A 72,089-nucleotide genomic window follows, 5' to 3' on the forward strand; every position below is an offset into this window, starting at 1 on the left:
AAAAAGCAAGTGCTGTCACAGATCAGACAGAAAAGACATCAGTTTCTCCTCTTACTGATGAGACAGAAACATCTTCTGTCATCCCTACAGTAGATGAAGAGGGTTCAGCTGACCACACTCCGGACATATTCACATCCACCTCCTCTGTCACTGGTACATCTTCATCTTTACTCAGCACTATGGCCTCAACAGCAATATCACCTGGAACAACAGACAGTCTTGAAACTGATAAAACAAAAATACCATCAGTTACAGGAGAACCATCAGTTTCTCCTATGTCAGATGAGACACAAACAAGCTCAATAACAGTGATTCCAAGTTTGGCTTCTTCTATAGCATCTACTGTTCTTGACATTGAAGGTGAAGATATAAGCTGGGAGCCTACAATGGTGGAGTCCATTCCTTCCATTAGTGGATCAACTGTGAAAACTGAGACAGCATCATTCCTTAGTACCACAGATACAGAGAGTTCTGGAGACCGCACCACTGACTTCACTGAGGAGTCAGTTATCACAGCAACCACTCTCTCTTCTATGTTGAGTACAGAGTCACCATCAGTCACAACATCACATGGACCTGTAATAAGTGATACTCCAAAAACAGCTCGTCCAACAGCTTCATCACTGTTTAGCACAGAGAAGCCAACAGCACTGCCAGTCGTGGGAAAAGAAAGTGCTGTCACAGATCAGACAGAAAAGACATCAGTTTCTCCTCTTACTGATGAGACAGAAACATCTTCTGTCATCCCTACAGTAGATGAAGAGGGTTCAGCTGACCACACTCCAGACATGTTCACATCCACCTCCTTTGTCACTGGTACATCTTCATCTTTACTCAGCACCATGGCCCCAACAGCAATATCACCTGGAACAACAGAGAGTCTTGAAACTGATAAAACAAAAATACCATCAGTTACAGGAGAACCATCAGTTTCTCCTATGTCAGATGAGACACAAACAAGCTCAGTAACAGTGATTCCAAGTTTGGCTTCTTCTATAGCATCTACTGTTCCTGACACTGAGGATAAAAGTATTAGCAGTGAGACTACAATGGTGCAGTCAGTTCCTTCCATCAGTGGATCAACCATCAAACCTGAAACGTCATCATTATCATTTTTCACTACCACTGATACTGAAGGTTCTGGATACAGCAGTGTTGATTTCACTGGAGAGTCCCTCATTTCAATATCCACTGTGTCCTCAATGTTTAGCACTGAGACTCCATCAGTGACAGCATCACATGAAACTGAAACAAGTGTTACGTTAAAGGAAGCTGATACTACAGCTTCATCAACTTCCAGCACTGACAAACCAACATCAGTGTCAAGTGAAACACAAGCAACTATAACTACAAGTCAGAAAACAGAAGAATCAGTAACACCAGTAACAAGTTCTACTTCTCCAACAGATGAAGAGAGCTCAGGTGATCGGACAACTGATATGGTCAGCAAAGACACTGTAGCTCCTACAGCTCCATCACTGTTCAGCACAGAGAAACCAACATTACTTCCAGATGAGGAAAAAGCAAGTGCTGTCACAGATCAGACAGAAAAGACATCAGTTTCTCCTCTTACTGATGAGACAGAAACATCTTCTGTCATCCCTACAGTGGATGAAGAGGGTTCAGCTGACCACACTCCAGACATGTTCACATCCACCTCCTCTGTCACTGGTACATCTTCATCTTTACTCAGCACTATGGCCTCAACAGCAATATCACCTGGAACAACAGAGAGTCTTGAAACTGATAAAACAAAAATACCATCAGTTACAGGAGAACCATCAGTTTCTCCTGTCTCAGCTGAGACACAAACAAGCTCAATAACAGTGATTCCAAGTTTGGCTTCTTCTATAGCATCTACTGTTCCTGACATTGAAGGTGAAGATATAAGCCAGGAGCCTACAACGGTGGAGTCCATTCCTTCCATCAGTGGATCAACTGTGAAAACTGAGACAGCATCATTCCTCAGTACCACAGATACAGAGAGTTCTGGAGACCGCACCACTGACTTCACTGAGGAGTCAGTTATCACAGCAACCACTCTCTCTTCTATGTTGAGTACAGAGTCACCATCAGTCACAACATCACATGAACCTGTAATAAGTGATACTCCAAAAACAGCTCGTCCAACAGCTTCATCACTGTTTAGCACAGAGAAGCCAACAGCACTGCCAGTCGTGGGACAAGAAAGTGCTGTCACAGATCAGACAGAAAAGACATCAGTTTCTCCTCTTACTGATGAGACAGAAACATCTTCTGTCATCCCTACAGTAGATGAAGAGGGTTCAGCTGACCACACTCCAGACATGTTCACATCCACTTCCTTTGTCACTGGTACATCTTCATCTTCACTCAGCACTATGGCCCCAACAGCAATATCACCTGGAACAACAGACAGTCTTGAAACTGATAAAACAAAAATACCATCAGTTACAGGAGAACCATCAGTTTCTCCTGTCTCAGCTGAGACACAAACAAGCTCAATAACAGTGATTCCAAGTTTGGCTTCTTCTATAGCATCTACTGTTCTGGACATTGAAGGTGAAGATATAAGCCGGGAGCCTACAATGGTGGAGTCCATTCCTTCCATCAGTGGATCAACTGTGAAAACTGAGACAGCATCATTCCTCAGTACCACAGATACAGAGAGTTCTGGAGACCGCACCACTGACTTCACTGAGGAGTCAGTTATCACAGCAACCACTCTCTCTTCTATGTTGAGTACAGAGTCACCATCAGTCACAACATCACATGATGAGACACAAACAAGCTCAATAACAGTGATTCCAAGTTTGGCTTCTTCTATAGCATCTACTGTTCTGGACATTGAAGGTGAAGATATAAGCCGGGAGCCTACAACGGTGGAGTCCATTCCTTCCATTAGTGGATCAACTGTGAAAACTGAGACAGCATCATTCCTTAGTACCACAGATACAGAGAGTTCTGGAGACCGCACCACTGACTTCACTGAGGAGTCAGTTATCACAGCAACCACTCTCTCTTCTATGTTGAGTACAGAGTCACCATCAGTCACAACATCACATGGACCTGTAATAAGTGATACTCCAAAAACAGCTCGTCCAACAGCTTCATCACTGTTTAGCACAGAGAAGCCAACAGCACTGCCAGTCGTGGGAAAAGAAAGTGCTGTCACAGATCAGACAGAAAAGACATCAGTTTCTCCTCTTACTGATGAGACAGAAACATCTTCTGTCATCCCTACAGTAGATGAAGAGGGTTCAGCTGACCACACTCCAGACATGTTCACATCCACCTCCTTTGTCACTGGTACATCTTCATCTTTACTCAGCACAATGGCCCCAACAGCAATATCACCTGGATCAACAGAGAGTCTTGAAACTGATAAAACAAAAATACCATCAGTTACAGGAGAACCATCAGTTTCTCCTATGTCAGATAAGACACAAACAAGCTCAGTAACAGTGATTCCAAGTTTGTCTTCTTCTATAGCATCTACTGTTCCTGACACTGAGGATAAAAGTATTAGCAGTGAGACTACAATGGTGCAGTCAGTTCCTTCCATCAGTGGATCAACCATCAAACCTGAAACGTCATCATTATCATTTTTCACCACCACTGATACTGAAGGTTCTGGATACAGCAGTGTTGATTTCACTGGAGAGTCCCTCATTTCAATATCCACTGTGTCCTCAATGTTTAGCACTGAGACTCCATCAGTGACAGCATCACATGAAACTGAAACAAGTGTTACGTTAAAGGAAGCTGATACTACAGCTTCATCAACTTCCAGCACTGACAAACCAACATCAGTGTCAAGTGAAACACAAGCAACTATAACTACAAGTCAGAAAACAGAAGAATCAGTAACACCAGTAACAAGTTCTACTTCTCCAACAGATGAAGAGAGCTCAGGTGATCGGACAACTGATATGGTCAGCAAAGACACTGTAGCTCCTACAGCTCCATCACTGTTCAGCACAGAGAAACCAACATTACTTCCAGATGAGGAAAAAGCAAGTGCTGTCACAGATCAGACAGAAAAGACATCAGTTTCTCCTCTTACTGATGAGACAGAAACATCTTCTGTCATCCCTACAGTAGATGAAGAGGGTTCAGCTGACCACACTCCGGACATATTCACATCCACCTCCTCTGTCACTGGTACATCTTCATCTTTACTCAGCACTATGGCCTCAACAGCAATATCACCTGGAACAACAGAGAGTCTTGAAACTGATAAAACAAAAATACCATCAGTTACAGGAGAACCATCAGTTTCTCCTGTCTCAGCTGAGACACAAACAAGCTCAATAACAGTGATTCCAAGTTTGGCTTCTTCTATAGCATCTACTGTTCTGGACATTGAAGGTGAAGATATAAGCTGGGAGCCTACAATGGTGGAGTCCATTCCTTCCATCAGTGGATCAACTGTGAAGACTGAGACAGCATCATTCCTCAGTACCACAGATACAGAGAGTTCTGGAGACCGCACCACTGACTTCACTGAGGAGTCAGTTATCACAGCAACCACTCTCTCTTCTATGTTGAGTACAGAGTCACCATCAGTCACAACATCACATGAACCTGTAATAAGTGATACTCCAAAAACAGCTCGTCCAACAGCTTCATCACTGTTTAGCACAGAGAAGCCAACAGCACTGCCAGTCGTGGGACAAGAAAGTGCTGTCACAGATCAGACAGAAAAGACATCAGTTTCTCCTCTTACTGATGAGACAGAAACATCTTCTGTCATCCCTACAGTAGATGAAGAGGGTTCAGCTGACCACACTCCAGACATGTTCACATCCACTTCCTTTGTCACTGGTACATCTTCATCTTTACTCAGCACTATGGCCCCAACAGCAATATCACCTGGAACAACAGAGAGTCTTGAAACTGATAAAACAAAAATACCATCAGTTACAGGAGAACCATCAGTTTCTCCTATGTCAGATGAGACACAAACAAGCTCAGTAACAGTGATTCCGAGTTTGGCTTCTTCTATAGCATCTACTGTTCCTGACACTGAGGATAAAAGTATTAGCAGTGAGACTACAATGGTACAGTCAGTTCCTTCCATCAGTGGATCAACCATCAAACCTGAAACGTCATCATTATCATTTTTCACCACCACTGATACTGAAGGTTCTGGATACAGCAGTGTTGATTTCACTGGAGAGTCCCTCATTTCAATATCCACTGTGTCCTCAATGTTTAGCACTGAGACTCCATCAGTGACAGCATCACATGAAACTGAAACAAGTGTTACGTTAAAGGAAGCTGATACTACAGCTTCATCAACTTCCAGCACTGACAAACCAACATCAGTGTCAAGTGAAACACAAGCAACTATAACTACAAGTCAGAAAACAGTAGAATCAGTAACACCAGTAACAAGTTCTACTTCTCCAACAGATGACGAGAGCTCAGGTGATCGGACAACTGATATGGTCAGCAAAGACACTGTAGCTCCTACAGCTCCATCAGTGTTCAGCACAGAGGAACCAACATTACTTCCAGATGAGGAAAAAGCAAGTGCTGTCACAGATCAGACAGAAAAGACATCAGTTTCTCCTCTTACTGATGAGACAGAAACATCTTCTGTCATCCCTACAGTAGATGAAGAGGGTTCAGCTGACCACACTCCGGACATATTCACATCCACCTCCTCTGTCAGTGGTACATCTTCATCTTTACTCAGCACTATGGCCTCAACAGCAATATCACCTGGAACAACAGAGAGTCTTGAAACTGATAAAACAAAAATACCATCAGTTACAGGAGAACCATCAGTTTCTCCTGTCTCAGCTGAGACACAAACAAGCTCAATAACAGTGATTCCAAGTTTGGCTTCTTCTATAGCATCTACTGTTCTGGACATTGAAGGTGAAGATATAAGCCGGGAGCCTACAATGGTGGAGTCCATTCCTTCCATCAGTGGATCAACTGTGAAAACTGAGACAGCATCATTCCTCAGTACCACAGATACAGAGAGTTCTGGAGACCGCACCACTGACTTCACTGAGGAATCAGTTGTCACAGAAACCACTCTCTCTTCTATGTTGAGTACAGAGTCACCATCAGTCACATCACATGAACCTGTAATAAGTGATACTCCAAAAACAGCTCGTCCAACAGCTTCATCACTGTTTAGCACAGAGAAGCCAACAGCACTGCCAGTCGTGGGACAAGAAAGTGCTGTCACAGATCAGACAGAAAAGACATCAGTTTCTCCTCTTACTGATGAGACAGAAACATCTTCTGTCATCCCTACAGTAGATGAAGAGGGTTCAGCTGACCACACTCCGGAAATGTTCACACCCACCTCCTCTGTCACTGGTACATCTTCATCTTTACTCAGCACTATGGCCCCAACAGCAATATCACCTGGAACAATAGACAGTCTTGAAACTGATAAAACAAAAATACCATCAGTTACAGGAGAACCATCAGTTTCTCCTATGTCAGATGAGACACAAACAAGCTCAATAACAGTGATTCCAAGTTTGGCTTCTTCTATAGCATCTACTGTTCTGGACATTGAAGGTGAAGATATAAGCTGGGAGCCTACAACAGTGGAGTCCATTCCTTCCATCAGTGGATCAACTGTGAAAACTGAGACAGCATCATTCCTCAGTACCACAGATACAGAGAGTTCTGGAGACCGCACCACTGACTTCACTGAGGAGTCAGGTATCACAGCAACCACTCTCTCTTCTATGTTGAGTACAGAGTCACCATCAGTCACAACATCACATGAACCTGTAATAAGTGATACTCCAAAAACAGCTCGTCCAACAGCTTCATCACTGTTTAGCACAGAGAAGCCAACAGCACTGCCAGTCGTGGGACAAGAAAGTGCTGTCACAGATCAGACAGAAAAGACATCAGTTTCTCCTCTTACTGATGAGACAGAAACATCTTCTGTCATCCCTACAGTAGATGAAGAGGGTTCAGCTGACCACACTCCAGACATGTTCACATCCACTTCCGTTGTCACTCGTACATCTTCATCTTTACTCAGCACTATGGCCCCAACAGCAATATCACCTGGAACAACAGAGAGTCTTGAAACTGATAAAACAAAAATACCATCAGTTACAGGAGAACCATCAGTTTCTCCTATGTCAGATGAGACACAAACAAGCTCAGTAACAGTGATTCCGAGTTTGGCTTCTTCTATAGCATCTACTGTTCCTGACACTGAGGATAAAAGTATTAGCAGTGAGACTACAATGGTACAGTCAGTTCCTTCCATCAGTGGATCAACCATCAAACCTGAAACGTCATCATTATCATTTTTCACCACCACTGATACTGAAGGTTCTGGATACAGCAGTGTTGATTTCACTGGAGAGTCCCTCATTTCAATATCCACTGTGTCCTCAATGTTTAGCACTGAGACTCCATCAGTGACAGCATCACATGAAACTGAAACAAGTGTTACGTTAAAGGAAGCTGATACTACAGCTTCATCAACTTCCAGCACTGACAAACCAACATCAGTGTCAAGTGAAACACAAGCAACTGTAACTACAAGTCAGAAAACAGTAGAATCAGTAACACCAGTAACAAGTTCTACTTCTCCAACAGATGAAGAGAGCTCAGGTGATCGGACAACTGATATGGTCAGCAAAGACACTGTAGCTCCTACAGCTCCATCACTGTTCAGCACAGAGAAACCAACATTACTTCCAGATGAGGAAAAAGCAAGTGCTATCACAGATCAGACAGAAAAGACATCAGTTTCTCCTCTTACTGATGAGACAGAAACATCTTCTGTCATCCCTACAGTGGATGAAGAGGGTTCAGCTGACCACACTCCGGACATATTCACATCCACCTCCTCTGTCACTGGTACATCTTCATCTTTACTCAGCACTATGGCCTCAACAGCAATATCACCTGGAACAACAGAGAGTCTTGAAACTGATAAAACAAAAATACCATCAGTTACAAGAGAACCATCAGTTTCTCCTGTCTCAGCTGAGACACAAACAAGCTCAATAACAGTGATTCCAAGTTTGGCTTCTTCTATAGCATCTACTGTTCTGGACATTGAAGGTGAAGATATAAGCCGGGAGCCTACAACGGTGGAGTCCATTCCTTCCATCAGTGGATCAACTGTGAAAACTGAGACAGCATCATTCCTCAGTACCACAGATACAGAGAGTTCTGGAGACCGCACCACTGACTTCACTGAGGAATCAGTTGTCACAGAAACCACTCTCTCTTCTATGTTGAGTACAGAGTCACCATCAGTCACATCACATGAACCTGTAATAAGTGATACTCCAAAAACAGCTCGTCCAACAGCTTCATCACTGTTTAGCACAGAGAAGCCAACAGCACTGCCAGTCGTGGGACAAGAAAGTGCTGTCACAGATCAGACAGAAAAGACATCAGTTTCTCCTCTTACTGATGAGACAGAAACATCTTCTGTCATCCCTACAGTAGATGAAGAGGGTTCAGCTGACCACACTCCGGAAATGTTCACACCCACCTCCTCTGTCACTGGTACATCTTCATCTTTACTCAGCACTATGGCCCCAACAGCAATATCACCTGGAACAATAGACAGTCTTGAAACTGATAAAACAAAAATACCATCAGTTACAGGAGAACCATCAGTTTCTCCTATGTCAGATGAGACACAAACAAGCTCAATAACAGTGATTCCAAGTTTGGCTTCTTCTATAGCATCTACTGTTCTGGACATTGAAGGTGAAGATATAAGCTGGGAGCCTACAACAGTGGAGTCCATTCCTTCCATCAGTGGATCAACTGTGAAAACTGAGACAGCATCATTCCTCAGTACCACAGATACAGAGAGTTCTGGAGACCGCACCACTGACTTCACTGAGGAGTCAGGTATCACAGCAACCACTCTCTCTTCTATGTTGAGTACAGAGTCACCATCAGTCACAACATCGCATGAACCTGTAATAAGTGATACTCCAAAAACAGCTCGTCCAACAGCTTCATCACTGTTTAGCACAGAGAAGCCAACAGCACTGCCAGTCGTGGGACAAGAAAGTGCTGTCACAGATCAGACAGAAAAGACATCAGTTTCTCCTCTTACTGATGAGACAGAAACATCTTCTGTCATCCCTACAGTAGATGAAGAGGGTTCAGCTGACCACACTCCGGACATATTCACATCCACCTCCTCTGTCACTGGTACATCTTCATCTTTACTCAGCACTATGGCCTCAACAGCAATATCACCTGGAACAACAGAGAGTCTTGAAACTGATAAAACAAAAATACCATCAGTTACAGGAGAACCATCAGTTTCTCCTATGTCAGATGAGACACAAACAAGCTCAATAACAGTGATTCCAAGTTTGGCTTCTTCTATAGCATCTACTGTTCCTGACACTGATTTCTCTAGCCAGCCCACAATGTCGGGAACCACTGCCACCATACCTCTGCAGTCAACATCAGTCATTACAATTACACAACACCCTCAAAAGCAGCTAACAACAGAAAAACCATCAGCCATCCCAATAATTGATGAATTTGAGACAAGTTCTGCAATCACTTTGACAGAGGACGACATGTCAACAGGGCAAACAACTGAATTTTTTATGGAAGGATCATCTGCCCTGTCTTTGTTGCCAACTATGGACCAAACAGTGGAACCAAGCACCCACTCAGCTGTGGTGATTGGCACTTCACATGAAACAGCTTCTGTATCTCCAAGTTCCACAAGGCCATCCATTCCTATCATTGATGACACTGAGTTTATTAATCAAACCCCTGATTTTACTACCAAAGCTGCTGGCAAAACATCAACCACCATCTCCTCAATGTTCAGCACAGAGAAACCAGCAGTAACAACAGCATCACACACAACTGCAGCAAGCTCAGAAACCAATGTTATTACAATTTCTTCTTTGTACAGTACTGAGAGATCAGTTTCCTCTGATACGGAAAAGAGCACATCAACTCCAGTCTCATCATCATCTGTATTCAGCACAGAGAAACCTGCAATAACAACTGTTGGAAGTTCAAGTGTAGCAATTCTAAAAACAACAGATGTTACTTCATCTCTGTACAGTACTGAAAAACCCACATCAGTTTCAGCTAGCATGGCGCTCGAAGAGGGCTCTGGAGACCAAACCCCCAATATGTTTGTTGAGATCTCTGCAGTGACAGCTTCTTCTCTTGTGAGCACTGTTTCCCCAAGTGTCACCCCCTCAGTACACCCTGGTGAGAAGGTGGATTACAGCACAGACTCTCCATTAGTTGAATCCTTACCTATCTTTGAGAGAACAACTGTTAAGTACAGTACAGAGACACCAGCAGCAGTGTTTGCAGAAACTATGATGAGCCCTGCAATAGATGAAACACCTGTTTCAGAGACTCTCACAAAAGAAACAAGTGCAACTACCACAGTGTCTTCAGTGATTAGCACAGAGAAGCCATTATTGACAACAGAATTAGCTGACACTGAAACAAGTGAAGTTTTAAAATCACACATAGCCGTAGCCTCCTCTCGCTACGATACTGAGAAACCAACATCTGTGCCATCCAGTGAATTTCAAAGCAAATCACCATTCTCTCCAGCAACAGATGAAAGTCAGATAGCTGAGACTCAGAGCACATCAACAACATCTGGTGTTGAATCATCAACCCAGTCCTCACCACAGTTCATGACAGAGGAGTCTACACATACTACCCAATATTCTGTTTCCCCCACAACATCTACCACAATCGAGGCAATGACAGTATCAGTGTCTGAATCAGGAAGTGGCGAGTTTCCTGACATTGAGAGCTCAGGGGATGACATATCTCAATCTCCAGATGAAACTCCCTTAGAAACACCAACAGCATCAATCACATCTACTTTTGTTGAGGAAAAAAGTGAAATAGAGTATACAACTGTCACAACAAGTCCTTATACACTCGAAACCTCTCAACCCATAGCAGTTCCCAGTGTCACTGTGTTTACTTCAAAGGAAACATCTACTTACACTGACATGGAGAGCTCTGGTATCTCACCTGAAGGGGATGATTTGGAGTCAAGTCCAGACGGCTCTGGTGCAGAGGTATCCACTGAGACTACCACAAAACCCCCGGAAGAATTTACTGTGGCCACAGATGAGACTGAATTATATGACACCAAGAGCACATCTGACATGTCAAGTACTACATCCTCATATCCCACCAGCACACAGCTTACCAAAGAATTTATGCCATCAACACAATCTCCACTCATAACAAGTTCTGAGATTTACATTACTGAGCCAGGCAGTGGGGTCTTCCCAGATGACTCTACCGATGAGGGTGAGAGTTCAGGTGTTGACGTTTTTGACAGGTCAGCTACATTAGTACCTGTCACAAGTCCTCCTATGATGTCCATTACAGTAGCAGCTACAAAACAAATTACAATGTCCTCTAGTTCTGTTGCTGTAACAGAGGAGAGTTCAAGTGACCAAATAACAGATATGTCCACTGACAATGGTATTACACAAAAGCCTGCTGGCACTGCAGCCTCTTCTCTTTACAGCACTGGAAAGCCAACAGCAATGTTCCTAGAAATCAACACCTCAACAGTCCTGGGGGTGTCATCTTCAGCTGTTTATCACACAGACTCTCCTGATGGTATAAAGAGTACAGCCTCTTCCCTGTTCAGCACAGAGAAACCTGCAACAACAGCATCACATGAGAGTGGAACGTCTGATATTCCAAAGTCTTCTCTCTACAGCACTGAGAAGCCAAATATCACAACTGTACATGCTATCACACCTACCCAGTCAGCTGACACAGCTCTCTCTACAGCTGATATATCAAAACAAAGTCTAGGTTTTACTTTGACACAGGGAGAGAGTTCTGGTGACCAAACCACTGATATGTTCACATCAAAGCCATCAGTGATTGAGAGTATCACATTTGGAGAAGCAACAGGTGAAACCGTAACCTTTGTTTCAGTCACAGTGACATCTGATGAACAGGTTTCCTCACAGGAAGGTGAAATTACTTCTGATACCCCCATCACTTCAGAAGCAACCGAGCCTCCTGTTTCAAGCACTGGGAAAGATGAAGTTACTGTAGCTGAGCACATAACTCAGTCCACCTACACAACTATGTCCCCTCATACAGCTGGAGCATCAGTTAGTGATCATACTACAGTTGATTTCACTACAGTAAGCCCCAGCAGTGAACATGAGCAAGATGGATTCACATCGATGTCCACCCCAATTCCCTCCATTATATATCATAGTGTTACAGACCAGCAGGTGGTGATCATTACTCCCAGTAGCAGCCAACCCCAAACTGACCTGACAGAGCAAACACCTACCATGGTCTTGCACATGTCTAAACCATCAACCAGCACAACTATAATATTCACAGAGAATGTAAAAGATGAAGATAAGCTGTTCTCTGCAGTTACAGACAGTATGACAGGGGACACCCCCACTCCTTTGCTTATCACCAAAGATGATACTATCATTGATGCAGATACTATCTCCATAGTTTCCTCTTCTTCAGTTTACCCAACCATCCAGACAGAGGAGGCTGGAGGCATCACAGCAGTCACAATGACACAAAAGTTGGAAGAAACAGAGGGTTCAGGGACAGATAGTACCACCCTCTTTACTCCCTCTCCAGGAACATTACATGCAACCCCATCCACTGATCCATCATTAGCTTCAACAACTTCTGAATATTCAGAGTCCATTTCTAAACCATCACCTGTGGAAGGTATTTCGCGTGATGAGACAGTCACATTAGCACCACTTGCCACCCCAGCCACCACTGTGTCCACAAAGTCAAGCTCTGAAGAAACAGATGATTTAACTACACCACATACAGTTTCCCCTGTTGAGACACACTCCAAACCAACTCCAGAGCATGGTTTATCAGCCGAAGACACCACTGATAAAATCACTGAGTCTGTCACTGAGATCACAGCATCCTCATCTTTGCCTTCTCAAACCTTAACTGAAATAATGGACACCAGCTCTGTCACCCCAGTGTCCAGTGAGGAGTATATGGTTAGCACAGATGAAAAAGAGACATCCAAGACCTCATCACCAACAGTCGTAACAACCACAAGTCGTGACACAACTGATGAAACCTTAAGTTCATCCATTTCCACACTTGCTGCTGTACCTTCAGTCACTGTCACACCACACACACCAGTTTCCACTGAACCTGGCACAATGAAACTAACCAGTGAAGCATCTGATGATGACTCTTCAGGTGATGATGACTCTGATGAAGGCTCTGCAGTGGATACCTCTGAGACAACTTCAGTGTCCTCAGTGGATGAATTGACTGCATCTGAAAAGATAGTTACATCTACAGCCTCCTCACTGTTCAGCACTGAGAAAACAGCAGTATCAAGTGCTGCCTCTAGTATTCATAGCACCAAGAAGCCAACTATCACATCATCTCCTGATGTTACTGGGAGAGATATATCAGATGATCACACTCATGTGACAGAGTCCTTGACACACACAGCTGCTCCTCTGCACAGTACAATAAAAATGGACCAAGTGCTATCCACAACAACATTATCTACCCCCTACAGCGCTGACAAGTATTCAGAGGCAAGTATCACAGAGGGGTCTAGGGTTGAGATCTCAGATGCCACAACTGCATCACCTAAGACAATGACATCTGAGAATGAAGAGAGTGTGGCCACACCAGGATCCCCTATGCTCAGCACAGAAAAACCAGCCACAGTGATCCAAGAGGATAAAACTCAAACAGAAGAGATAAACACAGAGGCAAAGAAAGCATCATTGTTAGAAACAGTTTCACCCCCTAGTGATGGAGCGACATCAATCCCCACACACGAGGAGAGGGACCCTGATGCCTCTATGTCTACAGAAGAATCTATTTCTATATCCACAGTTTCCTCTCTACAAAGCACTTCAAAGCCTGACATGATGGTTCAGTTTGTCACCACTTTTGTCCCAGAACCAGATACAACACTGCCTGAGGGATCCTTCCAACAGGCAAGGTCTGAGATCACATTCACTCATCATCCCCACATTGACACCTCCTCTGAGAAAACTGTGTTGGCCACAACAAGCCCAATGTTGCCCAGTGAGGAATCCAGCCAGGACTTTGAACCTGGTGATGTGACTCCCCACACTGGAGTTACAACCACATCACTGAAAGATAAGACAGCTGAAGCACCGAGCACAGCACCTATAACCAAAGACATTTCAACTGACCCTGAGGGGAGCTCAGACAAAGAGAGTGAAGTCCAGGAAACATCTACTTATGCTGTAATAACTTCACTGCCTACAGATGAAATAGTAGTTTCGGAGGGGACAGAGCCTGCTGGAGATGAATCTCCAAAATTTGCAACTGACAAGTCAGCAAAACCTGAAGTAGAAACTGCAACTGCTGAGTCGGCATCTTCTACAGACTCAAGCTCAGTGGAAACAACTTCTTCACTTTTAAAACAAACAAAAAAGACTCCATCCTCAACTGTGTCTTCACTGTTCAGCACCGAGACTCCATCTGTGGCTTCCATATCAGATGTTACTGATCAAGAGGCCTCTGAAAAGACATCAACAACATCACCAAAAATGGTGACAGGAGAGAGCGAACAGACTGCCACTCCCCCCCCTGCCACGGTGAAATCAACTGCAGTGTCACTTGAAACACACACTTCAACAGATAAAGAAAAAGACAAAAAGACATCATCAGAGAGTGAGGAGATCTCTGTATCAACAGAAATTATCAATGAACCAGAGGGTTCAGGTGTCGAGACATCTAGTATTTTCGATTCTGACTCTGTTACTCCAACTGTTTCATCCCTATCCAGTACTGTTAAGATGGATAGTATCATCAGGACTTTACCATCTGAGATGGCAAATTCCCAAACAGATAAACCAGAATCATCAACATATGAACAAACCTCAGGTCAGAAGTCACCTGAGAACTTCATCGCCAAAGCATATGCAACACAATTCTCTGCTGTGACCAGCACCGTTCAGTCAACAAAGTCAACAACTTCTCTTGAGTCAGGATCAACGAATTCTGAAAACGAGGAGTCACAAGATTCAGACCCAACAAGTACGCATCAACCCACTGGTGTTGCATGCACTGCAGAAATCTCTACAAGCTCAGACACTAAGGTCACCACAATCCCAGCTGAACACATTTCCTTTGAACCTACTTCAAATCTTCCTTCAGCATCAGCACCATCACACCCTGATGTTATGGTCCAATTTGCCACAACAGTTTCCCCTGGACAGCACATAACAGTTCCCCAGGAAACACTTGAACAAGTCAAGTCAGAGATCACACTAACACACCGCCCTTACACTGATCTTTCCTCTGAGGATGTGTCACTGACCACAACCCACCCTGTTTTTGCAAGTCATGAAACAAGCCAAGTTACAGAATCAACAACTGCGCCTGCCGCTGCTTCTTCAGGTGCTGAACCTGTAACTGTTTCAGTTGAAGGTGGGAAAGTTGAACCCACTCTTGACCAGGTTTCTAGTGGTGCAGACACTGACCAATCTCCAGATACAGAAGATGGTCTTTATCCAATCATAGATTATCCACCCCCAGATTATGAAGAACCGAACTTCGAACTGGTTGAAGTAATTCCACCATTTTTGGAAACTACAACACCAAAAGAAGCAGCAGTCTTTATTACTGCACCACCTGCCATTCCTCAAACATCTGACAGTAAGCCTGTTGTTTCAGGGAGCAGTACTAAAAGTATCTCAAAAGAAAAGGCAACACAGTCACCTGTAGTAGCAGTAGCTGTCACTGTCCTGCCCTCTGCATCAGGGTCTGTCAGTGCATCATCATCCTCTAGTTCTGAGAGTGGTTCAGAAAACATGAGCAGCTCAGAGGAAATCATGACTACAGCAAGCACTGTTAAAATGGATGGTGATGAGGTTGAGAACATCACCTCTGAGCTTCTATCGACCACAACTAAGTCACACTCCATCTCTAGCACTGGGACTGAAAGTGGGTCTGCCAGCTCTGAGAGTGTGTCTGGAGATTTGACAACTACAAAGAAACCAAAGATTGAGAGTATAGACGAACAGTCTCTATCCCCAGATGACATCCAGACTGTATTCAAGGTAGATGCTACCACACCCTCAAAGGCTGAGTCTGCTAATGTTGATAGCACCTCTGGGAAAGAGGAAGTTTCGGGCAATATTGAAGGAGATGTCTCTCCTCCTACTGAAATGCCCATAAGGACCCACACAGAGTTCACGACAATGTCACCAGCTGAGGCACAAAACCAGTCAGTGTTAGCTGAATCTGTAGCTACCACTCCATCATCTTTTTCTGGTGAGAATGAGAAACTGGACAGTGATTCAACTATACTGCCACCTGTTACTGAAGGAGAACCACTGATACAAGGGGAGGAAACAACTGCTCAGCCAGATGCAGGACTTGATTTGGGCCACACTGTAATTGGAGAGACTGTTGAGATCCCAGGTATGTTCAAATAGCATACAACAAAATATATAAGCTCTGCATACATTTATGTTTGATATAACTTTTATTGTACTAAAAAATAAATCTCTCTACAGGACTCCACTCATGCCATTCAGAGATTTGTCTGAATGGAGGCTCTTGCTACAAAATTGGTGGCAGCTATACCTGTAGCTGTGCTCCTGGTTACAGTGGTCATCGCTGCGAGACAGGTAGAAAATTGTGTATTGAGATTTCCTTTCATCTCACTGCATTAAGTTTCACCCAAGAAGAATTAAAATGTATCCTAAAATTGGTTTTATTGTCTCAGTGACTTCAGTTGTTTTGGCCATCTCCTCTTATTAATTGTGTCTGTTTCTTGTGCAGATATTGATGAGTGCCAGTCAAACCCTTGCCGCAATGGAGGCACATGTGTTGATGGCCTGGCTTCCTTCACGTGTGTGTGTCTGCCAAGCTACTCTGGGCTGTTTTGTGAGGAGGGTAAGTTTGTGATTAATTTGGATGGATTCTCTCAATAACTTCTGAGTATTCCATTTCAGATTAATGAAAGCTTTTATTTTCATTAGTTATTGTAAGTGGTTCCAACCATCCATCTAAACTGTCTCGACTCATTTTAAATGATTTTCATATGACCTGATGGAATGCTTAATGTAATCATTCACCTGAGTCACTGGGAAAAAGGGAGTCTTCAAATTTATAGATATCACAGTTTCCTCAAGTACCCTAGAGCTTTATTTTCCACAACTGTCAGACACACAGACAGTTTTCAGTGTATTCTGTTCCAGACATTCAATTCAAGTCACTTCTTGACATTTCCATCTAGGACAAGACAATTAAGTTAGAAATTACACAGGTTCCAGAGTAATTACTGGGTAACCAAGTTTATCTACACAAGACATTTCTGGAATATAGTGGAAGATTTTTTTCCATTCCAAGTGTGTTGAACTCAGGGCATCATCTGCCTTGGCTTATGTCTCTTGACCAGCGTCTACACCCTAAATGTTGTCAGGATCACTCATTAGTGAATCACACCCAGTTTGTGTACTCAGACGCAGCTGCCGTCTTAGAAAGTTTTGCCAAAGGAGAGGGAGAAAAAGTAACTCAAAGAGGAACAACCCAGAGAAAGATTCTGCCTCTGTTTTTGTGTGTTAGTGTTTGGAGGCTGGATTTGGGAGCAGAGGGAGATACAGACAGACAGTGAAAAGAGTTATAGCAGTTTAGGCACATGCAAATGGTATCCAGTGTGACTGGGAAACTCCTCAGACTCCTGGTCTATCAATTTACTCATGAGTAATCTGGAATCTTAATTTACCAATTTGGTTTTTTCATGTATTAACACCCGTGAAGTAATCTGAGAAGAACCATCTGCTTTAGCAAAATGATCACACATAGTAATTGGTACTTAATAGGAGTCCTCTTTGTATGGTTTCCACTGCTGTATAGTGCTGGTGTTAGGGGCTGTAGGAACTAATCCATCACATTGTTTCTCTGTCATCTTGATTGGTGTCACTGATAACAGCAGGCCTGGTTGTTGGTATACTCAGGTGTTAATAGGACTGTAGATGCAGTAGATTAGATGATATCACGACAATTAAGGCAGAGGGGGAAATAGATGCAAGGATGTAGAAGTAACAGCTTAAAGTTTACTCTCCTTTGAAAATGTTGCATGTGCATTTCATGTCTGCTGATCTGTTGCAACTCAGTTTTTCCCGTGTGTCTTATTGTCTCTCGATTTTACTTCCATCAGATACTGAAACCTGTGACTATGGCTGGCATAAGTTTCAGGGGCACTGCTACAAGTACTTCCCCCACAGAAGAAACTGGGACACAGCAGAAAGAGAGTGTCGCATACAGGGGGCTCATCTCACCAGCATCCTGTCCCACGAGGAGCAACAGTTTGTCAACCGTAAGAAAAAGATTGCAGTTGTAGATAATCGTTCATAAGGACAGTAACAGAATCAAGCGCTATTTTATGAAACTTACATGATAAAAATTTAAACAGTAAATATCATTTGTTTAATGCCAAATCAAATACACAAAGGTAAACAGTAAATGCAGGAAAATGATTCAGGCACTGAAAATGCCATCGCTATCTCGTTTCCTCTTGCACTTTCTGTAACTCAGTAGTCCTAAAAAGGACATATGGCAACAGGGGAATGTAATCTGCAGTGTCTCACTCTTCCCTGTATGGCAGGTCTTGGACAGGACTACCAGTGGATCGGCCTGAATGATAAGATGTTTGACAGCGACTTCCGCTGGACTGACGGTCGCCCTATGGTAAGATAGGTTGCTTTCTCACATATTTTTGTCTCAACAAACATGGCACAGAGACAGTGTAAATATTTGGAAGTGATGCGGATGACAGATAGAGTCATCTAGGGAGAGTCGTTCTTTTCAGGGGCTGTGGTGACTTTCTCATGACGTACTCTCCTCTGCCTTATATCACTACACCCTGGTGGGTAACTGCTGTGGTAATAAATCTGATGTAGAGTATGCTGTAAGGCACCACTGAATCCTTTTAGTCAGCATGAGTCCTGCACAAGTCGACAAGTAGCTGCAGCAATGCATAGAAGATGACATATACAATGTAAGAGAGAATGCATAGGAGAAAAATGCACACTTTTCGAAAATGTGGTGTTTACAAAACAGCACAAAGCACATTTTTGCTGTAGTGGTTGTAGCTACTGAAGATCCCCTTCAGAAGACAGGAAAGTGGCTAATTACTATGTGCATCCGTGTTGTACAGACTGATGTCTTCACTTCAAAGATAATCCTCCAGGACCAGAGATAGGAGAAGCATAGACACAGCCTGGGGGTTAAAAGATAAGCACAGACCGCCTATGGAGACCCTTGCTCAGCTGAGAGATTGAGGGGTGATGAGGGTGTGAGGGACGCAGTGTAGAGGGGAGTTTGGCAGGCGTAGACAGGTATGGACCCCCTTTAACCCCTCACACATCAGGGGGGCCCGGCCAGCAGGCAACCACCCGGGGGAAGGGCCATCAGACAGGCAGACACACAGATGGACAGCACCTGTGCTCAGCTGCAGAAAGAGAAAGAGAAAAACTGGTTGGAAGCAGCCCAGGGGGTCTGAGTGGGTGGTCACCTCCTGTGGATTTAAGTATAATAAATGAGACTACTTTTAAAAAAAAGTGTGAAATATTTACATTTGGAAGAAATTGTTTTTTTTTAATTGATTAATATCAACAGCAGGGCTCTATAACACCCAAGTTGAAGTGTCTTTGGATGTGTCTGTGGGTGATCAAAGTTTGTTTTGATTATTTTGAGGAGGCCTGCTGTGCAGCTGATGGGTCACCTATTTGTTAACTTGAAGTGAGCAGAGCAGGAAGTCGGTGTGTGTGTTTGTTAACCATAATGACAGAGTAGCAGTGCCTCGGGGCATGATCGGAGGAGTGGGGGGGTCACGTCTTTGAAGAAAACTGTTTGAACCTAGAATGTGCTGAAAGACTGCAGGTAGCATCAATTCCAGTGCCACAGCTGTGTATATACTGTACAAGTGTGTAAATGTACATCTGTGTGTGTGCAGAATTTTTTGCCTGCAGAATTACACATGTACTGCCGGGTGTGCCAGGACTGTACATGACTGACATAACACTTATGCCTATCTGTCACCACAAAGCCCTTTATTCCTAGACACACAGTACCTGTAACTTTGATACCAATCATGTCAAGTACATAAAATGATATCATTATGTGAAATAAGTGGTCTGTATTATATCTCAGAAATTTGTTGCTCACTGTGAAATTTGCAGTTTTAATCCCATTTTATATATTTGCTGGTTTCTGTGACTTGTATTAATTACACAGAGCCTGCAAGTGTCCCTGAGGGCTGAACTCTGATGATGTCATAGCTGCTGAGCTAAAGTTGGCTCCCAGAAAGATGCAGTTGCTCCCTCTTGTGGCCATTAATTAAAATCACAGTGACAGGAAACTGCTGCCAAAACAGCGCAGGATCTCTATTTATGGGATCACGTCTGTTGGAGGAGATAGATGGTAGTAACAAAACATGTACTGATTTGGTAATTTGTCATGCACTTTATCAGGCAGGCTAAATATACATAAGAGGTATCTACTACTCCTAAAATAGCATATAATGACAAAGTATCTTTTAGGGGTAGAATTAATAAATTTTAGGATGGGTTTAATAGGATAGCTCGAAGAAAAGGTCCTCTAAAGGACACAGAATATCATGTCTTATTGCTTGTACTCTGTTCTTATTTCAGCAATATGAAAACTGGAGGCCCAACCAGCCTGACAGCTTCTTTTCTTCTGGCGAGGATTGTGTAGTGATGATTTGGCATGAGGACGGCCAGTGGAATGATGTTCCTTGCAACTACCACCTCACTTTCACCTGCAAGAAGGGCACAGGTAACAAGATGCTGTAGCAGATATAATCTCTTCCTTTACTTTATTGAATGCAAGCATTTAGAGGGGAAAAATACAAATGATGGTGGAGTCCTCTGTTATAAAATTCCTCATGTCAGTGTTATTGTCACCTCTGTCTGTCAGTGGCCTGTAGCCAGCCCCCTCTGGTGGAGAATGCACGAACCTTTGGTAAGAAACGTGAGAGGTATGAGATCAACTCACTGGTAAGGTACCAGTGCCAGACAGGCTTTATTCAGAGGCATGTCCCAACCATCCGTTGTCGTGGGGATGGACGATGGGATACCCCTAAAATCACCTGTATGAACCGTAAGTACAGCAAGTATTCCTCTCAATAGATATACATTCTTCTGTGTGTCTTGTATTGACAAGCACTACCATTGTTTTGGAGCTTTATATATATATATATATATATATATATATATATTTATTTATTTATTTATTTTATTTATTTATTTTTTTTCACTGACAGCATCAAGCTATCAGAGGACCTTTATCAGAAGACATCAACACAACAGTCTCTACAGCATCAACAACTTCAAAAGATGGCCGGATGAGGCCCTCCGCTTTCACCACCAGCTCTACCGGGGAAGGAGAGATAGGACTGAACATAAGCAGAAGAGACAGTGATTGCCACGTAAACATGGCACAGCTTCCCCAAGACGAGAGCACATGGCTTATGCTTGTATGGAAAGAGGAAATGGATTCTCAAAGGAAAAGAACAAGAGAAAACTTACCAAAGAAACCAAGAGGATAATCTGCAGTTTTCTTGCATTTTGGATGACGATGGAATCTTATGAAGTGCCTTTTAAAGAGATGCTGACATGTGACTTTTCTTACCAAGGAGCACTGTCAAATTCACTTTGGCAACAATGCCAAAATGGATAAAATACTTTCAGCTGGCTACTGGAAAAGCAAAAAGTTTTCTCATCACTCTTTTTTTTTAAACTGCAGATGTTTTTTTTTTTTGTCCACAGTTCATCAAATAATACATTCATGACCGTTGCCTAATACTTTTGTACACCAACTGTGCTATTTAAAATCACCATAAGTGTTCCTTATTCATAGAAAAAAAAGCTGTTGTGAAATTATAGCGCTTATGTTATGTAAAAGAATCAATTATGTTGTCGTGCTGTTTTAAGCTGGACTTCATTTTAATGAGCATGCATGCATAGGCATATATATTTAAGCCCTCAACCTTTATCTATGTTTATTCCTTGTCAAGAACTCTGAGTTTGGCTCCTCAGAACACAACTGGAGGCATCAGCGGAAATTATTGATAACACAAAGGACTCAGTATTATATCACGTACATAAAACTATAAATCTTTATAAACAGTCTTCAGTCTTCAAATCTAATCAGCAGAGGCACAAATCATATTTGGAAACATGCTTTCATAGCTTTGCTAGTGGTAGTTATTCAGATTCCAGATGAATAATGCACCCAAATCTGGGTAAATTTCTCCAAACTGCTCACGTAACTGCTGGAGCCTTTCTTTGTGGTGGCAGCTTTCAAATTACCAAATCACCACTTTTTACTGGCTCCAGCTTTCACTGGATGTCAGAGATGTAGATTTCTATAGAAAGAATTTTAAGAAATTTTCTGATATTTCTTTTGATTCTGCAATTTATTATGAGATATTGGTCTCTACATATCAGTCGACAAAGCCTAACTGCTAGAAATCGATGTCCATCATCTGTTTTAAAATGAAAGCTCAAGTAGTAATCACACAATAAAGTGTTTTGCTCTCATCTGTTGCTGCCATGCTGTAGCTTCTGATAGTTCTCTTGGTCATTTCTTTTTCTTTTTTTTTCTGCAAACTTAACTTTTCTGTTATTGTGGTCAATTGAAATCAGCCATTGAGAGAATGTATTTTGTGAAACACTAAAAAAGACTTGAACGTAACGGCTGTTGAGGCAGAGATACAAATAATTTATTTTCAAGCTGCTCTTGATCTCCTTACTTGTTTTATACTGACAGGTGAAATATGATGCTCTCACTTGGCCCAGCAGATGTTCAACAGGAGACCGGCCACAATCATGGACTGTCTAAACAGGATGCATTGAAGATGAAAGATTTCCTAACAATATGATGGATTTATACATCTTTTTTACGTCTTTAATGCCAACAGTGGACCAAAGAATATGGAGGGCCCCATCAGCTGCAATAATGTTGTTTTGTAAGATTAACAAATATTTGTACATGTGGATGGTTATATGTCTCTCCAGCCATTGTTTAATAGAGTGATGTTTTGTTTTGTCTGCCTGTGAATGTCTGTGTGTGTGTCTCAGCCTTAATGTGCACATAATATCATTTTATATTTATAACATTTTTTTTTTATTTTACAATGTGAATGTCTGGGATGTTTGTGAATTTTTAAAAAAGAAAATCAAAGTGTTTTTTCCTGCTTTAAATCACCAAAGAAATAAAATAAATATATGAATATTATATACCAAGAACATTTATTTTGGAATTTTTGAAGAAATTCTGGGAAAGGCATTGGGGTTGGTTGGAATGTTGTGCATGTTCTCCCTGTGTTTGTATTTGGTTTTCTCCAGATGTCGTGGATTCCTCTAAGTTTTCAAAGACCTGTAGGTTTGATGGAGTGAAGGTTCCATAGTTTGTGCTTCTGTTTGGTAGTCCTGTGATGTAGTAGCAACCCTTTGTCAGTATTCTGTCACATGCTTGGAAAGTGTCTCTGAATTGGAATATGCAGGTAAAGAGAATGACTGAGGGAAAATCTTGAATCCTATTTTCACTAAAATAAAAGAGTAAATAGTGTAGTGGTTTCACCAGCAGGTAGTGCTATCAGACTAAGCCATAAACCTGAGTTTTTGTCTGCTCAATACCACAGCATAGGGTAGCTATTTTATTTCCATCCTCATAGCACTCACATCAGTCATGAAAACACCAAACATAATGTGAAGATTTTAAACTGAATTCTCTGAATCACGCTCTGTAGAGTGTCATACCAGTGTCTCATTCCAAAGTGTTGCAGTGTCTTGCATATACATCAAACATGTCTGAAAAACCTATTAGACATGCTCTACAAACCTCTTGATAGACAGACAGTACATTCAGGGGAAGCAGATAGGAAGCAGCAGTGTGAATTATAGCAAATATATGGATTAGGAAAAAGTGACACTTGCTGCTGAAATGGCTGCTGCTTTAGGACGGTGTATCTGCATATAAGTATACCACCCTACAGTTTTTTTTTAGTCAATGGCATGGCTGAAGGTGGCTCTTCTTGAATGTCAAACACTTCTTATGCTTGCATGCCTGTGCATAAAGTAAGCAGATGAATTCCCTCGGTGTAAAAACAGAAGCTTTTTGAGTACTTTACCCTTCACCGCTATTCCCAGAGCACCTCCATATACAGCAGTTACCTTGATGTTCACGCCGACACTGCCTAATAGCACAAAGCACCATCACCAAGGTAATAACATCAAGTTGGTCGATGTAATCGTTGTGTAAATTTGGGTTGCTGTGGTTTTCACTGTGATGGCCCACTCTGTCATTAGAGAAGACTTGACTTGTGATTAAAGGCTGGTCCTGGATGTCCCAGCGAGAAACCTGCAATCTTGCCTCATGAAATGCAGATGTCTCATGGCGGAAAAAACCTAGATCTCTCAGGCCAGGTCTCTCTGGTATTTAACAGGCTATCTAGGTTTGTTTTGGAAAGGAAATGCATCCTGGCTCTTCCTGATTTCTTGACAGGCGCTTCAGACTGTGTCTACTCCGATGCAGAGTGTCTATCATTCACTCAGTACCCTGCTGTTTTCCTATCACGTGTAACTTAATCTGGACACCTGTGAGTGACAAGCATTTTGGGATGTAGCGTCAGACTTGCTGAAAGTCTGTGCAATGTTTGATTGGTTGAAAACACAGATTTTATTTGAGATGTAACATCACTATTAACATTTTCTATGCTGAATAAATCTGTTGTCATCTGCTGCAGCGTTCACAGAACAAAAAGCTCACATCAATTGATGTCTCACCATAACACATATATACATTTGTCTGGCATTTCACTGCTTCATCAACCTAAACCTGACCCCATTCCCATGCATTCCCACAAGCCTCTTACAGACTGGGTTACTGTTTCCTTTGTCTAACTTAGTGGTGGGTTGGCAGCCTGGCACTGAATTAAAAAATGCCAAAGAACAAATAAATGTGAAGAGAGTCTAGTCTTAGGTCCTTGCAACGACATGGGTGCCAGATACATGGCCCCCGGTTTGGCAACTTGAACAATGCTGCTTAAATCTCAGCTTAAGCCTCACTATCACCACATAAATCATGCTGATTTTGGTTCCAGTAAAAATAAAAATGTTCATTGTTGAAAAAAGGAGCATTTCCAAACATTGATTTTAAAAGTTATACTCTTTATTTCAAACAGCTTTTGTTGAAAAAGGTATATGGCGATGAGATACAAAAATACCTTCACCTTTTTTTCATGCGCAAGTGTGTACAGATGCACAAGTGTGACAGACATTTTTTAAGTTTAGCTTTTACAAACAATCACCATAATACCACATGTAACCTGCAGTAAGTACCATATGTCAATGCCTGTGGTTAGAAAAAGTAAAAAGAGATAATGTAACAAAAAGCAAAACACAAAATACCAAGTTATTTTTATGACTGATACCTAAAAAATGTGCTGTCCACTGCTACCCAGCTCAGTGTGTCAAAAGCATGGGCACTGTGGTCCAGAGAGAATTATTAGAGACAACGTGATTTTTTGCTGGTTTTGTTTGAACTTCCCAAATTCCCAAACACATATTCAGATCCAGTCACTACAGCATATCTATGACTATCAATGAATCCTTATTCAGGAGTGTAAATGATAATCAGGGGAAACATGAAACAGTCTCAGCAGTCAGAAAGGATTTCAGCTCATTAGATTAGTTGTACTTGCACTTACTGTTATATTAGATCTCTTGTCTATCTTAGGGATTTACCTCAACAACAAAAAAAATCTGCAAGTATGAGACAGAATCTGTATTTTTCTTTAAAAAGAACATTATAAACATAAAAAATTATGGTGACAAACATTTGAAAAGTAAAAAATTATGTTAAAATAAACATACTGTATATGGTTACAAGAGTAAAAAAATCATTTCAAATTGTAATTGGGATTTGATCTAATGGGAGCTATCAGTCAATGCAAGATCACAGTCTGAGACATTTACATTCATTTTCTTGTTTAACAGTAAATTTGATCACAGCTCCTCGGTAAGAAAAACCTCTCTGCAATTTAAGAAAAGAAAAATAAAAGAGCTTCAACTCTGATGAGAGAAGGATCCATTTGATTACTTACTGCAATATAACATGTTGATATCCGTAGCTCAACAGTGGTAGCCAAGTTATATTTGTGACTGTAATGAATTTAAGGTCATTCACTAATGTGATACTTGACTAAATAAAATACTAACTGGTTTTGTTCTTTAGAAACATTTTTAAAGCAGCAAATATCATCTGCACACAAGCATCAATGCTCTAAATCTTGAACTTCACACATCTAATTATTCTGTGGAGGACAAACCAAACTTAGATGATGTTTCACGTCCATTAAGTTCTTGTCTCTGTCACATCACTCATACATTAACACTGTTGCCCTTTACCCAACAGTCTGTGTAAAATTAATGAATCCACAGTTAGAGTAAAACGAAACTTAATGGCTACACAATATTTTGTCATTTGTTGCATATGTATGTAAGATGTACAGTATTGATTTTTTAGGAGTTAAAAAAGGGTTATCACAGCTTCAGGAAAGTATTGAGTTCATGCTAGTTAAAATCCAAAGCTTATCTGCTTTATTGTTGATTTTATTTGTTGTGGTTGTTGCTGCTCTTTGGTTATGGCTTTCCCTACTCCTATCTACCCTCTCACTGCTGGGTCTTGTAGCAGTAAACGCCATAAGACTTTTGGCTCTTGTCTGGGAACCCAACCAACCGCACTGCAGCTTCTGTGGGGCTGCAGTTCTTGCGGGGCCTGGAGATGGGGTAGCGGACACTCCCGTCAGCCAACCAGCCGGCATCACAGCGATCGTAGCCCTCAAGCTTCCAGGCGGAATACATGTGGCCCACCTTGGCAATCTCTGCGTCATCATCTAAGCACGCCTGCACAGCCTCGTCAAAGGTCAGCCTTTCAGGCTGGACCAGCCAATAGAAATGCCCTGATGGCAGAGAAACAAAACAAATTTTCAGGAGAAGAACTTGATGGCCATACTCTTTTCCTCATAGAGGATCCAAGTAATTTTTGGTCCAGTCGTACATAGCAAATCAACACAATGGACAAGGTGAAACCTCACCCTTGAGGGCAGAAGTGTAGCAGAACACATCGTAGAGGGCCGTGTCTTTGTCACGAGGGCCATAGTTTCTGAGCCCAGGCCCGTTGTTGGAGCCACCACAAGGCTCTCTAGGTTTGGTGATTGGATACTGCACAGTGCCATCACTCAGCCAGCCAGCGTTGCACCAGTCCAGGCCGTCCTTCCAGGCCTCGTACAGCTGATCGTAAGAGGCAACCACGGCATCAAGGCTCACACAGGTCTGCATGGCAGTTTCAAAGTTCATGTTGTAGCGGCCCGAAGCAGGGAAGTATGGGAACACAACACCTGAGTGAAGCAGAAGAGATTAAACCTATTAGTTTAAATGAAAAAAAACCTACATCTTTCTTCAACATCTAATCTTCTTTTGTGCAAAATCTAATGATATGGCCATGTACAATACAGTCAGTTATCACATTCCAAGTAACTTAGCATTACCAGGCTTCAGGGCACTTTACGAACTAAAAATCATTGGCTTAATTTGCTAATGCTAATGCTAATTTGCAGCAACTCAGGCCTGTAGACAAATAAAGACTGTGTGTGGTCTTGGAGACCACTGCAGTCTCTCCAGGGAGGCTGCCTTAGCTGGCATGCAATATGTTTAGTTTTATGTTAGTGAATGTAGGCCTATTAGTCTTTCAGGTCCAGCAGCTTGCAAAATGTCTTTAGAGGCCAGACTTACAAACTAACTCATTAATTTTGTGCTTGTCTGCCCCTTTGCGCAGAAGAAAAGATCATCTTATGAAAACTAGGTGTGAAGTTCTGCTGCATTAAAGATCAAAGCAAAGAAATAGTAAAATCATAATTCAGAAGTGAATCTACACATCAGAACAGCCTAAGTCAAGAGAAATATGTACATGATGCTGTAGACTTAATGGCAGAAATGCTCTCATAGTTTAGTCATCCTGGTGCCTTCCTTCCACCACTATCTATTAATGATTACTAAAAGCAAATTTTAACAGCCATATCAAAGTAGCAGAAGGATGATATTATTCTGTTAAACCTGCTTTTGTCTAAATCTTTGTGTGCGTGTCTACCCTCCACCCAGCTTGATCCTTCGCACATGTGCAAAACTATCAACAAAATGTGGGTGGGAGCCTCCTTTTGGTATTAAAGAGCTATGACATACTGCAAATATTTAATGTGTCGCCATGCAAGATTTTTAGAAATATACTGCATGAATTAATGTGTAAATAATCACACTTGCATGGAACGCAGTGAGTGTGCCAGAGAAAGACATTGGAGCAAGCTTAAAATTTGATGAGTAAGTCAGATGTATGAGGATATGGGGCCGGAAAAGATGCAAAATGTGTTTCTGTTTACTGGTGTTGAACAGAATTCAAATGTAATCATGACTGAATCATTACAGCGGGTTGTATAAATCAGCACAAGCTGTCTGTTCTTTTCCCACAAGAAAAGGAAATGTGGATGTTTTCAATAAGTAGAAACAAAAACATTGTTGCGGAAGATGGTTGATTTTGAATTATGCATTTTTAACTGGAAAAGGACACGTGTAAAATAACTAGTGAACAAATAATATACTCCCAGCTAGAATTTTTTAAAAATAGAGATTACATGAGATGAGATGAGACCCATCCCTAAACTAAGTTTCAAAATAGATACAATAAAACAGAATTTACCATCAGTGAGACCACCTTGCACCTCCAAGAAGATTTCTTGCACTGTGTCTTCCATCCCGTTGATGATCTCACAGTGGTATTTTCCTGTGTCTTCCATGGAGACATCAGTCATTACTAAGGAGGCATCTTCATCATCACTCTCCTGCAAAAAGACACGGTTCTCGAAGCTTCCATAGGTCTTCTTGTGGAATCCCATTGACATCAGCACATCCTCATTCAGTGCTTCATCATCTGCCACCTTGGTCCATTTGACTCGAATGCCAATGTGACCAAAGGACATGCTGTTTTTGGACAGAAGCGTGCAGGGCAGGGTGACGTTGGCGCCCAGATCAGCAAAAACCTTAGCTGGAAAAGAGGAAAACATGATATAACCTTATTGGGGTTTGGTGGTGACTGGGCCTATGACACTTGAACTTGAAACGGAAAACATTATATAACATTAATATAAATTTGCATGATATGCTTCCAATATATATATATGATATGCTGCTGTGCTTGGCGTGAAACTGATGTAGCTAAAGTCTGTTTGAGAAAACACCAAAAAAGGAAAAATCACTGAACACAGCTTTTCCCAATTTTCCCCTTTCTTGGTCTTTGTTTTTTGTGCAGAATTGTTCCACAACAGTTATGGCATGTGTGTACTGTGTGCATTACTGTACTATACGCATGCATACACATATGCTTATGGTTCAAAAGTACTCTCTCACTCAAAACTATCAAAGAGTCTGGGGGGATGCTGTTTGGTTTATTAGATACAGTATTGGACAACAGCCAGTCTTCAGCCCCTGGAGCCAATCGTCCTCTCCAGTCTCCTTCCTGCTCTTGTCAGTGCTGGCACTTATAAACCTTTGGCTCCTCCGCATTAACCCTCAAAGTGCTTATCTTTCATCCGCTTCATCTGATTTGTGTAAAGTATTGGAAAAGCAAGCAGATAATGGGGTTAATCATACACAGAATCTAGCTGTCATCATTATTTTTTCTTCTGTTTATTTTCTCCCTTTCTACCCTCCCTGTCCAAACTAGGCCACCCTTTAACTCAAAACGGCAGGTCATTTGTGTCTCGCCACAATCTCCCTGATGTCCGTGTTTAGACCTCACAGGGCTTGCTTAGTTAAGGAGACCCCAAACAGCAAGGGGTGGCCTTTGCAAGGCAATAACAAGGACCAGATGGATAGATGTACAGGACCCCTGACCCCCACCAACACAGGTACAGCCTTGAACAATCAACCTTGTAAGTGGAGTCAAACCCTGCAACACACAGGGCTTGTCATATAATTTGGTAATTGGATAACTGAGTGAATCAACTTCCACAACTGTGGCTTTTTAGCTGTAAGTGGTCTGCAGACACAGCCATTAATCTTATGCAACCAACCAGGTTTTGGCTGACTCCAGCTTCAGTGCTTAAACATCATCCCTTGAGTGTCTGTTGCCTTGTCTAGGATTTGCTGAAAACTGACTAAGCTGCTCTCTTTCTGATTTATTTTTCTTCCCACTAACTCAGTTTATATCTGTGCCTGAACCAGTCCTGTCTATGTTTTCTGACTGAGAATGCCAGTGTTTGTGTTGAGGTGCCTGGCTTTAAGCAGCCACTCTAGGGCCATGACTGGAATACTGTGTCACTGGCTCTTCAACAGGGAAAATGTTTCCCACATGGGCAATACAGGAAATGATAGGAGCCACTGGCTTTCTGCCTTCTGCTCTGATCAACCCATGGTCTGCCCCTAATACACACAGACACACACACAAACACTCACACACCCAGAGGAGTGACACTGAAACAGCTTCTAATCAACCCCAAGCCTAAACTGTCCCAATCCTCCATTCTAACTACACAGTAGATGTGTGTCTGGACTTTGTTCAGTGGTGCTCAGATCATTACTATTGAGCTCTCCTGCAGAAGGATTTAATTAGCAGAGCCACTGCTGACAGACCTAAGCTACCCTTCAGTCCTGTCTTGTGCCACTTTATACTTCATTTTTCCATGTCTTTCATAAGGCTGCATATGCCAGCGACTACTTCTATTACACAGTCACCACACCCAGTAGCCTCACCCACAGTAGGATGCCAGGTATTTTTTAATTTTTTTTTTTACAAGCTGAGAAACAGCTAATTACTAATGTCTTCAAAAGCAGCGCAAATCTTAAAAGATGTCTGGACGAGATTCCTCTTCGACCGTTCTGTCAGTAAGGAATGACTCACAGCTTCACGGTGCCTCATAAATTCTGTGCACGGATAGCAGTTTTGCATTAAGTGTGATTGAAACCTGAGGGATCCAGAATGTCTAAACTGCTCATCAAAAGCCCTGGCGAAGGTGAAGGCGATGGTGACGTCAAATGTAAGCTCACCAGATGTGATGCCATCCAAGGTTTATGCCTAAAATTTTCCAAATTTCTATAGGGAATAGAGTGGATAGAATAAAGGGGTTCATTGTACTGTCTTAAGAAAACATTGTTCCGTCCAGAAAATGATGAAATGTAAGAGAAAGAGAAAAGAGGGAAAGAGTTTAAGATTAATTACTGTGGTTATGCCAACCTAAAACTTTATAGATCACTAAATGAAAGCATAATAAAGACCTCTGTCTCTTTGACATATCATATATTCTCGAGCAACCTTGATGATAATGCTGCCTGAGACACAGGAGTAGCAGACTGAGAGACAGGCATGTTGAAAGTAATTCCACACTTTCCTGCTCCTGCAGTTACCAGCAGACAAATGTCCCACAGGAGAATTTGGCCCCGACCGTGTGGGGCCACACTACACCCATAAAGCAACAGCCTGTTGTGTGTATTTAGCCTTTCAGGGAAGAGAGGGAGGCCTTTCTTTTTTTTGTCACACCTCAAACAACATCCTATTTATATGAGACTCTCTGAGGTCAAAGGTGGTGATGAATTGTCACATTTAACATAAAAATGGGTCGTCTGTGTATTCAGAACGGTTTCTATCGGAAACCTCTCTGAAGAGTGCAGCTGGGAATGAAAACACAGCAAAGAAATAAATGAAAACATGTGCATGACAATAAAAAAACGCTCTGCAGCTGCAGCCAAGACCTACTGCCATTTTATGACCGAGCACAATTCTCTCTCACTCTGTAAAAGGTTGTATTAGGGAGTGATTGGAACCATCTGCTTCTTTGTAACACCAAACTGTAAATTAACAGCATTACAGTGGTCCAAATCTACTCAGTGACCTATATATTTTGAAACTACTAACTAGGAGTTTAATTATAAACCCCTAAAAATAATTTGCACTTAAATTCATTAAATGAAACAAATGTTTAATTTGCTCAAATCTCCCATCTATGAAAGGATAGAAAGGACTGAAATCTGCAGAGAGCAGTCATTGTGTGTTTATATCAGTGAGTGTGTGTAGAGTGTGCCACACCCTCTGACAGAGCAACAAGACATGTGATGCTTTACAACATCCCGCAGCTTTGCTCTTGTCTGCTGCTGCTGGCCTGCTTATGTCAATAGGGAGAAAGAATTAACAAGCACAGCTGGGACAAACAAATCAGGCCAACTCCTACACACTAATTTCAATAAACTCTTTCCTGTTGTCTCTCATATGGAACAAGCGCAAAACACAAAGTGTGGGTGTGTATTGCTCACATGGGTGCACATATGCAATCCCCAGCACACATGTAGAGCAGACTGTCAACAGAGTCATTTGTTAAATTTCACTCAAATTGAATGAGCACATATGAGATAGGACTAAAAACATGGCTCCACAGACATCTCATCCCCTACCGTGAACACATTTTCTACTCAGCCCCCAGCCTCAGCCCATTCCAAGCCCCCTTTCCCACCCAGCCCTAGCAACGGAGCCAAGCCTCAGTAACCAACAACCACAGTGAGCATTAGACTTAACAGACTATTACCTCACAGGGAAAGACAGAGTCATTTGGCTGCTGTTGAGCATGGGGCTCTATACATTTGGCTCTGGGTCATTAATCTTAACTTTGCTCCTGTCAGACTGCCTGTTACCATGGCGGCTTTCCAAAAGCTCCCAGTGCCAGAGTGAGTCAGTAGGTATAAGGACAGGCAACGCCCCGTGAACAGACAGAGAATACACTGATCGTATGGCCAATGAAAGCTATACTGTAGGGAATGGTGATTGAGCTGGCCTGAGCCCAGCCAAATGCTTTCACATGATGCAAACAGTGAGGTCATATACAGTATAAACATACATGCGCAGACACACACACATGCACACGCACACCTGTGACATCACTGGCCAAAGGGAGTAATTTCAATGTTTGGATAAAAAAGCATCATCTAGTCCCAGAGTGAAACTGCTCTCCCCACAGACGGGCCATTTCCTCCCATCTTGGAAGAGAAATAGCTGAGACATCCCTAATTTGACATTTACTGAGTCAGCTTGCACGGCCCCTGAAAGCACATTAAATATCACTCAGTACATATATCCTAGCTACCACTTTTTTTCTCTCTCATCACAGCGGTAGATCTAGTATTTCATAGCTAGCAGTTGCAGCAACCATCTCAGTATGTTATCCTGTAGGCAGGTGTGAATTTGAATTATAACAGCTCCATGATGGAGTGCTCCCTGATAAGATTTCTTTCTAGGTTTTCATTTTCTGTCTGCAGCAGGATTAAGAAGGCGACAGAAAATTGTTAAAATGACAGGAAAAAAAATGACAAAAGGTCAAGATTTTACTGTGGGAAATTCTTCTCACGATTTACATCCAAAAACACAAGTGCTACTAGCCTAGTTTCAGCCACTGAGGCACCTGTGACCCAATTTTCAGAGTACAACCAGTAGTGTCTTTGGTGTGGTCTTCATTCAGTAGTGTGGGCAGAGAGCCTCTATGAATGACAGGGTGATTTATTCACCAGCTGGTCCGTGCTGTGGTGGTCTGTATGCAGCAAGTCAATAAAGTCAATGGTGAGTCACACTGTGGCTGTGTGTGTGTCACCCCAGAGACGACTCCGTTACCTACTGCTACAATGACCCTGTTGTTACACAAGCCTGTGCTGTGGTACCACTTTACTTCCACAGCTCATCCTCCTGTTCATCTTTTTCTCCATGCACAACCACACTTACAAAGACACACACACATGCATTCACAAAAGATAAAAGAAAACACACACAATTTTAAATACAGATATGAGGGTGATTTTTTTTTTTTTTAACAGAAATGTAATCTTACCTGATATTTGGAAGGGAGGAGGGGTCATCACCCCACTGTATGCACTGCCAGCCAGGGTCAGGGAGATAATTGTGATGCACAGCAGACTCATCATTTTCTCTTTTTTCACAAAATGACCTCTTCAATAAAAAAAATATAAATATGAAACTTAAAAAGGGGGAAAAAAAACAAACTAAGTTATCTAAACTGTAAATATTTAAAGAGAGCTCAAACAATATTTCTTTTAATTTTTATTCATCTAACAGCCCCTCTTTCTGTCTGTCTTTGTGCAGCAGCCGTCTGTGGTGCTACTGGAAAGTTTGGGCTCCTCAGAGGTCCAGACAAGTGCCTTTTATTGTAGCTTTGCATGGTCGAGACCACTCCCCCTCCCCTCAGCCCATCACCATGCACAGCTCTATACTGGCTCCCCTTTGCCACATTATTCATGAAAGACTCCCTCCTCTCCTTTGGGAGAGTGAAGGATACAGCAAAACTCCAGATAACCTGCAGATAATTATCCTGAGTTATACAGTATGTACTTTAGCTAGAAGTGGAACTATAACTATTCCTGTGCACAATGTTTTACAGTAAAAATAACAAAACTTAGGTAATATCACTGAAATTGATCAGATGTACACGTATCCTCAACACAGCCAGTGAGTGAAACACCACATCCGTCTCATGACTTGCAGCCTTGGTATGTTTTCACTCTATTAACTGTGATTCATTCTGGTTTTATGCTCCATTTCATTACTGTTTTTATAATCTGTTTTATTGAGCTTTAATCACACAAATCAAAATTAAGTTAAATATTCTCATCATGCTTAACTCTGAGCTCTTTAAAGGGCAGGGGCACTTCCCCATCCATGCACACAAGCAAACACACACACACACACACACACACACACACACACACTTGAGAGAGAAGTCATTGTTGTTAGTTCTCAGCCTTGTTGGCTTATATGTACATTTGATGCGAGGCCATTAAATATAGAAGGGTCATAAAAATGATGTATACAGAAGGTCTGCCTACAAGTCATACTTTACCTAATCCTCCTGTCTTTCCTTTATTTATCATTCCCTTCCCTTCCTTTCCTTTTCTTTCTTTTCCCCATAGCATTTATTCTGTACATTCGTTCAAGGCTACATTTCTTCTCTGCCATTCTTCAAATTTGAAAGTGTGTTATAACCATCTGTAACTAAGAAGGTAAGAGATCAAGTCAGCTAATACCCATCCTCCCCACAGTTTGACAATCCCATAGTCACTGTAAATTGTGTGAGTATGTTCATTCTCTTCTGATGCTATAGCAGAGCAGTGACAGCAGAGAATATCTCTAGGGAGGGAGGACATGGATTTGTGACCAGCCGAAAAGAAGAGGGCGCCTGTGTGGTCTCTCTTAAACGTTTTCTCAGCCGTCTATACTGTCATTGAAAGATGGCAAGACTGGGACTGAAGCAACAGGCTGCAGATGCTGCTCTGGACCCCTCTGTCACTGGAGTTATCACAGCTGGGAAAACCCAAACTGTTTTCTTTCTCTCCGTCTCTCTCTCTTTTGCTCCTCTGCCTAGTCTGTCAATCCCTCAAACCCCGCAGAGATGACGATGGAGAACATGGTGGGCCTCTGTTGTATATTCTAAAGTCCCAGCTTGCCCAGGGCACATCCTCTTTGCCTCTTGCTTGGATCATCCAACTGTCTGGGGATCTAAGGAACTGTTACATAAGACGGCCAAAGGCCCAGTAAACATGGTGAAATTATAAACATACATAGCCCCAGTGTGAGGGCACAGGTACTCCTGACACAGACTGTGAGTTTAAACCAGAGCTGCAATCACCTACTGCACCATGAGAACATCTGCGAGATTCTCTGTGAATATCAGAGTCAATGTATAGTACCCAACTGTAGTAGTTTTACTGTTAATGGCAAGATTGCTGCATAAAAGCAAACACTTCCATCCCTCCAGGCAACCAGTCATTTCTGAGAACACAATAGTCTGGCAAACATGTGTTTGATTTTTGTGTTACAATATTCCCATTCAGTCCTCCTTGACAAAGGAAATCAAAGAGGAATAGGTTACAGCAGCATTGGCATTTGTTATGCAAGGAAGAGCAGCATGAAAGTATGCTGGAGGCATAAAGGAAACCAGTACAATAGCTTAATGTGGGTTGCCAATCCATCAGCAGATATCTAAGCCACATTAGGAAACTGTAAATATTTGGGGAGTCAACATAATTGCATATGAAAGAGCTTGGCAGTTCATATTAGAACTACAGTATCGGTCTGGATTTGGAGACACTGCATGGTTTGTGCTTAATGTGGGATTTTAGCCTAGCATAAAAACTCCTCAGTGCTCTCTGCTGATGAAACATGGGTGATGAAATGTTACATAATATCTGTAAGTACCAGGGAGAGATACCAGGGAAATACCCTAAGTAGTTAATGAAGGGTAGATAGATTTTGAGCTAGATAGATATCAAGATCAATACATAAACACATACATACAGAGATCCTTCCCTCATGTTCTTTAAAAAGAAAAAAAAACAAAAAACTTTAACCTTTAAAAATTGCTGAAGTTTTGGAGGCACATCTCTTCCATCTGCATGTTCTGCTCATCTACAGGAGCCAAGTAATGATCTTTGTCCATGACATGTTCTCCTTGAATCATGTAATGAAAGTAGATTTGTTGTCTGGACAACTTCATTTCTGATGAATTGTCCAGAAGGGGACCTGGCTGATAAACTCTGACTATGAAACTCAAAAAGTCCAATGGAAAACAGATTTGAATTCTTACATTTTGCAGCTCACAGACATCATCATTAAGTCATTTTAATTTCTGTGCTGCAAATGTAGCATTTATCAACATAGACCTACATCATGCGTAGCTTCAATCAATGTAGAAAGACTTCAAATGCAAAGTTGGTGTTATCTCTGCTACTCTCCACTATGTTGCTCATGTATGAAATGGGGTTAAGGGGTTAATTCCTGTGCTTAGTGATGATAAAGTGAATTAAGGAAGCTGAATTTTAGTTGCCTCAGTCTGTTTCAAAATGAGCAGCAGTGGAAGTTAGTAATTGGCATCTGCATGAAACCCACTTTCCGGTATTGGTAATGTCTAGAAGCTAAGAAGTCCATCAATACAACACATATCATGTCAGTAAGCATGTATCCATTATTGCATATTACATAATACAGCATAATCTTATGCATCTGTGTATGTGCACATTTGGGAGTACAGAATGTGCTGGCCTGTTTAGATGTATATTGAATGTCTTGAGGCTGAGAGGGTTTCGAGTCCCACCCAGAGACTCCTTCACGGGTCTGCTGCGTCAGAGCCAAATCTCAAGGCCATGAGCACATTCACAGCTGGCTTACTGCAAGCTGAGCTCCAAGCGCTTAGGCTGGATGGTACAACTCCTGTTAACATACAGCAGCTCTACAGGTCCTGGCCATCAAAGGCATAAGGGCAGGATGGTGCATAACCTCCAAAACGTGACTGTCAGGACCCTTGGGAATCTCTTACATAAACATCCCCATAAGGCTAGACAGGAAGAGGTCAAAAGCTGAACAAGAATGGCTCATCCCACATTTACTGTAGAAAACGCCAAACATGTGTTCCTCATTATCCGCACAAGTACAACACGTGATTAGACTTGGAATCATTTCTGAAGATGACGTAGGGATCATACGTTGTTCACTCCTGGTAATAACGCAGTGATGAAACAATGAAGTTAGAGACTGGGGCTTTAAAAGGTCTGGGTGGGATGAGAAAGCAAATGTGCTGAGTGTGTACATACGTGAGCAGAGCAGCTCTGACGCCACACAGCTGGCGTGTCACAGTCTCATCCCTTCCATATCAGATCAGGGAGGAACACAAAGAGAATATTTGTGTGTTTTATAATGTATTTTCCCTGTTATCAGTTCCTGATTAGAGATGGCTCCACACATGGTGGCCTTCAGTTGGCTTCTCCGCTGTTCTGTGTACCATCTGTATGCAATGACTGAATGGTGGCCAGGGTGTTAGTGGCAGAGGCATAGAAGAATTCTGCTTGGGTGTCGGGACATTTCATCCGTCTGCTGGCTTTGACACAAACCACAAAACCCAAGAGTTTCAAATGATTCTTCACAGCCAAGTGGATCAAAAGATAAAAAAGCCATTGAACTGCTGACATTTATTTCATCCAGCTTGTGATAGATGTCCGATTCTGGTGTCTGGCTAAATGCTTTTACATTATTTTGCAATTTTCTTTTCTGATGCGATGGGAATTTCTGTTTGATTTTGTTTCACATGTTACCTCTGATGTTCTTTATCTGTTTTCTTTCTCTTTTGGTGTCCTAACATCAGACATACCAGTACAGTTCTGCTACTTTATGCATCTACTCCATTACATTTCCAAAGAACTAGACTTTTCACAGCACTCCATTTATATGGCAGCTGGGGTTACTCTGAAGATTAAGATTTTAAATTCACAAAGCACACAATTATCTTAGAAAAGTGATCCACTGTTATAGATTGATGAGCTTCACTTCATCCAGCTGCAACACTGAAATGCTGCTTACACAGTAATGCAAAGCATAATCCAGTGACGATAACACTCTGAAAAGAGCTAATCTACGTAAAAGTATGGGTGTGAAACTTCTACTTTTAATGGAGTATGTTTGTATTGAAGTCTTGAATTATCTTTCACTCAAGTTCTCAATGCTGTTGAATCCAATTACTTTCCAAATTTTATACAGATTGCAGCTTGTATCTGAATTAAGCCCCACTCTGAACCGGCACAATCAAGTTAAGCTCTTTTCCAAAGAGTTTCACATCTGTCTTGAGATCCCACAGATTCCAAGTTTCAGTCACCTTGATACATCATGGAAAACCTGCATATATATATAGAATACTTTCTCATTTACTTGTGTGTACAGTAGAACACACCTTAGACAGCTTTAAAGGGAGGAAAGGAGGAAATTGTTACTGTATTTATATGCTGCTGTGTCTCAAGCAGTATATAAATATGCTTAAATGTTCTTCCCCTTCTGTTTCCTTTTTCTCCTGTCTCCATCTGATGGTTGGCCTTGTTCTTGCATTTGGCTGCCAAACTCTTACCGGGGGGCATGTGGGTGTATGGCTCCACATTAGCCACAGCTGCAGACAAGTGTGGGAGAGTCGCAGCAGCAACACAACTTAAGCAATCACACCAGTTATGTCAGCTCACAATATTAAATCACATAGTCAAGGGTGGTTGTTCACCATTGGGTGCCTGGATTTTGGCAGGGGGATTTCACTGTCAGCAACCATAATTAACTATAAGATTTTGACAGAATTGATCAGATAAATTGATTGTATCAATATGGATCACTATGGAAAACACATGTGATGTTTGCCATCAGTAAAACCAGTGATGCTTGAAAATGTCTTTATGGAGCTATTGTTATGGTCAGAGATATTTATCTCAAACATTTCTTGCAGCCATCTTTCTTTTAACAAGATTGGTGAGGATGCAGATGGTTTGAAATGGAAAGAATTAGTCTTAACTTTTCTTCAAACATCATCTGTTGTAAAAACGAATGCAGAGGTGCAGTCTGTTATACAAGTTTCTGGCACACACACACACACACACACACACACACTGGTGTGGAATACTCACCAAAAGTAGTCAGTCTTACTAAGCCTTACTCATGACTCAGAGCAGTATACGTATATCTGAGTCACACCTCACAAAACAAATGCTCCATGGTCTCAATGCATACTGAGGTGTAACTGGGAGCTGCAGCAAGGTTCATTTGATCTGTCTTTTAGGTGACCCAATGGAGTCTTGGTAGCCATAACAAAGTGAGTAACACATGGAGATTGCCATGTTACAGTCATACAGAGTAGAGCCACAAAGTCTCCATCATTTCCAGGAAATCTGGAGAGAGGAAGTGTGCACACAAGTGAGATGAACGTGATGCATATGTCCTACAGAGGCCTTACAAGGAGGGCATCACCTGTTGGGCAGGTCTCTCAATTTATCTGCCAATGCTTCCTTTTAACAGACAGATGCTGCTATTAATTTGTGATGTTTTATCAAGATCAAGTATCAATTCAGCAAAGAGCTGCAGGGAGTAGGCCAGTTCTTAGTCCCTCTTCACCTATATGTTGGATGGTGTTTTTGTCCAAACACATCAATATGTCATGCTTTGAATTATATGCCAATTTAAATGAAGCAATATCCTTCAGATGAATGGTGTTTATCCCTCCAGTAGAGTTCCACAGACTTGTAGAATCAATGCCAAGGCGCAATGTAGCTGTCTTGTTGGCTTGTGGTGGCACAACACCTTACTAAGACACTTTATGTTGGTTCTTACTTTAATTTGTCACTCATCTGTTGTATGAGGCAGGGACACATTGGTGTTGGTCTTTGTGATGGCATAACAATCTCAAGCAAGTTCAAAATCTCTTTTAAAAATTAATTATCAAATTAATACAACACACTTAGCAACAAGAAAGTCAGAGAGGAACAATTAAAAGTGCCTATTACAGTACACTATGTTTTAAATAAAATTTTGCAGTAACAAGATGTGTGGTAAAATGCTTGTAAGATGCAAAAGCACCGCTATGGTCCTTTAAAGCTATAACTGCATCTCTAAATATTTTGAATGGAAAGCTATAAATTCCATACTGATAGAGCTGTGTAAAGATAAACAAAAGGGAGCCATGGAAACCTAGCTGTAATTACAGTATGTTGTCAAAGCCCACACGTTTCTCTGTAGGTTTTTCTGGGATGCATTCATAGACCACATTGGCACAGTTAGAGAATTTACAGTTGCCCTGGGAAATGAGTACGTTCAGTGGAGACATCATTTATGGGAAAAATCTGCATTCTGTTTTCTTCTGGTAAAAGGGCAAAAAAATGCTTTAATAGTGTGACCTGTGGTGTGTCACCAACTCAGTGACTATTGGCTTCCCTTGTTTTTACAGGGGTCTGCAAGCAATTTTTGTCATTATTACTCATCTGTACATTAAACTAACCCTTCTGAACTGTAAATTAGACCAGGTGAAAGGTGTGTAAGTATTGTAAGATTACTTTTATCAAAACTTCTGAAGATTCTTAATTCAATTTCCTTTTCTTCCTGTGAAATTATTATCACCCGATTTATTGTATTTAAAGAGATCTGCGGTTGGAGCTGAAATAAGAGAGAAACGATGAATTTTGAAATACCTTGTTGAGCCACAGTGAGGCTGAGCGCCAGACTGTGGTTGAAAACAGCTTTAACTGAGAGGAAAAAATCTGTATCAAATGACAGATAGAGATATTAAGGGTTGGTGTGTAGGGAGATAGTTTGGATAGATTCACGTCAAATTAATTCACCCATGCCAATTTAATGAATAACCCAGGAGCCAGCCCTACAGACACATGTGCTTTTTATTCATGATTGATTTAAGAAGCCATAAAATGTCATACAATCCTTGCAGACTTCAGGGTCCCAACCGGCACTCCAGCCAAGGACACGGGCGGGGTCACTCAGACACCTGGCATTTTGAATAAAAGACAGACATCAGCTTCAATCAGTTCTCTGGTATGGTGTTTACATTTCACTTGAAACGAAGCAGCATTATCACGCTTCTCTGTGAAAGTGAATAAACTAGCACAGTAGAACTACGTAGAACTATCTGTTTCCAACTGAAAGGAGTGTGCTTTTAGTATTCATTTGCTGAGTGGAAGCAGATGGTGTCCAAACTCAAAGTTCAGCACGATCAAAACTACAAGATTGTCAAAACAAAAAGAAAAAAAAGTTAAAACTTGTCTGACTCGAGGGGATTGCAGACACTTAACATATGAGGAGCTGTCTGTTAACCAGTAGATCTTTAGCTTTAGAGAGATAATTTCAAGGCACAGTGGGACAGGCAAGTGAGACCCAAGCCAGTAGTTATAGATACCATATGTTGTTGGAGACTGAAGGTGAGGACTTGTGGGAGGCAAATGGCACAATGCAAAGATTTCCTGCAAGTGAAAACCTGATGGAACAATCACACACATGGTAGAGGATGAGAAACAGCTTCAAGATAAACTATATGATTTGTTTCAAGGCATGTGTTTAACAGAGAACAATAATTACTCCAGAGCCGTTTCTTCTTTTATAATCAGTTAGACATAAAACCCATTAGGTGAGCCAAACACAAAGGAAAATCTGATGAGCACAGGCCCCCAGTTCTCTAATGGAGACTGCCTCTACAGATGTTTAGAGGAGTCTCTCACTTATTATCACTCCTTTAAAATGCTCATATAAAACAAAATAAATGCCAAAATACACAAGTCACCAGACACTCTTGCTCAAAAAGGAATGCCTTGCAAAAATTACACAAAGATAATTAAAAATGGGCAGGTCCCCACATGCTTCAATTATCTGATATCAAATGGGAAAATCTGCTGAACACAGGGCTGATGCATGTGTTGCAGTAATAACAAGTACTCAATTACACAAATCATTTGTACCATAGTGGTGCTTTGGCCAAAAAGTTCACTTTCCACGTGGCTCATTTATACAAGGTTTGTTTCATTAAACCTTCACCAACATTACATTTGTGAGGAAAAAGAGCTCAACCATGCTAAATGTGATTATATTATCATGAGTTAGTTGTCATCACTTTGGCAGTGTAATTGACAGTTGCCATAAAGCTGAGCTGGAGGTTTGGATCTTTCTTAAAAGATGACTGTTACATCTCCTGCAGTGCACTGAAAACATGATGTAAATGTTGACACTGATGCTGTTGCAGCATTTTGTTTTACAGTGCAGACATTACAGCCAAAGAGTGTTATTTACCTCATTAAACCACTGTTAAAAAAAAGGATGTTGCCAGAAAATGCAAGAATTGCAGCCGCCAGTGTGACTGGCTAACTTGCTGCTAAGCCAAGTCACTGAAAGCATATGTTAGCCTGTGCTAATAATTAAGTTATTCCATGTGAAGCTGTATTAGTTTGTATGTGACGAAGGCATACGTAACCATCAATACTTACATCCTCTTAACCTATAAACAAAATAATTTAATGAGGATGGTAATACACTCATATGCTAATTCACGATAATGTTAAGACTGATATAACATTGTTGCACATGTTGGAGATGTTTTTGTATTCTTGTGTTTTTTGTACTTGCAGTTTTATAAGTTAAAGCTTCAGTAAAATCAGATTCAACATGGAATGTAGTCTCATCTATCTATGCAAAGTCACTCATCCGCAAGGGCAGAATAGCTAATGATAAATTAAATGTTTAGCCAAGAGTGTGATGCCATCCAACGCAGTTCCCCCTTTTGCCCTCAGCCCAGCTCCCTGCCTCCCCCCCTCCCCTGCCACACACCATCTCTTCTCACAGAGGATCCTTTGTGTAACAGGAAGCAGTGTGAAAAGAGGGAAGAAATGGGAGAGGAATGAATTTGTTCCATCCTCTTCTCTTCTCGATCCTGCTGAACAGACCTCTGTTTGACAAGAAATAATCCTTGGATGGAGTGATGGTTGTAAACTCTGTTAATCCCTCAACACTGCTGGTGCAATCATTACAGCCCATGTCTCTCTCTATATCTATTGCTCTTTCTCCACATTTAGTCAGATGTTGATTTACATTCCCATGAAAAGCAAACCTGCTTCACATGCTGTGCCCTTTGTACTGTAAATCATTTACCACCTCTTTGATTCCTTGCAAGGAACAAGGTGGAAGGAAACATGAAGCGTAGAAATTGCAAAAAGAATCATGATGAGCTATTATTCAAAATCACAGAAACAAACATCAACAGGACAAAGAGATTAATCCTATAAAAACATTTTATACAATCCTTTAACTTCAAGCTGTGTTTCTCTCATTATTGGTTTTATAGCAATGCTGGAGCTTTTCCCAGCATCTTAGGAGGCACATGGCCTGAAGTGTTGTACTGGCGGCAAAATCTAAGTGACTGTGATCACACTCCAAGGTTAAGTATGATGGTTTAAGGTCAATGAGTCATAGAGACTTTGACGTACGTTACACAACATGACAGACTATAAAGTGTTTATAAACACTTTTGAAGTACTGACATTCGACAAAAGAGTAATCATTTGACTTTTACGAGGGCGTCGTAACACACCCCTCTTACCCCCCACCCACCCACCCACCCAAACGAATGACTAAACAGGAACAGGGAACCCCTAAATGTTTTGGGTGTATCCATAAACCTTCCATGTCCGTACATACACAAAAGACACAGCTTACTCTTGCTTTATCCTCGTGCTGCAATGTAAACTGCTAAAAATGCCTTTAGGGCAGTCTCAGAGCAGGGAACAAGGGTGGGCTACAGGGGTCGAGGCTTCAGGACCACCCTACATTTCTAAGGCACTAGTATGGACAGGAAGGCCCCCCCCAAACCTCAAATGGGTTCAGGGACAGTATTATGGTACAGTGCCCAGCTGCTCCTATTTTCCACTGAGGTCCCCTGGATTGGCAATAACTGAAGAAACATGTGGTTTCAATGGAGACTTCAAAATGGGTCACAGTTATCTGCTCCTCTGTGTTCTGTAGAAGTGACCTAACCTTCTGCATAATGCCCATTTGTTTCTTTAAAAAATGTAACCAATTACAAATACATCCTTCTGCTGGGATTGACTTTAAATGTATTTAAGAGCACACCAAGAGCACAGATGTATCCCTCTGTGCAAAGCTTAGGATGTGTTCTCTCTGACAAGAAAGACGTTCCCAAAGTGTAATGAAATATAAAGTACAGGAACTATGATCCAGAATTTGTTCTGCAATCAGATCCAAGAGAGTTCAGATTTCAGCCATAGCTGCCCAACACTGGTGTGTTCTGGGCAAAGTAACAGCTCTCTTTTATAGCTGGACTGTGTAATGCTCTCTTCATGCCCATTCCCGTTCATTCTCCTCACAGTCTATTTCCTGTTCACTCTTGCCCGTTTACACCTCCTTTCTACTCTACCAGTAAGCATAATACTCCTCCTCCTCTCTTTCCTATTAGATGAATATTACAACACAAAACAGTGTTATTTAATAATAGGGCTGCAACTCACAAAGGTCATCACTGAACATATGCAAAGGTGCAAAAGGATGTGAAAATTGAACATGACTCATAAGGTCTTGAACACAACAGTCTTTTCATTCATTCCTGTCCTGCCCTTGAGACCATTTTATTTTCTAAATCAGCTTGGCTGACTATGCTGCCATTTTAACAGCGATGTGCAGCTGCCTCTAGCTGTTTCCTTGTTCTAGGGTCTACAAGACAACATGAGAATAGCTCCCACATGTCGTCTGCATAGGAGGGCAATGAGAACAATGAGAGGAGATAGTTCTAAACAGTAAAATTTTCCTCTGGTCCCTTATTATTACTGCTATGATTGTATAATATAATAACTGAAAAAGACATCTAATAAACAATGTGGTGCAGTAAACTTTGATACCCCACTAAAAACCAGATGAAGTATTTCAGTGGGGTTCTGATGTCTCGGTAATAGAGGCAAATATTTCCCACAAAAATGCTGTGTTTCATCCTTCATATAAAACAGCAGCTGCAGTCAACTTTGATTTATTTCCAATTGTGACAAGGTTATTCAGTGGAGAAAAAGTACCTAGACTTTCCACTGAAGTCTACTCCTAATCTACTCCTGCACCATAATCTGCTTTTTTTCTGTCCATCTGTATGCTGAGCACTTTCCAACCACCCATATTTTCTCAAAAATATGGCCAAATACATGGCTTGCACTAGCTGCTTCTGTTGGCCGCATGAAACAAATGTAAGCAAATGCAGTCGCCCCACATCTGTACTAATTATTTACTAGGGTTAGGGTTAGGGTTAGGGTTAGAAAAACACAGCATCATCAGTAAATTTGGCAGGGTTCCTCATAGAGTTTATAACAATACATCATCCCGTTTCAAAACAGTGTATTAAGGGCATGCCATATGCTGACAAAATAGTGTTATCATAGATAGGAATGACGGTGTGTGTGTGTGTCTACATGCAGCATTGAGTCAGCAATACATCATTCCTCACCTACTGTTTTCATGGAAAAAAAACTACAGAATCACTCAAAAATTTAAAGGACCTTGTGTGGAACAGTCAAGTTCTTTGTGCAGTAGTGCAGTTGACTTCAAAGGATCTCTGTGAAACCATAATTTTTTGTGCGTGTAAAGATGGGTGGAGGTTGGATTTGAGTGCAGTTCATATTAACAATTTTTCATCTGTCTTGTATAATAAACCAGATGCTGCAGCTGAAGAAAACAAGGCACGCCAAACTGACAATAGAGACGGCTATAGGATGTAGTTACCTCATGGAATTCATTAAGATATCCCTCATATATAATGGTTAAGGTTTCTTTCTAAAAGAAAGAAAGTAAAAGCTCTCACCTTAATATGATGATTATAGGGGGTATACAGTAATTCCCCTGAACTGGACCACATGTATGCTGTATTCCCTGCTGGGCAATAAAGCTCATTGGCTACTGAACATTAAGATGTTTCCAATATATTCCTCTGCCTTTCCCACCAGCAGGCAGTAAAATGACAAATACACATAGTCCTGGAAAACCTGTGCATGCTTAATGTTAAATACATTATTGACACTGTATAGGCAGAAAATTAATAAAGAAATAAGTTTCTGAGAAAGGCAAAATATTAAAGCTCAGTATTTTCATCTGTCTTGTTTCATTGTTGGTTATGATAAGCATATGTGAGATTGTAGGGACACTGATTTTTCTCTGAGAGCCTTCTGAAGCTATGTGGAGACTCTGAATGTGCCTTTGGTTGATATCGATATCTCAGTGCATCAAGTAAGCAAACATGCACCATGATATTTAAAAATCTGTCAGTAGGACCTGAAATGCTGTGAGTCCCTTTTTGCCTAGTTTGGACTCAGTTTATGTAGAAAATATAATTTGCTATTTCTTTCCTTCTTATGTCAGCACTTGGGCAGTGCATAGTTTTTCCAATCAAGGCATTTCATCACCTCCATATGTTAGCATTATGCAAGAGGGGTTTGACATGATGTATGTTAAACTGTATTAAGTTTGAGTGTATGACACCAGGCATACAACCACAGTAGTAACATGTCACAAACAGTAATAGGAAAATTAAATTATTAACATCAAGAGCACTTTCTCCCATTAAGAAGGATGTCCTGCTGCTGAGCAGTTGTAGATGCTGTACAGTCAGATTTATTCCTTTTGGAGCCTTGGGGCAGCTTCAGTTTGACCCAACCACCTTTTGAAATACTTGTATGTCTGCAGGGGTCCTTCACGCAACTTTACGTCCCCGTTGTAACCCCATCACTTAAACAACTCAGTGTAGCAATTTGGAATTCCTCTCCATAGACACCTAACTCCATGGAAAACAACCAGTCACTATGTGGGCTGTTCTCTGGTCATAAATTATTTCTCTACACTATATGTACACTCCCCACCACAATGTAAAGAAACAGCAGCTCAGCTCAGGTTAAGTCAAACAGAAACCCTACACATACACCACGTGGATGTTTTGATTGATTTCACATCTACCATGGTGAGGGAAGCTTGCACAGCAGGTGACAGCAAGACCTGGATCAGGGTATAAGGCAGTATCTGTAGCATAAAGCTGATTCAGCAGAGACTGAGGTCATTGCTGTGTGAGACTTTTCTGAGTCATTTCTCTGCTGGAGCTCATTTTGAGGGAGGCCCAGATTTTCTTTTAGTAACAAGTGGATCCCAGCAGGCCTTAGAGAGATTACGTAACCCAGTAGTCCTGCCATCTACTACACCATCAGGACTGTAATGTGCACCTCCTGTATCCAGTTAGCAGAAGAGTTGGATCTTTAACAGGTAACATATGGATAAATACTGTACATATAAAGAGTGCTCTTTGAATCTTTTTAATCTCTTTAATCTTAAAGATGTGTCAGCAACTGAAAATCTAAGAGCATAATAAATATGATGGATGTCTACTCAAAGGAAAAGCAATGACAGCTGATATCTTAAGCCTTTAGACTGATGTTACATCCTTGACAAATGTAGAGATTTGGAATGGAATAAATTAGTGTGCACACAAGAAAATGAAACCTACGGACACAGACATAGATTATTATTAGTACAGTAAGTCTCTCACATGTGTTTTGAATTGTCTTGAAAGCCCACCGATGCCAACTAATTGATGACGGGGGGCCGTTTTAGGTTTTAAGATTTGTTGGCATATGCCACAGCTTTAGGAACAACCACTGCTCCACTGCACTGCTGCAAATGATTCTGCTCAACACTGATCCATTGTTACAAGAAACGGGAAAAAGGGGCGGGGGCGGGCATTTGGTACCACTTATTTTTGAGGGGTCCCATATGCTTCCGCAAGCATTTAAGGTTTCAAGGAGAGACACCTGAGATTTGTCTTTATCTGATAATGTTCTGTGGGAATATTTATCTGATGGGTTTTTAGAACAGAGCTGCACCCAAACAAATCTTTTGTCCGAATTCATTCTTAAGTTTGAGACACAAGCAGTCTGCAGTGGTTCTTATGTGCCCCAGCAAATCAAATCTCACAATCCAACAGCAGCTCTCCCTGGCTCATTGCCTCTCCCTGCCCACTAAATGGCCTTTGTCCATTGCCAAGGTAACTACACACAGTTAATGTGCAAAGCAAATTGATTACAGACTTGTGTGTGTGTGTGTGTGTGTGTGTGTGTGTGTGTGTGTATCTTCTGACTAACTGTATCTGTAGTTTACTTTAATTGTTGTGGTTGCTGACATACTGTGCATTTTTTCCTTTGGACCTTTCCGTATGAACTCACATGCTGGCATGACCCATATTCAACTCAACCTTCTGCAGTAGGGAAACTGAATGCTCATGTTGGTGAGGGCTGTTGTTTACTGAGTCATTCAGATACCAGGAACCTGGACACGTAATACTCATCTAATGACAGCCTGCAGATGTTGTGCTACAGGATTTGGTGAAGGCACACTGGTGTAGAATTAGCTGAATTCCAGGTGTTGGGGTAGTTGCCAGACATTTCTCATTTATGCTTCTCTAATGATGTAAACTACAAAAGCAGAGGTGGATTTTTCTTTAGTGGAAAAATAATAAATATGCCATCCATCACCTGAGCCAGCTTATCCTGTGCAGGGCTACGGGCAAGAGGTAGAGTATGACCTGGACAGGCTGCAGACAGAAAAATAATACAGTCTCATATTCATGCAGAAACTGGAAGAAACCCTCACAGACAAAGGGACAACATGGACATGGACTTTTTGCTAGAGTTGACAGTATACAGCCCTACAATAACTGTAAATTAAGATTAATTACATAAAAGAAATACATGTGAAATAAAGATCAGTCAGATTAAAAAAAAACAAAGCACTCTTCAGTTTAGAAGTCAGGACAATGACAGGATAATGAATAACAGTAATCATAAGTTTAATTGAATCTCCAACACTACTTATTCTCAAAACAAGCAAAAAAAACAGTAATGTGCCCTGGCCTCTACTGGTGTAACAGATGCACAACACTTAATTAGCTGAGATACCTCGCAGATTGGTCCACAAATTCACATCATCATTATGCAACTCTATAAAATACCATTAGTATGCTGACTAAGACTTAAGTTCCAGTGGTTTCATTGGCACAGCTCCATCATGGCTAACAGAGATCCCACTTACTAATCCTGTAGCATTAGCAGCATGTTGCCTGATTGAAAACAGAGAGAGAGGAAAAAAAGTGTTTTTTTCCCTCTGGCCCTCAGCTAAATGTTTTGTAAGCTATAATATGAAGCATTCCAAGAAATATAAAAGGATTCTTGGATACACTCAAAAGTCACACAAGATATTTTATTAATTATAAATCTGAGTAGAGTGAAAATAATAATAAAACCACAGGGCTTCAGATTCTGATGACCAGTAATATGACAGATTGAATGAGTAATGCAAGGTATTTCCTCATTAGCTTCATTCGTTCCAGAGAAAATGAGTCAAAAAATGGTAGATTTAAAGGCGCAATCGTTTGTTGTACACATTTGAGATACCATAAAGTAACCACAATAGGTAGAACCATATGCTGCTAGATTTTACATGGGTAAAGTCTACATCTGCGCCAGAGAAAGTGAAAGTGTGCTTCATTTTCAAAGTTAAGAGAATGTATTTCATTAATGTATAAATGTTGCACTGAATTTAAAGCTCCACAGCTCCTTCTTTCAAATGCTGTACTGTTGCTGTTCTGGAGAAATGGCACCCAGTGAACCAGTGGCCCAAATATAAGATGATACAGTCATTCTTCTACAAGACCTAAGCACCTGGATAAACAAAGCATGCGGCTATACAGATACAGTTTAGTCTAATTCAAATAAATAGAAATAAAAGAAAATGAAGCAATAACATTTTCGAATGAAGATTTAAATAAAATACATTGAAACTGAAAAAACTACCCCTTAACTAGTGCTTTAAATATTTGGTGATTTGCAAAACGTTGAGTTGAATAATAACTAACCTCTCCTTATGCTGTCACATAACTCAATAAATTGCACATACATTATTTTCAAATACTACTAGCATAGTACTGTTCCTTATTTCTTGCAGTAACCCTGCCCTGAATGTGCAATAAATGGGCTCCAAAATGACACCTTTAAAAATGTGTAGTAATTCCTTCAAACAGCTTCACTCAGGGGTTTCCTCATACATTTTACAGCACCCCTGTTGGGTAATTGTCTTGTGAATTATTTATTTTGTGTCACTACTGTATATATATACTGTAGGTCTCTGAATGGCGAATGTGGTCTGTAGCAGCAAGGTCAACTTGAGTGTCACAGCACCAAACACATCATTCATCATTATAGCACTGAAACACTTAAGCTACTGCTCACTAACAGAGCAGGTCAAGGCTTATGATTATTATTATGATTATTATGTTAACAGTAAACCATGACTAACACAGTGACTATCTCCAAACCTTCATCTCAGTCATCTGTGGCTTCTAGCTCTGCTTAATGACTATATGATGCAGTAATGGCTGATGCCATTAAACTAACACCGCACATTAACACAACTAACACTGTGTCAAGTTGATAAGAACCATACTGATTGCTGCACACCCTCGGACGATACTGTAAGCTGTTGTAGATGTGACATGATGTGGATGGTGTAATATTATGTAATCAATGTAATGTTAACCACTGAGAGCAGCATGACTCAACTAACTGATCGAAAACACATGTGAAAATAAATCCTGACAGTGGCATTGATGATGTACATCTTGACTTTCTATAAGATGAGAAAATCGTAATGTATAGGACATATTGTTCTTGGTCAGTGGTCACACATATATGCTGTCATATAAGATGCATTGCAAACCCCAGCAGAGCACAAGCATCATATACTTGGCAGTTACATGCATGCAGCTGTGCTCTTTATCAATGTCTTCCTTTGTTCTGTGTTTTCTGTAATCATGCCAACACTGTAACTCACATAGTGGATGTCTGCGCTTATAGCTTGTTCTTCCTCCGCTAGAAATTTTTTCTGAATGTATAATGAAATAGAAGAAAGACTGATATATACTCCAGAATAACTGAGAATTCATAAAAAAGATAGTAAATGCAAATCTGGGGCATTAAAATAGATAGTTTTAACACCTTTGAATAGTGATAAAACTGCTACAGGCATTTTTAGTATTTCTGAGGAGCAGAACCTGCCTCAAACATAAACCTGTGAGAGCGAAGCAGTTTGAGAGTAGAAAGGCATGCAGAACATCTGGTGTGGCAGTGCAATGACTGCTGACTCTTTACTTGTACCATAAACTTTGAGTTCTTTGTCAGACAAGAGGGGGAACCACCGTTATAGCCAGAGTCTATAGAGAACCTCCTCTGCATTTGCTAGTCTGAGTCAAATATTTTCAGCTTTGTAGTTGACTTTCATATTTCTTTATGAAAGTTCTTTTTTCCTCAGAACCCAACAAACTACCTGCAAAGCAGTGTTGAGTAAGACTGCAGTAAAGTTCTGCTTTTTACTTTTGTCATAGACCAAAAATTCACAATGCATATAAATTATAATGTTGCAAGAAAGATGCAGTGGTCTTCATAAAAATTTACTCAAATGAGAAAAAAAAGGGTGGTCATTGTGTTGCTCAAAATGAAATATGGCCTTTTTATGTCGGATTCAGGCTTAAACCCCAGAGTAATTCCTTGAGCAAATTCCCCACGTAGCTTGTGGCAAATCAGCAGCTGGGTGAGGAGACAAGATGGATTGCCAGAGTGACAGCCAGCAAAACACCCACAGAAAAGCTCAGCAAGGTTCCATAACTGGACAGGCAGGCTGCAGCACAAACACAGACATTCACACTAAAACTCAAATCCAGTGACAGATTCATGCATGGAATTAACATATATGTGCCTGTGATGCACACACGCAAGCACTCACGCAAACACACACACACATTCCCACCTTACCAACACTGGACTGACCATGAAAAATTGCAAAAAAATATTTCAGAAAAATAAATTTTTGGTGTAAAACTGATTTTGTAATTTTCCTTTTAAATTTGTCAATAGGGGACTTGCAACCTAGGCCGATGACTACCTATCAAACAGGGGACCTTCATAGCCTGGTATACAGCTGCCTGTGGTGAACACAGACTAGGACATAAATATAAATTCTCACTTTCATGAGACAAAAGCAGGGGGTTATACCATGGAAAACCATGAGTGGCTAATATTTTGCCCAAACAAGGTATATTCAAAGCTGTGAATTTACAATATGTGTACAGCATGTACAGTGTTTACTGACAGTGAGATAAACCTGCCTAGTTATCTCAACACACATTATGTACATGCACGGAGCACACACACATGAGGAGAGTTAAAAGGTGATGTAAGTGCAGCCCATAAAGGCTGTGTGGATTCAGCTGTTCCCCAACTCAAGGCAGAAGACATGCAGTGTAGTTTTATAAGTGGTGAGAGAGTTTGAATTTACAGAAACACCCATCTCACAGAAAAGGCATGTGTGTATTCAGTCACTGGGCACTGCTTGTTGAACTCAAACTGTGTATTGTATCAACTATTTATAATGTACAGAGATATTTTCTAATCTGATGAACAGTTAATTGCACTAAAAAACTGTGTTATTAGAATATTAGAAGCACACCGTCACAATAAAACAGTCAAATAAAAAGTAGCAGAATGCAGTCCAGAACAAGCGAGCAGCAGTTTGAAAAGTGTGTGTGACATGTTCACATTAAATACCAAATGTTACCCTGAGGAAGTGACTTAGTCACGATAATTGGAAGCAAACTTCAAAACAAATGCACAGAGTTCAAAAAGAGAACCTCCCCTGCTTCCTCTGTGGATGTAATGACTCCGCTTTACACTCCTCGGGCACAATGTGACTTTCATACCAATCAGACTCAGTCTGCCACGAAAACACTTGCACTGTTTCGCTCTCTTTCTCCCATTTCTGCCATACACCCCCTTGCATTTTTATTTTGTATAATTTCCAGGAGAAATAATACAAGGACTTATTGTCATACTGTGCACATAAAGGGAGACATTTTGTGTCCTTACTAAAAGGGGATAATTGATAAGAATATGGATATCCAGTTTTCCTATTAAGGTAAAACAAAATAGGTACTGTAAAAGTAAATGTAAAGACTTATGAAGAGAGCTATTTTCAGACACTGCTAAGTTATTGGTAGAACTGAGAACATGGACAAGGATCCTTGACAAAACAACCCTGAAGGCTACAAGAGTGTTTCGCAACATGACGAAAAACATAACGAAGAACAGCTTCAGCAACAACAGTTTATAGTGAACCACAAAAAACTGACATTTCTGTAAGGTGTGCCTTTGCTGTGCAGTACAGTCATGACAAATGGGGGGACATTGAGTGGAATCCAGGTGACATTCTTTGGCTGACTGCCTTTTCTCTGCCCACCCAGGGGAGTAATTTCACACCGTTGAGAGGCTCCTGTACACATTTTTCAAACGGAGGGAGGAAGCAGCTGGAATGGATGGTAACATTTGATTTCCCATGTGTGCACCTGATGATAGGTCCGGTTTTGAAAAGTTTTCATGGATTATAGAACTCTGGAGTTTTCTGAAAACAGCTTCACAAGGTGAAATGAACTCTCTCTAGGCAAAAAGCAGACAAAAAGTACATCTGGTATGTTAGTTTAAAAATGGGTCTCAGAAGCACTTGTCTTCTGTTTTTGCCCTTTCGTTTTGCACTTCTACTTTTCTTCTCTCCTCAGACAATGTGGGAAAGATATGGGAGACAAGAGAATACACAGCAAAAGTGTCTGATATAGGGACAACACCATCCCTACCTTTTTTTTCTGGGTGAATTCTCATAAGGATTATCTATGGTTATGCTTCTATTTTTTGACAGGTCGATTGAACAGCGCTAGCTTGTTTTCTCTCCTAAGATAGGACCCAGAGCAATGGAAAGTACTTTGTCTGCTATCATCAAAGGCTGCAATAATCCCCTGTGCTGAAATATATAGAACTTCTGTCATGAGAAAGCAAAGAAAAAGCAAGTGGACACGAGAGGAATACAAGAAAATAAAGCAGCAGACTGGCTTTGTTTTTAATGTTTTATAGTCCTGAATGTTCAAGTACTTTTACCACATATGCATGACAAATCATACAATAGTTTTCCCGGATGATCAAAGCTCAACCATTAAAATCATATAATGCGAGAATAACATTTCCGCTGACAAAAGAAATTTGCTGTTTGAAGACTGTAAAGTCGCCTCCTCAGAGCCTCTTTGGATATACCACCCTCATCATATGGAGGAATGCCCTGGGCAGAGAAGCAGCTGTAAATGAGCTGGTGTTAGAATCCTTTAAACCTCCTTTTAAGCAACCACTATGGCTCCCACACTAATATTTGCTCCCACTCTAATTTATCTGTCAGCGTGCGAGGTAACAGAGCAGAGGAGAAACACCAGGGGTACAAAGTGGGACAGGTTCAATGAATGAGCCCATTCTGCTTATATTTGCCCAGGGTCAAAAGTCAAACACAAACATTTTGAACTTGCGCACTGCATGCAAGCAAAGTGGTGTGTGACAATTAGAAATAATCAGAATGAGTGTGGGGAAATTGTAGCTAATTACTCTTAATAAACAGGTCATTTTTAGAATTGTACAATTTTTACTACTTTTAAATAACTGATTTGCAAGTTTTAACAGAGATTTTTTAAAAGTGAGAGACAATTAGGCATCTCTGATAATCCATTCCATCCTCACTAACATAAAAAAGGTGTCTAAACAATGTGATTTGACTGCTACCCAGGTGAAATTTGGAAATGACCTGATTTTTACTGATGAATAATGACTGATGTTCTGCAATATTTGCCTATATATTTTGTGCAATATTGCACAATATATTTACAACAGATGTAAAACAACATATATAGTTTTTATCAGTAATGCAAAGCTAGCAAAAGCTAATGTGCTAAAGATATTATACAACTTAAGGAATATTTCACATTGCATTCATCACCTGCTGGATTTCAAAAATTCACTGAGCTTACACTTCTGTCAGCCAACAAAGTCCTTATCATATTTATTGCTTTGGAAGGAATTTAATAATATTTCAGCATACTAGTAGGATTGCTTTGCACACTGACAATGCATCAACTTGACTGTACTGTCTCTGTGTGACAGGTTTTATTTGTGAGAAGTTCTTATTAGTTATATAATCTAGTCACTCCTCTTGCACTCTTTTCTGTCACTATCTACTTTTGTAATCAATCTAGGACATCTGCAGACCAGCCCAGTCACATACAAGGCAGGCACAACACCTGAGAAAGTTAAATTCAGCAGTTATCAGAGTTTGCTACCATTCAAACAATGTGTTAAGCAGTCAGAGGTCAGAGACAGCCAGTATCATTCAGTTGAGGTGACAAAGTGGGAGACTCCGGTCAATATTGACTTTCTCTGTGTACCTACATTCTTCCTGCCTGGAGACCTGAGGCAGACAATAAGGACAGTGGATTTCTCTGGACCTTTCATCTCCCTGTACACCACCAAGAGTATTAATAAAAGGAGTAAGGACTCAGGAGGCTTCTGAAGCAAAGAAAACTTCTGCCAAACTACATGAAAGGTTTCAGAGAAGAAGGGATGAGTAAACTGGTTTTATCCACTGGACAAGATATATATATATATATATATATATATATGTGTGTGTGTGTGTGTGTGTGTGTGTGTGTGTGTATACACACACACACGTATATACTTGTTCCTCATCCTTGTTCCTCGATAGGTGTGTTTGAACAGACAATGACAGCACAAGGAAATCACAGACATCCTGTGGGTTACATGCTACACAACAGCAGGAAGCAGACAGCCGTATGAACGCAGATAAGCGTGTTTCATCCCTCCCTCTGCCAATCCACCATGGGCATTAGATTCCTGAAGAAATGAGCCTTCAGGTATGATGGTGACACCATTTTCACTTGCTACGGGTCCAGACTTGAGAATAACCACATACAAATTAAACTGTTACACTCTGACAACCTCTCCTTTTTCACCCACACAGCAACAGGCCTGAGACAATCCTGCTCGGCGCTGGGCCTTATTGAGCTATGATTGGCTGGTCACATTGACCTCAGCACATCATCAATCACTGCCGCCTCCAGGTGCCCTAGTTTTTTCTCCCCTTATTAGTCTCTGAAGGGCCAATACCGTGATGGATATCACCATAGGGATATCGTTCATCTCTTTGGGGGCTGGTAATGGGGTGGGACCGCCCCCACATTCAGGTAGTGAGACATAAGAGAGCATAAAGAACGTGCAAAGAAACAAGGGTGGGGGGGTGGGGGGATTAAACAACAGACCATTTAGGGCTGTATGTGTTATGATACACCAGGGACTGATGCCCACCACTGAGTAAGATGTTTGTCAGCCTGTTTGCTGAGAGACACACTATTCTACACTGAGGATTATCGCATCCAGCTCCTTTATCGCCTACCAAAAGGATACTGCATTTAAAGACTCTGGAAGAAAGATAGATGCAGTAGATTCATCCAAGACACGATATCTATTCTGCCCCATTTGTCGTTCAACATGCAACTGAACAGAGCTGCTGTGGTTGATAAATAAAGTCTAAACAGCAGGTGGAGCTGTCTGTACAGTTAATGGGCCCATGAAGTAACAATGAAGTAACAATGCATGCTTAAATAGATTGCCCCTGTCTGAATTTACTATATCTTTGAAGAAAATGCATTATATGACATCAAATACATGGCATAAATACATTTCTAAAAATCTGTCTTATAGTGTGACATTTCTTAGTTATGAAAAGCATTCCAAGATAAGATATGATAAAGTTGTTGTTATCTCTGTGTGGAAATTGGGCCATGGATACCATAGATAGTGTTAGTAAAAACAGATGTAGATATGTACAATCCTGGAAAAAACATGCAAAACATGCTATAAAAATGGAAAAAATGGAGTTTTTCTCTTATTAAGTGGCAGTTGTAGCTCTGCAGTTCTAAACATAAAAGAATGTGGTATATGTGTCATTTGAATAGGTGGGATGTAATATTACATTTAAATAAAAAAAAATGTATTTATGTGATATTGAGGGTGAAAGTTACGCTGCATTTTGAGAGGATGCTTTTGCTTCCTTTTCCCACCCACGTGCCTCTCAACATCCAAGTGCAGGATATAATTATAGGTGCAGTATGACCCAGTGAACAGCAGATAGCACCATTGGACTCATCATACTACACTTTCCCTCCTTATACAAATGAGCTTGAGCAGGGAGGCAGGTTGAACAGGGTAGGTGGTAGATGCAATCACTGCTCTTTGTATGCTCATAATGTATATGCACCAGTCTCTCTCCTGACCTTTTAAACCTTAACATCACATTTTCCATTTCAAATTCCAATTTTTTAATGATACTAAATGTAATATGTATATTCTGAACAGCCCCCTTGATACCTGTAGTTCACGTGTGTTCTCAAGGGAATGTAATTTACTGTACATCAAAGAAGCACAAAAACAAAGGAGGGCTGGGTAGTTAGGGGGATGTATGCTTATTGCAGGCAGTGTACTGAAAAACACCCACCCATGTGGTGCATTGCATAATGTTACACTGGGGTGACTCATTACATAAATACATGTGAGTTGTAACAATGCTGCAAGAAAGTCAGGGTATGATGGCATACACTAAAGATGCACTCCAACAGATCTTCAGAATGTTTTTTTTATTGACTAGGTTCAGTAGAGGCTCAGTCTTTTGAATGGTGCAACTCAAAAATGAAAATTTTGTTTTTCTGTTTTTCACAGACACCACATACAGAGCAGTGGTGGAAAGTAAGTAAGTACATTTATTCAAGTGCTCTGTTCTTCTTTGAGAACATTTGTAATTTACAGAGCAGGTATATGCTAAGCAAAATCAACAAACAAAAAAAAGCAATTTTATGGTGATTCAGTGGTTAGCACTGTTGCGTCACACCAAAAAGGCTAAATCTGGTTCAGCTAGGGCTTTTCTCTGCATGTTCTCCCTGTGCCTGTGTGGATTTTCTCCCACATTCCAAGGACATGCCAGTTAGGCTAACTGGAAACTCTAAATTGTTTGTCTCTACATGTTAATGCTATGATAGACTGGCAACCCACCTCTCGCCCATTGTCAACTGGGATTGGATCCTGGCCTCCTGCAACCCTTAAAGGCTACGTGGTTTTTATAATTCCCTCCCTTTTAACACAATCCACCCACAGATTCTTTCAAAGCCTAAAATGCCATATTTAAAACTTCTGCTCACTTTTCTCCTCACCTTGCTATTTTTATGAGTAAAATCATTGTTGGATAATGGCTTTTACTTGAATTCACATCATTACTGTCACACACAAAGAATGACCCTAACACTTTGTCTGTGCGAAGTTCTGTCTGTTGAGATGAGTGTTGCTGAATTGTGACAGCAACGGGACTGAAAATTTTCTTTTTTATTCTTCCATTTGATAATTTTGGATATTCACTGGGGAGAGTCTGCGACACACTTGGGAGTGAAATATTGTGTTGTTCAGTCTGCAGTCCTGAAAAGTGCTACAACGCTGTCTGGAACTATATCCTTGCTTTTATGTCCTCTCTCAGGAGACCACACAACAAAAGCTACAGTTAATGAGTTTATTTGAAAAGAAAAGAAAAATAAGTTGAATGGAAATGGACTTAATAATAGTGAACGGATGAATGGGCAACGGCGCATGAATAGTGGCTTTGGGTGGAAGTCATCTGTGTTTGAAAGTAAAAATCCTCTTCAAATGGAGCTTGTAAATTGAATGTGATAAGACGAAAAGACTGGATTTAAACATTTAAAGTATGGAAATTTTCCTCTCATGAGATGTATTCAATAGGAGTTGGGATTTGTGGAGCCAAGGTAACTGAGGTGTCTCTTTTTTCCCCAAAAACAAGCCATTCTAGTCACACAACACTAAAACTGCATCAAAACAAACTTGATGATGATGATATCTTTTTTGAGGAAACCTTCACACAACGCATCTGATTAAAGTGTGTCTAAAACAACAGTTGCCTCCTGCCACAGCATTCAAACAAGGTGATTATAAATTCCATTAGCAGATGTTTTCGCTGAAAAAATCCTACGTAATGGTAGTGATTAGGCACAGTGTGTCTTTGGTCAGTTTGGAGCACATCAGGCTGTGCTCAGTGTTAGAGCTCTTCCCCCTGAAATCCCCCGGCTGCTCAGCCCAGCTGCGAGGTCAGTGAGCTCCAGCAAAATCTCAGATGGTCTGGTAAGAGGAAATTACTTTTTTTTTTTTTTTTTTTTTTTACTATGATATTAAATGTACACGGTTGGTTTGATTTTAAAGGCACACTTTCAGACTCTCTCTGACTATGGACTGTGGAGTAAACACACATTGGAGAAAATATGTTACGGTAATTTAAGTCAACATTTTTTCAGTTTTTCGATACCCTCCGCATATTTGGACGTCAAGGCTTTCCCTATACTCATGTTCACTTTTGTCTTGAGTTAGTTACGATCTCCTTTTTCCTGCCTGACCCTTTCACCCTTTGCTCTGTTTGCTGAAGAGGGAGTGAAGTGGGGCTGAGGAAGTCTCTTAACTCATGCCTTTCCCTCTCTTCCACCACCACCACCACTGCTGCTGCTTTCTAGCCCTGCATTATTGAACAAGCTATGCTGCAGCGCGGCCAGAAGGCAAGACACCAGGTCACACAGTCACAAAATCAGGATCAGTTGTAGTGGACAAGCTATATTTAAATCAGGGTCATGGCTGCTCTGAGACAAGCATGCAACACATTACCATTCGTTAATAATCTTTGAATGGATCCTGCCTGCCTTTTAACATCATTGATGTTGAGTTCAGGGGCCCTAATCCCTATCAACAAGAGTTAATGGGAAAACGAATTGCAAAGCAACACACCCAGTTAGAAGCTAATGCAATTTGTTTTTTTTTTCCTCTTAATTCATAAACATAGGCATTGATAATGAAGAAAAAAAACGTGATTCTAATGATTCTATTGATTTCTCTCTGTATTGAATTTTGAGTCAGAGAAATTCAGACCCAGGAAGAAATACCTGTTTTATCAGTGCTGCTGCCGGGCTAAACTATAGGCCTACATGATGTGGATCATCAAGCATTTCCTCCTAAAGCCCCCAGAGCTCTCCTATGCTTTCACACATGAGTAGGCAAACCATCCAATATCCTGCATGGGGCAGAATTCTGAAGTATCTGCACTGCACAGGCCATCTAATGTCATACTGTGACTTTTCAGATGTCTAATTTCTCTCACACCTTTCTTCCATCTGGGTGTTTTATTCAGAGGGGTTTCAGTCTTTCCAGACCATGACTTTCCAGTCGGGTGTGTGATGCCCATACTTAAAGAACCTAAAGGTGGAAGAGGGATCACCAGGAATGCCAAGGCAATTAATCCTGTGACCCGCTCTAGGTCACGGGGAGACGTACATGGGCAGAATTTCATGACTTCAAAGGAAAATAGGCCAGAACTATAAGAGTAAAGTATGAAAGGACATTTAATCTATGGAGTTTTTGTCTTTCACTTACTGCCAAACTATAGTTTGCCACTATTTTGCTATATTTTGGTAACTTTTACTTTTTCTCCCTTCAGTTTAATTTAATTTTGGATTCAAAATGATGCAAATGAAAACCTCCCATAACACAACAGATCCTTCAGAATTGTGTACCATTTGTGAAATGAATATAAATGTGCCATCTGCAGAGCTTGGATCACTGGCCTCTATTCAAGAGCAGACACAAAAATGGGTCGCATTGTGTTACGTTGTCCTGGAAACTCTAGCTCTGAGAAGACAGTGTGCTAAACTTCTGCAGTACCTACTATAAAGATGAAAAAACTTCAGCCTAAATATTCAAGTATTTACATATGAGTCATTATCCAATCACTGCCACACACCAGTGCACTAGATGATGAGGGGTTTAGCGTGGTGCACTGGGAGACACTGAGCTGGAAAGTGGGTGCGATAAGTGAGTGTGTTTCTGTGTGCAATGATACCAGCAGCAGTGAGCTGTTGTCTGGAAGACCAGCTGGAGTCAGAGTTAAGATCTGGGGTTTGATTTTTCCTCCTTTCCCTCTCTTCCAGGTGTTTTAACAGTATCGGTGGGCACACTTTGACACCCCTTTTCGACAGCCACACCGCTTCGCATTCTGGTTTGCATCTGCTATCTCCAAATAAATTCTGACAGAAAGAGTCTGAAAAATCTCACTTTCACTGTTTGTGCTTGTGACTCAGACATAAGCTGAGTAACTGGATGGATACAGGAAATTATACGACCATGATTCAAGCACAGATTTTCTCATTATTTAAAGAAAGTATTTTGACAAGAAGTGCCAAGTCTTCAGTCTTTATGAGAGTTTTTCCAGTGTATGTAAATTAGTATGTGATGTTGGCAAATGGAACCATGACAAAACTGGATGTGTTAAGTCCTCGAGAATTAAGTATGGTTTTATGGAAAAGAACACCCACTGCAGCCTCCTCAAAACATAAAATAACAGGGTTTGATGCATAACAACTGTGCTGAAGTTTTTACAGTCGCAGATGTTGAGCGCCATGATAAGGCAGAGTCTTCAGAGTCTCATTTGTTGACATACAGTATTCATGGCTGGAGACTGTGAGAATTTACCAATTATCCATGTGTGCCATAGAGCAACACTGTTTGACTTGGATGTAATGTGTATGTTTGGCTCCACAGCACAAACTGAAAAAGGAGCTCAGATAGTTCAGCCAGTGCTGTAGCTAGCAGGGAACCGACAATTTAAAGCAGTGTGCATCAGATAAACTGGTAATACCAACCATCTACACTAAATAGCATAATATTAATGATGTTTTACTTGCTCTGAAACATAGAGCCAGAGTCATAAAGAAGTCTCTTCAGAGACAAGAAGAACAAGGAGGCCTGCAACAGATGGTATGGCCTCCACAGAGCCTTGATCTTAACATCATGGGGTCAGTCTGGGATGACATAAAGAGACAGGAACTGTGGCAAGTTCTCCAAGATGCTTTGAACAACCTTCCTGCCAAGTACTTTGAAAAACTGTGCACAAGTGTACTGAGGAGAATGAGTGGTCATACAAAATATTGATTCAATTTAGCTTTTTTGTTTACTGCACCTTGTATGAAGTTAATTGATAAACACAAACTATTCAATGCATCCTCACTTCCAGTACTTAAATCATTTGCACAGCAGTGTGTGTCATCATAACAAGAGGTTATCTGCAATCTTGAATGAGCCAGTATCCCCACTGAAGAGAGAAATTTCTCTTGATAGAGCTGTGGAGAGAAAGACCTATAGCATCTGCATACTAATGACAGTCTCCAGTGCAAAATTTAATTGTGTGTTTTAACTCTAAATAGAGGACTTAATCAGTTTATTCAAGCACTCACTCATTTCTGCAGCAGTGCAATACTGCTCTTAAATTTCCTCATTAACCTTGTCTTTCTTGGTAACTTTCTGTCTTGTTAGCTCTTCACATTGTCTTGTTTCTTGATATTTTTCCCATATGATGAGACATTTTGTGAAAATAAAGCATAGTGTTAGTTCAGGCCAGAGCCAGTGTGGACAACCAAATTGTTTCTAGTTGTATTTTGCAAATTTGATGTTCTGCCTCCAGGAAATAGCTACCTTCTCGCACCTGCTCACCTGGTACTAAACTAACTGCCAGCCCTATAAACTTTGTCACTGTGTGTGTATGTGACGAACTTTAGCTTTAAGCAAATAGTGAACAACTTACTGTAGCTGTGTGCATTTATTGCTGAGACCATTCACTACTACAAACCACTATACTCAGCTCAACTTAGCCGATGCTGATACCAGCTCTCCTACAGACTTGTGGCCCTTGATCGACACGTCCTCGTAGATGCCAAAACCAGTGTAAGGAATGCTGAAAATAATGCTTAGAGGCTTCTGGCTCAAAGTCAGAATGTAGACTGTGCTTGTTAACATTATTCCTACTGCCTGCATGCTTTGGAGTGATTCTGCAGCAGTGTAGTTTAACCACACAGATTTTAGCACCTGTTTGCATTAATAGGCTAGTTGTTTGACTGTATATGCACATTTCATAGACATATACAGACATATACAGTCAGGATAGGTCATAGGAAACAGACTTCGACGTAACACCTGCACTATAGCTGTGCATGTATGTTGATTGGCTCCAGCTGTTTGAAGTACGGTGATTGGCTCCTAACATCCAATCATGTTCGTTCAGGTGTACACCGCGGACATTTTTGACATGATATTGCCACTGCAACAGTCGAGCCGAGCTGACCTGATAAGTGACTATACTTTTCATTTCGGACAAAGTGATTAAGGAGTAAACGCTCACTCAGCCGGTTGTCAATCAGCCTTCGGATCATTTTATGCCAGCCGGACAAGAGCCAGGTTTTCCTGTGTTTGCTGTCGCGCCACTTCCTCTCTGTCAGGAGCCTACATTCACCGGATTTCAACCCATCGCTACACCCGGGCCTAAGCTAAGTATCTGATGTTGTCCTGTTGTTTCGTTGATTGACAGAGTAGTGGCATGTTTTTTCGGCTCAGTACAGGTTGTGTTTCCTTGTCTGCCAGTATGCTACCTGTGCTTTTATTGTTGTTGGGTGTTTCTCGGTCTAACCTCGCCGCTGTGCTGTTGTTCAGAACCACTTTGTGATATCAATGAATTGTTGCCGTTTATGGGCTTTGCATGCTGCTGGTTGTTCAGTTTGCTATTATGTCGCTGAATCTTTGTGTGTTTATTTGCAGTGTATTTAAATTCACATGCTGTGTTTGCATATGCATTTGCTGTTCATGTGTATCCATTTACATTGTTAGGATTCTAACGAAGATCATGTAGTAGTTGAGTTAATTCCTTGTATTGTTGTTTGGCATGTGCTTGCCTTGCTTGATATATCGAAAGTGAAAATTTTAAATACTCTTGTATTTGTCAGTCATATTTTTCACTTGTGGTTTTGAAGTTGTTTGTTTGAAGACTGCCTCATTAAAACTTGGTTATGGTTTTCAGTTTTAGTTGTAGGATATTTTCCTTGTATCAAGTTGCTGCATCTTACTTTATGTTCATCTGAGAGAAATCCATAATGTCGAGTTACCTCTCCGATGAGAAGAGCTGTGCTAGCATTCAGGGGGAAGTGCAATGAGCTGTGTCTTTACATAGGTTTGGAACATTTAGTTTAGAATATTTCCCTCAGTATTCTGTTAGTGCCCTGCCACATGTTCATCTGAGGACAACCTGGATAATATCTAAACTAATTTACACTCAGGATCTCAGACTGTTTTTGAACAGAAAACAAAAAAACAAACAAAACCAAAAAGGATTTTATTGTAATCAGTCATTATGTGTAGAGAAAAGACCATTTGTACCAGCTATAGGTTTCAGCTCATACACATACTCACAGGTCTCACATATCCTGGAATGTGGTAATGTATATTAACCAGAGAGAAAAACTGAACCAAAACATTTCTAAATGAAATAAGAACTGCAGCTCAACTAGCATTGAATGAAAATCCACTGAAGTAGAAATTAAATAATAATAATAATAATTGCTTTAAAATTTTTTTGATTCAAGTCATCAAAATACTACTGTTTAGGCATCCATGTGTCTTTCTTTGTGTACTCGTGTCTTTGCTACCAGTTTTGAGGCATAGTCCTCTTCAGGTCAGAAAATTCTTTGATACAGAGAGAGTTAGTCACTCAGACAGAGCACAGGTGACAGATATGCATTATGCATGGGTGAGGAAGGGAAGGCTGGATATAAAAAGAACACTAAGATATTCACAGTAACACATACAGTTGAACAGAGCCATACTGTACTGTAGCCTGTGCAACTTTATTAAATAGACTTAGACAAGCATAGAGTGCAGTCAGTACTGTTTCAAACACATTAATATAAGAGAATACATCAGAATATATACAGCATATATTGTATGTGTTTATATATGGGTCTCAAATATTTGTGAGTTTTTGAGCATGTATAAACAGCCCTCAACCTACCCCCACCGCAACAGACTTCGTGCTCCTTCTCCCTCAGGCTTAGAAGGCAGTCTGAGGCTGCACTTTAGTGCCCAACGGCAGAAACAGCTTTAAAAGGAAAGTCTCAGGTCTCCATCTGTTGTTCTGTTCTGGGCCAGGCAACAAGAGCCACAGTAAAATCGCTTCAGCGATCAAAAATTACAAACCTGATGTCAGCAGCAGCACAGTATACCCAGGAGTCAGCTGCTTACGTCTCCCAGAATCCCACAGAGAACTCCTTGCAGGGTTATGTTTGTCCTCCTTTGTTTTTGTGATTGATACTGCAGGTAAAGAGTGTTAGCTCTCCTCAGTTGGTACAGGTGTTGATGATGTCTCTAATTAGCTGCAGAAGATTAATGATGCAGATTAATTAGCAGTAGGATTTTTGTATGTGATCCTCAGAGTGAAGTTAATTTATGGAAATGAGGGTGATTTGGTCAGTCGTTCTCTTATGTGACTTGATATTTAAGTTCTAAATTGGTCCCACTATCTAACTCTGAGTGCTGAAAACTAATGATCAGGACCTGTTCTTAAAGCTGCTCTTATATATTTTATTAATGTAACCAATTACTTATATGAAAGGGTCACTTACAGTGGTCAACTAACAGATAATTGTTACCAAACTGTTTCTAATATCACAGTGTGTTTTAACATCTTCCTGCTCATTGTTTTTGTTTTACGGTTTGCAAATGTAACTTTGTTGTTTATTCTCATCGTTCTCATGAACCCATTTCCAGTCACAGCTTGCAGCTGTTCTCAGTGAAAAAGCTCTGATTAAACTTCCTGTCCAGCACCAAACGGCAGACAGTTAGCAACTAGCAGGTGAATATAACACAGCATTAAGCGGCTAAACAGCTGGATGTTTCCCTCAGGAGTTGGTGGATTTTAACATAGACCTAAAAAGTGTATACTGGACTTATTCTCTAGGGGGCCTGCAACACGTTGTGTTGTCATGTTGTCCCATGTCTACTGGATGTGTGCTCAAGCAACTGTTGGCTAACACATCCCTACAGAGACTGTCCACTTAAACCCCCCCCAAAAAAAAAAAAAAAAAAAAAAAACGTAGGTCATCTGCGCAAGCAGCTTATTATGACCTATAGTTGGGTTTTATTGTTAGGAGCCCTTTAGTGTGCATAGTAATTATGATGGAAGCAAAGGAGGAAGTCAGGTGATGGAGCATAAAGAGCAACAAAGTCAGCATTGCAAGGAGGTGTTGCTGGATGGATCAGTTGACGACACACTGGAGACTCAGGAGACAGCTGTTCATTTTCTTCTTGAAACCAATAGTCAGTCACCATTGTTTGTTTTACCATGACTGTTCTGTTCTGAATTTATAATTGTAACTATGATGAATACTGTCTTCGAACCTTAATCAAGTGCTTACTTTGACCCAAACCACTATCTTTCCATAAACCTAACAACATTGTTTTTGTGCCTGAACCTTAGACAAACCATGACTGTTCCATAAGCTAAACCATATTATTATAGTTACCATGATGATGAAGGTCTGGAATACTGCTGCTGGTTATTATAACCATGGCAACACAGACTTATGTCTGATGTCGTAGGGGTGTTATTTCAGGATACACTCCTATGGGTTGTAGCAGAGGTTAAGAACAAACAATCTATATGATCATTTAGGTTGGAGGACTTGTTTCCGTATCAACTTTATGAGGTGATAATATGTCAGTGTTGTGTTTACAGCTTGTTGCACTGCTCCAGAGGGGTTAAAAAAAAGAAATTTACGGTAATTGTATTGCTCAGGATGCATATTCCAGCTTTTTTGGTGTTGTTTTTTTTTCTTTTTAATTAATTTGCATTAAGAAGACACCAACAACAAGATTTACCAAACCCAAACTTCTTTGAATCTGCGTAGATATGAATTGATAATGACACTGGGCTGTCAGCTAAAAAGTAATATACTGCCCCTAATAGAGGATGAGAGGAGTTGTTACTGTGTGAAGTCAGGCAGGGTGGAAATAGCTGACATGTGAAACCTATGAAGAAAGCGGCTTAGCTGAGACTTAGAAGACTCTGAACAGAGGAATAAAGAGAAGACAGAGGGGAGGTGGGGAGCAACACACACACACTTACACACATAGAAACCACAAGTGGGCATACTTCAGGCTGCCTTTGTGAGGTGCTACCTACAAAAGTTAGCAACTGCAGAGAGTGCCTCATAATTAGTCTTTCAACAGGCTGGACATTGTTAATCTTAATCTGTCTCTTATCTCTGGTTCCAGACGAGGGGAATTAGTGGCCTTCACCCGGCCACTTGGCTTCTCTTCACGCCTTGGCCATTTCTCCTCATTACGGCATTACAGGACCATGTGGCCCAACGCGATACCGCGGCAGACCACGGCTAGCTCGTTAGCTCTATTCTCATTTTGCCTGATGAATGATACGTGCCCTCTGTGGCATCGGCGACTCAGCGACATTGATTTTGCAACTCGAAAGGTTCTTTAATCACGTTAGAATTGTAGTAGAGTGCTCATTGTTATCATCAAGTGCACATGGGCATGAATTCTGTATTCTCATGTTCACGTGGGAGAAAAATGCATACACACACGCACACACAAAAAAGATATTCACTTTCATATTCTTAAACACACTCCCGAAAACCCTAAAGCAAGGTGTGCATTTGAAATTCCTCATTTGTTCTCCCATAAGCATTATCTGGGTTTACCTTGGCACAGTTTTGCTGATATGAGATAAAAAAGATACAACTAATTAATACATTGTGTACTTGTAAGGCCATACACAGACTGATATAAAGTATTTATCTTCCACTGAGAAATGGATCCTGCTTGCCACAAGTCACATGTTAAAGCTACCCTATAGCATTTTGGTGAAATCTTTCTTGGCATCCGATAGTTACATAGCAACTCATAGTCATTCCATTCACAGCATTGTAATCCCAGAACAGGCTATTCCAAAAACAAGAGATAAATAAGTAATGAAGAAGTGAAGAGAAAAACAGCAAGAATGGAAGACAATGTGAGAACATTGAGTGAAAAAAGATGAAAACGCTTGTGCATCTTATCTAGGAAAGGTTTTATCCCCCTTTCTCTTTTCAATTAAAGATATAGCCCTGGTCTTGTCTCAGGAGGATGACACTTTCACCATGGCCCTGCACCATCTGATTGCTATTTCACTAATGTTATTTTTATGCAAATGCAGTTTTTCCCCTCATCTTCTTTTTCATGTCCTAATGAAACGTCTGCTATGCTGGCAGCGTTGCCCTCTCTGGCTACAAACAGGAAAATCACCAGATACGTGTCTCTACACTTCTGAGTGTTGTTCTCACTTCCATGATACCGTAGAGGAGATGAGCTGGATGTGTTTAGGGTAAAGCAGTTCTGATGATACAAGGAAAAGAGGCAATGTTGTTTCCCTATCTGATGCCTTTTATAAATATGTAAAATGTAAACGCCAGAACAAGGAAATTATAGAAAAATCCTACAAGCAACAATTTCTTGTCATCATAAAATGGCTTGGCCCCCAGTTCATTGATTCAGTGAAAGGGTTTACTGCATTTAGAGTCCTACCACAGCCCATCCTGGCTTAATGGAAAAAGTCAAATTACTTGATCGTGGGAATGTGATTAATGTGGTGATCACCAGAATTTTCCCATAGTGCCACCAGCAGGTCAGAATTTTCAGTCATATCTCAGCATGTACTTGATTGATTAGTACAACATTCTGTACAGATCTTCATAGTTCCCAAGGATTATGCTTATTCTCTTTGGTTATCCATTATTATTTTCCCCACCATGAGGTTTTTTTCTTAATTGATATAAATACCATTTGATTAAATGGATGGATTGCCATGAAATTTGGAATGCATTTACGCTCCTTTGAGGATGAACTGCAATCACTTTGGTGAAAATTTCGGTTGACCAAAGGCTTGCAAAACTAACGGCACACCAGAAAATGTGCAAATGTGCAAATGCTAACATGCTAAAATATAATAGATAAATAATAAACTAAAATGGTGAACATTGTAAAAATCATACATGAAAACATCAATATGGTAGCATTGTCAATGTGAGAATGAGAATGCTGCCTTGCTGAAGTTCATATTTACCTCATATTTACCTTCATAAGCTGCTGTGCCTAAACACAGTCTGACAAGATCACTAGCATGGCTGTAGAGCTCTGTAGAGCTGGAGAACGGTCTCTCGTGCTCAACTTTGTCAACACTGTAATTGGCTTTTGTAAACAGATTTAATTGATGCATTTGTACTAAACACATGCAATAACAACAAAGTCATTAGACATATACAGTCTTGTAAATGTCAACTTACAGCGAATGAGTATAATTTATTAGTAATATACTCAGGAAAGAGTCCACAGAAAAATATTAGTATTAACAAGTATCATCCTGTTTATACTCTTTCTGGGTTCACCACAAAATTTAATTACCCAATATGTTTTTTTTTTTTTTTTTTTTTTTTAAGCTACAAAATAGACTCAACCCTTTTGAGTGTTGGTGCTAAAAACCATGAGGAGAGGATGAAAAAGAACAAGGAACCACTTTACATCTCATACACCAGCCAAAGAGTCCATTTTGTGCTGGCACAGCATTGCAAATGGCAGAAGAGAGGTTGATACTGAACAGGACATTGAAGGTCCTTTATCATGACGTTGTATAGCTACTACTTAAAGACACTAGTGTTACCTAATCACAACAACGAGCCAAATTAGATTTAACATCATGCTTAAATACTGAGGTAATGTCTGAATACAGGAATCATAATATTCACATCCATCCTGAAAAAGAGAGAAAGAAATTACGGAAATGACAGTTTACTGTGTTTCAGTGAACATACTGCTGTTCATACAGTGTGATAGTGACTGTGATACAAAATTAATGAAGAGTGAAGGTTTGAACTGTGGACTTGTTGGCTGAAATGAGAGTTTATGCCAGGGGGAAGCCAGACAGTGTGAGGGTGTGAAGTCGCATGAGGTGTGAAAATAAAGTGACAGAATTTTCCAGTAGGAGACACAGAGATCATAACAAAGGAAAAGGCGATAATCATGATTATACAGAGCTGACAGTGAGGTTGTGACATACAAAAAAAGTGTATTGATTGGATGACAAATCTGTATCATGTTGTCGCACTTGTTTTAGCAGATGCTTTCCTTTTGATTGACATTAACATGATATGTTAATACTGCACCCTACATTGTTGTATTTTATAGGACAGAGGGGCTGTAAAGATAGGGTGAGCCACTGTAAGCATCCTAAAGGTTATTTTACTGTCCTTGTTATAAAACAAAGACAGAGAATCCAAATGGTTCCGTAATTAAAATGTCATTAATTTGTGGTCTCTTATCAGACCTCACAGACAGCTCTTAATGCAGGCCTGCAAGGAAGATAGAGCTTGCGTGTTCCCAGACAGCACCACATGCTGCTCCACTCTCACATCAGCTATCTCAATAATGGGGTAGATGTGGCTGCAACACACTGCAGCATTTTCACAATTAGCCACTTACATTTCATCTATATAATACTGGGATTGGTTTGCAGAAATAGTTGCCGTGTGCAAATATTTCATTAAAAAAGTAAATTAGGTTCCATGATCATTAGCATTGATGACTCATAATCTTCACATCACAAACGTGTTCACACATGAACATGGGCGTGCAGCTGTGCTCGTGAGCACAAACATGTAGCATTGCACATACTAATATATCTCCTATCAGATGCATATTAAGTGGGCCATAATGGCATGCTGATTTTCAGACGTTTTCATTTCAGCACCATAAATGGAAATGAAGTTTAATCTGTGTTATTTTCTCTGAATAATTATTTATGTATATATGTGTGCCACAGTCATACTAGGTGCCATTCCACACCCTGCAGTAAAGGAATGTTCCATGACAGAAGACATTATAGGGTTCAACATGATATAATACGTCGGGGGTAATTTTACAACATCACATTTGTTTGAACAATTAACTCTAAAGGTCCACGCCTACGTTTCATTCTACTTTTATCCATTTAAACTCCAGATAATGACATGTTCTCATTTTCTTCTTTCTGCCTTGTGAAATGAAACAAACAATGACAATTAACATAGGTGATAGATACTACAATGAAGCCATGTGCAATTTGGGGATTTAAATAAGTTATAAATAAATAATGTTTTAAATAAGTCTGCAGAACATGTATACTTCAGGCGTTAGTTACTTAACTTTAACTATATCTTAATCCCAATATATTTGCGACTCATCCAATGTCAAGGTCCTGTCTGGTTTTAGGGTTAAGATGTTTACATTGTATTATCTGGATGTAAAATACATTTCCATTTTCAAGGAAATGTCTTCGAAGTTTTATCTTGAGATGAGATTACAGATTGACCTTTGTGTGTGTGTTGTTCTTGCTAAGAGAAACACAGACCACAGACATCACAATAGTTATACACAATCTGTAAAGATAGCAGATTTAACAGACAAAAGCTGACTGGCAAATATAAGAGAGATGGAAACCACCCCTGGATAGAAAACAGACTAATCACTTGGACTGTCATTTTAATACATAAATTACAGTACAGATACTACTGTACATATTCCCAATTAGATACGACACGTTAGAAGAAGGGGAAAGGAAGCCAGAGTGAACTCTGGGAGAACTCCAAGTCAGAAGAAGACTTCTAGATAATCGATGTTGTTTGACAAATCAGCCTAATCTGATGAATCGCC

The 72,089-nt window shown here is 40.7% G+C and overlaps 3 protein-coding genes across 3 annotated transcripts; 2 read left to right on the forward strand and 1 right to left on the reverse strand.

The window, feature by feature from the left end:
• Window positions 1-1,672: 1,672 nt before the first annotated feature.
• Window positions 1,673-5,731, forward strand: LOC127143187 (mucin-22-like). The gene is made up of 3 exons (XM_051075161.1): window positions 1,673-3,351; window positions 4,327-4,496; window positions 5,660-5,731. The coding sequence occupies exons 1-3, from the start codon at window positions 1,698-1,700 to the stop codon at window positions 5,729-5,731; spliced, it is 1,896 nt and encodes a 631-aa protein (XP_050931118.1). The 5' UTR covers window positions 1,673-1,697.
• Window positions 5,732-8,929: 3,198 nt separating this feature from the next.
• LOC108878478 (versican core protein) lies at window positions 8,930-23,262 on the forward strand. Its single transcript, XM_018669228.2, has 8 exons — window positions 8,930-16,416; window positions 16,512-16,625; window positions 16,780-16,893; window positions 18,161-18,319; window positions 18,608-18,690; window positions 20,655-20,799; window positions 20,941-21,123; window positions 21,287-23,262. Exons 1-8 carry the CDS (start codon window positions 9,189-9,191, stop codon window positions 21,442-21,444), a joined length of 8,184 nt encoding a protein of 2,727 aa, XP_018524744.2. The 5' UTR covers window positions 8,930-9,188; the 3' UTR covers window positions 21,445-23,262.
• A 1,913-nt stretch (window positions 23,263-25,175) lies between these two features.
• On the reverse strand, window positions 25,176-34,252 carry LOC108878708 (hyaluronan and proteoglycan link protein 1). The gene is made up of 4 exons (XM_018669656.2): window positions 33,944-34,252; window positions 28,780-29,124; window positions 27,125-27,427; window positions 25,176-26,989 (listed from the first exon to the last, which is right to left on the reverse strand). Exons 1-4 carry the CDS (start codon window positions 34,035-34,037, stop codon window positions 26,700-26,702), a joined length of 1,032 nt encoding a protein of 343 aa, XP_018525172.1. The 5' UTR covers window positions 34,038-34,252; the 3' UTR covers window positions 25,176-26,699.
• Between the last annotated feature and the right edge of the window lie 37,837 nt (window positions 34,253-72,089).

Source organism: Lates calcarifer, linkage group LG13 (genome assembly GCF_001640805.2).
Source record: "Lates calcarifer isolate ASB-BC8 linkage group LG13, TLL_Latcal_v3, whole genome shotgun sequence".
NCBI lineage: Eukaryota > Metazoa > Chordata > Actinopteri > Centropomidae > Lates > Lates calcarifer.

Excerpts from the sequence above, each read along its gene's own strand:
- LOC127143187 (XM_051075161.1), top strand. The coding sequence starts at position 1,698 with ATGGCCTCAACAGCAATATCACCTGGAACAACAGAGAGTCTTGAAACT. Across the intron at positions 3,352-4,326 it reads ATCACCTGGATCAACAGAGA|CATCTACTGTTCTGGACATT; the intron begins GTCTTGAAACTG and ends CTTCTTCTATAG. Across the intron at positions 4,497-5,659 it reads CTGACTTCACTGAGGAGTCA|TGGTACATCTTCATCTTTAC; the intron begins GTTATCACAGCA and ends CTCCTCTGTCAG.
- LOC108878478 (XM_018669228.2), top strand. The coding sequence starts at position 9,189 with ATGGCCTCAACAGCAATATCACCTGGAACAACAGAGAGTCTTGAAACT. Across the intron at positions 16,626-16,779 it reads TGGTCATCGCTGCGAGACAG|ATATTGATGAGTGCCAGTCA; the intron begins GTAGAAAATTGT and ends TTTCTTGTGCAG. Across the intron at positions 20,800-20,940 it reads CACCTGCAAGAAGGGCACAG|TGGCCTGTAGCCAGCCCCCT; the intron begins GTAACAAGATGC and ends TCTGTCTGTCAG.
- LOC108878708 (XM_018669656.2), bottom strand. The coding sequence starts at position 34,037 with ATGATGAGTCTGCTGTGCATCACAATTATCTCCCTGACCCTGGCTGGC. Across the intron at positions 29,125-33,943 it reads TCCTCCCTTCCAAATATCAG|CTAAGGTTTTTGCTGATCTG; the intron begins GTAAGATTACAT and ends CCTCTTTTCCAG. Across the intron at positions 27,428-28,779 it reads GCAAGGTGGTCTCACTGATG|GTGTTGTGTTCCCATACTTC; the intron begins GTAAATTCTGTT and ends TGCTTCACTCAG.